We start from the raw sequence: 71,449 nt of genomic DNA, 5'->3' as shown, positions 1-71,449 counted from the left end.
TCCACTTCAAATAAAGACCTGCCTGTGCTGCCATTTTGTTCCCATTATTAAATAATGCATACTCATTTTAGAGAATTTGGCAAATTCAGAGAAGTGTAACAGAAGAACGTTACTTTAATCCCACCTGTCAGAGAAAGAGTCCTGGTTTTTCACTTGCTACATTATACCAGGATAATTTCCTCATGTTATTAAACATGATTTTAAGTTCTTTCTTTCTAGGAATACAGTATAATTTGTTTAACTATTCCCCTCCTGTTTAACATGTACGTTGCCCTCCATTTTTGATATTATAGATAATTCTACAGTGAATACCCAAATGCTCTCTTATATTTTAAATTTTGTTTATATTTTAAATTTTGTTTTGGTTTTTGGTTTTCCTAGGTTTTTTTTTTAATGTTTTATTTATTTGTGAGAGAGAGAGAGAGAGAGAGAGAGAGACAGTGCAAGAGGGGGAGGGGCAGAGAGAGAGGGAGACATGGAATCCGAAGCAGGCTCCAGGCATTGAGTTGTCAGCACAGAGCCCGATGCGGGGTTCAAACTCACAAGCCATGAGATCATGACCGGAGCCGAAGTTGAACACTTAACCGACTGAGCCACCCAGGAGCCCCTATATTTTAAATTTTTAATTTGAGGTTCTAATCTGGCATTAAATTTCTTTTCCTTAAATAAACTTTCTCAACTGCTTTCATGTCAGCCTAAAGAGTTATTCCTCTATTAAATCCAACATAACTCAATCATTTTTTCTTTGTAGTCAAACTTCTTTCAAAAGATGTCATAATTCAAACTCCTCAACCATTAAAAACAACCAAAAGTAACTACTGCTCCTTAAGGCGAGTGTACAAATATAGAACACATATTTACATTGGGCTAGCTCACTAATGATGAGCAGACACAGGCCCTACAGACCCAAACAGCAAGCTCTTCCCTCGCCTGCTCAGTGGGTTTCTACAGCATCATGAAGAGCATCCCCAGATGACCCATCCAAAGTTGGCCCATCCTCATTCATCCATTTTGGTTTTCTGTATGCTGAGCACAGGGCCAGGCCAAAGGGTCCAGGAAGCAGATGGATGGAGTCTGCAACCAGTGGGAGAGAAGATCCCACAATCCCTTCAAGAGGGCTTAACTACTGGATGATGGGGAAGCACAGACAGTGGACCCCAACCCAGACTAGAAGGACAGACGGGACTCTTGAAGGAACTGAAGTCTCTAAGGAAACCTAAAGAATGGGAGCGAAGAGGCAGAGAGAGGGTCCCAGGTGATAGAGAGAGTGGGGAGTACACGTTCAAATGCCTGTGCCAGAGGGAAGTGGCATTTACGGAACTGAGAAAAGCTGAGTTTGGCTGGAACACAGAAGGCCCACAGGCTTTTTCCGTGCAGCCCAGAGAGGCTTAAAAGCTCATCTAAAAAAACACTTTGCCCTAGTCTTAGTAAGGAGAGCGGCCAACTTGGTTTACATGTAAACCAATGATGAGTTGATTAAGAAATAATCTGATCATCTCCACACTGCTAAATTCTCCATCTGCAGCCTAGACAAGACTGAAAATTATGCACAATGCTGGAATCTCTAGCTTTCATGGCAATGCTTTGTTTTCCCCCATCAAAGAAAGCATTAGGACTTGAAAAGATATCTGTACACCCAGAGAGTAATCTACACTTGCAGCCCTCACCCCTTTGGGCTGCATCACTTCTTATCTGCTCTCTCAGAGGTCTGGAGCCAATTTGCAGGTTTCCTCCTCCCTGTCCTCTCCCAGTCAACTCGGTGAATTCGCCTGGTTCTCTTCCCCATTCCGATTCATTTTTTATTACCTCCTGGTGGGTTCCTGTTTCCCTCCCCACCCTCTAAACCTAAGTGATCAAGATTCAGGAATTCTTTCCTCCCCATACTCTCTCCTTCTGAGATGCCATCCCTGGACCCCAGGCCTTCCGCTCTCCCCAGGCTGTAGGGGACTCCCAAAGGTACACGCCTCACCTCCTCTCCGCTGGGCTCAATCACTTTTCATAGTTCCTGGGAAATCCCACTTTCCCTTCCCGGCCTTGCTAAGGCTTCAGGAACTTGCCCCACCATCTCGCACATGCCTCTCCCTTCATCTTCATCCAATACCCCTACTTCAAAACTCAGATTAAATTTCACCTGTGAGAACACTGTGCTGATTCTCCACCTGCCCCCAAGAGAGCCAGCCCCTCACTCCTTTGTCTTCTGACAGTTATCCGTATCTGCTACTCTCTCACCATAATGTGTGAGCTTCCTCTTCTGATTGTCCTGGGTATCCCCAGCATGCAGCACTGAGTGTGGCACAGAGCAGTACTCAATAAACATGTCCCATGGAAACTGTAAAATTGCAAGACCCTTAGTCTCCTAATAGGTCCATCCACTGCAGACGCTGCCACGTTTTCACATTGGTGTCTTTCAAAGCCATTAAAGAATTTGTTTTCATTCCTCCATAGCATGTTAAATCTCTGGGGTCCTGAAAACGCTGTTAGATACTTCTTTGAAACAAGTTAAAATATGGCCAGTTACAGCCTCATGGTTGAGGGATAAATGCTTCAAAGTGCCTGCTGACCTTCAGAGGACCTGACGGCTGCCTGGCTGTTTTGCCTCTAGTTTGTATTCACTTTTAACCTATTTTCAAACGTTTGATGAAATGCCTAGAATGTTGGCAACCACACCTCATTTCCAAATCTTGCAACCTTTTTCCACTCTGTGAATTATGGGGGGTGGGGGGAACTTAGATATCTCAGCAAGGGTCACCTCCCCAATCCCTCCACTAAGTTATGTATTACTGAGCAATTCCTAGGATCCCCTAAGTTCTTGGTTTTATCAAGAAGTTCTGCATTTCTCATTCCAGGTCAATGGTCCAAGTATGGCTGGCTTTTTGTTAGACTATAATTTTGGTCAGTAAATGACTCATACACTCAAACCCACTGCAATATCTTGGGCTCCTTCCACCTAATTATGAATGGCACTTACCCCCTCAGCTAAAGTAGAAAAAACAAGATTCGCTGAGTTGTTTTAGAGACAAAGGAGAAAGTAACCCTCAAGGTCTGGGGAAATTTATCTAAAACTCCCTGGAACTTGATTAATAGCAAAAGAAACTAACTTCTCGTAGTGCTTTGTATCTTCATTACACAAAAACTCTTCCTAGTTAATTTGCAGTAAGAGTTCCTAGCATGTTTTTCTTTTGCACTATTCATCTGCTTGCCAATTCGTGTTAGCCCTCAGATATTCTAGAACAACCTCCTAAAACAAATAGCTCCCAAATGTCTCTTGGTCAGAGGCGATTTGATTCTTTAGTGGCAAACGCTTGACAATATCAATGAGCTTCCTCGTTTCCTTCCAGTGGGCTCATGTGCCTATTTCCCTAATGGTTGATCTCAGATGTCCAAATGGCCCTTTGCTCAGTTTCCCCACAAACCCAGCTTTACAGATCAATTTGGCACCAGTCTGAAACTTTCCAGATGCTCATCCACACTCTGGCTTAATATAGAAATGTCATCAGTGTGGGCTGCGAAAATGTGTCCAGCTCACTTAAGAGGCCATTATCCAATCTCTGGAAAGAGGCTGGTGGGTCCCTTAGACCAGAGTGTTAGGCAATAAGCTCATATGCCCATCTGGCGCCACAAATGCTGTTGTGAATTTGGATCCTCCACATTTGCCCCAAACCTTCTCCTAAATCAAGAGTTGAGATGATTTTGCTAGTACCTAATGCATCTAACAGTATGTTGAGTCTCTGTACAACCTATGCATCTGGTTTGATCATAGAATTGCATTTTCTCTGATTGACACACAATCTAATTACCATCTGGGCTTAGCAACCCAGGGGCTCATAGAAGATCTAATAGCCTCTAGGTTTAACAACCTCCACCTGTTCTTGTAAACTGAAGGCACAGAACAGTTCAACAAGCATTTGGGGCTCCTATACTGTGAGGATTGGACCAAGTCCGCTCAAAGTCCTTGTTGGTGCCAAAATTTGACACTTCTGCTGGTTTTCCCAATACTATTCATGCTTTCCCTTTTATCCTGGAAGGTAGGATTCCTCAGACTCACCACTGTGGACATTTTAAGTTGGTTATTATTTGTCATGTGGGGCTGTCCTGTAGGATGTCTACTAGCATCCCTGACCTCTACTCATGGGATAGCAGTAGCATCTCCCCCACCCCCACCCACCTTATGACAACCAAAAATGTCTCCAGATATTGCCAAATAGCTCCTGGGAACAAAATTGTCCCCAGAGACACCCACTGCTATACAGTAATAACCCAATAGGATTTTGATCTGAAAGAACATCCTACAAATTGGTTCTACCTAGTTTTATTCAAAATATTTCAGGAGCAGGCTAAATACAGACCCCAGTAACCCTTTCTCTGAAGGAGACTCTGACCACTTCCATGATGACACCTTCCTCCGAACAAGTTCCAAAGCAGGATTTCTCACAGTCCAGCCTCCAAATCACCTGAGTGTTTGTTAAAAACGCAGATTCTTGGGCCCCACCCTTGGCTTACTAATCAGTGTCTCCAGGGGTGTAGTTTAAGAATTTACATTCTAGGGGCACCTGGATGGCTTAGTTGGTTAAGTGTCCGACTCCAGTTCAGGTCATGATGTTGTAGTTCATGAGTTGGGCTCAGGTCATGACTTTGTGGTTCACAAGTTCGAGCACCACATCGGACTCTGTGCTGACAGCTCAGATCCGGGAGCCTGCTTTGGATTCTGTGTCTCCTTCTCTCTCTCTGTCCCTCCCCTGCTCACACTCTGTCTCTCTCTCTCTTTCAAAAATAAATAAAAACATGAAAAAAAAAGATTTTGGATTCTAGCAAACCAGTAGCAATTCTTAAAGAACACTCAAGTTTGCAGGTACCATTGTTTTAAACTCTGCTATCCCCACCAATGGAAGTTGTCTATCATTCTTTCATACCCAGTGACATTGTGGGTGTGAAAAAGTTGGCACTGATGATATTCGTTCTGTCAGCATCTCTGAGGAAAATCTAAATGGCAAAGACATGCTCAGAAAGCCCACGACTTGTGTATCAACAGGGACCCCTGTCACCACCTATGGCTAGTAGGGGGCCGTGGGGGAGGGCTTGGCAAAGGATGCACCTTGGAAACTTTATCAGTGAAGAGGAGTGGCACTCCCACTGGATACTGTCTTTTTCCCCACTCTGACCCAGCAGAAAGTGAGTAATTTTCCCATTAGAACGTTACCTTTGGTCTCACAAGATCCTTACTCTTGCATTAATTTCCACCAATTTGTATTGCAAGCACACAGAGCTCCTGGGTTGGAACTCAAGACATTTGGTTTCTTGTTCAGGTGATACGTTGTCTAACAGTATAGTTTTGGACACATTACCAAACCTCATCATAACATGCAAACATGGACTACGTCAGTGGTTTCCAAACCCAGGCAGATATCAGAATTACCTGAGCTTTGTAAAAGTTAAGTTTTTTTTTAATGTTTATTTATTTTTGATAGAGAGAGACACACAGAGTGTGAGTGGGGGAGGGGCAGAGAGAGAGGGAGACACAGAATCTGAAGCAGGCTCCAGGCTCTGAGCTGTCAGCACAGAGCCCGACGTGGGGCTCGAACTCACGGACCGTGAGATCATGACCTGAGCCAAAGTCGGACACTCAACCGACTGAGCCACCCAGGCACCCCTGTAAAAGTTAAGTTTTAAATGCCAGTGCTATTCCTCAGGAATTTAACTGGCTTTTGAATTCTGTCTTTTTTCAAGTCGAGATGATTTGGGGGTGCCTAGGAGGCTGTCGGTTGGGCATCCAACTTCAGCTCAGGTCAGGATCTTGCAGTTCATGAGTTTGAGCCCTGCGTAGGGCTCTGTCCTGACAGAGCACAACTCAGAGCCTGGAGCCTGCTTCAGATTCTGTGTCTCCCTCTCTCTCTCCCTCCCCCTCCCCCCCTCTCAAAAATAAACATTTAAAAAATATTTTTAAAGTTGAGATGATTTCGATTCACACCCAGACCAAGCAGAAGGGCAGACTTAGGGTAGTGAAAGTCTATTGGATGATTAAAAGTAATACTGGATGATTAAATCCACCTGCTGGTAAGAGAGACCTAAAGTAACAGTGGCTCAAATAAGACAGAGATTTGATTCCCTATGCAGAAGTTGGCAGGTGGACAATACAGGGTTGGTATTGTGTAGCTCCTCCACATCACCCATGTCCCAGGCTCCTTCCCTTTCTGCTTTATCTGTATATGGCTGCCACCCTCACATGGCTTCCATACCCTGAGTCACCTCATGGCTTCAAGATGGCCAGTGGAGCACCAGCCAAAATGTCCACATTCTAAGCAGGAGGCTGGAAGAAGGGGAAGAAGAAGATTAAAAAAGGATGCTTTTCTCAGATAAGTCAGCCCCCTACTTTCCTCAGAAGCCTCACTTGGTCACTGTCGTTTATATGTCATTGGCCACCTCTGGCTACAAAGGAGACTGAGAAACATACATGTGGCCTTGGGGAGGACAAGTGTCCTGTTAGTAAAGGTATCCTATGTGCATTGGCAGTCTCTGCCCCAGAAGGGAAGGTAGGCTTCATTCTTTACAAATTGTGTTTTAAGTGCTAGTCAGACACTTTGGTGGAGATACCAGACAGGGATCAGAGAAGTGTCTGGAGTTCGATAGATATCAGATGCTGGACATATAAACCTGGGATGCCCTAGATGAAATGACCATGATCACAGAAATGAACAGTCACCAAGAGGTAGATTATAAAGAGAGATGAGAAGAAAGAATCTTAAAGATAGAACACAGGAGGAAGGTGCATAGTCTGAGAGGTGAGTGCAATGTCAGAGAATTTGGGGGAGGGTGTGGTACACATTGCCAAATGCTGCAAAGTCAGAGAGAATGAGGGTAATTGGATCTGGTGACCAGAATTCACTGGTGGTCCTGAAGAAGGCAGTTAGTGGAAGATGAGGGTGGGAAGCAGATTTCAAGGACATGAGAAAAAAATTGAAGATGCTGAGATAGAAGCATGAGTGCAGACCACATCTTGGAGAAGCCTGGTGAGGACAAAAGAGAGTCAGGGTCAGGGGTGGCAAGGGGTTGCGAGAGAAGTAGGATTGGAGGAGACATTTTCTAGGGTTTGGTGGAATGGCTGTAAGGTCTGTGATATAGCTGCATGCACATCTCACTCTTCGGTTAGGGGTCAGGTTGGAAACCTTGCTCGTATTGGCATCTGTGCCTCTCTGAACACCGGGGCGAGGGTTTTGCTCCCCAGATAGGGGGTACTGGGCACGTACACCAGTCTTCTGATGTCCTGCAGCTGTCCAAAGAGAAGCTGCAGTGGGATTTTCACAGAGAAGCATTCGAGGTGAAGCCAAAACAGCAAACAATAAGAAAAATTGGAGGTAGACGCTTCCAGAAGACCCAATCAGAGACAGGAATGTGGGAGGCAAGGCCAAGGCCAGGATCAGTTAGGAGGAACGTGGGAACAGCATGGTCAAGCTGTTGGTCTAGAGTAGAAGTGGGAGATGCCTGGAGAGACAGAGCAGTGCCCGAAGTTCCCAGGGGCCTGGCAAGTCTAAAAGATTGCATCTGATGGCCCCTCTTCCCCACCTGGAACCCAACTGCCCAACCTACCTACATCCCAAAGGGTCTTGACCCTCATTCTCTAGAGCTGATGCACAGATAGTATAATTAGAGTATGTGGGCTAAAAAATGAACAACACCAGGGTTCGTCTTAACACAGTGGCCTTAAAATAGCCTTGCAGATTTCAGCACATGCTTTGACATCCCCAATTTCTTAAGCCAATCCGACCTCTCTCAAGCCAAAAAGAGAACAAAATAAAATTCTTCTTTGTGGGTGCCATGAGTTGTGTTTGGCTTCAAAAACTCAACGAGGGCTCTGTGTGTAGTTTGGGGCACTCATTCTGCATTAACTTTCTGTGTCACCTGGGACAAATTAATCTCACCTCTTTGAGTCCCAGGTTTCTTCCTTTGTGACATGATGGAGCTTGGCCAGATCATTTTCTGTTTCTTTATAACTTGGAAATTCTGTGAACCAAAGTAACTACTGAATGGTGACTTAATAAAGAGATGCTTCTGAAGCATTTGTATTGGTATCGATGTAAATTTTGTATACAATAAAAGACTACTGGCACACCTGGGTGGCTCAGTCAGTTAAGCGTCCGACTTCGGGTCAGGTCATGATCTCACAGTTCATGAGTTTGAGTCCCACATCGGGCTTTGTGCTGACAGTGCAGAACCTGGAGCCTGCTTAGGATTTTCTCTCTCTCTCTCTCTCTCTCTCTCTCTCTCTCTCTCTCTCCTCTCTCTCTCTCTCTGCCTCCCACTAATGCTCTCTGTCTCTCAAAAATGAATAAACATTAAAAAAAAGAAAAAGACTATTTCTTTGGACTAATATAATAGGCATTCCTGGTCCTCCTCCCTTCTCCCACCTCTGTCTTTGCAGGTGTGCATCCTTGAGTGTGAAGGGAAGGTCTTCAGCAGCCCTCTCTGGACTCCATGCACCAAGGTCATGGCCAGGGGCTCCTGGCAGCTCAGCCCTGCTGACCCAGAACACGTGGCAGCTGCCCTTTACCAGCCAAGCGCCTCCTCCGAGATACAACTGAAGCGAATGCCTCGCATCAGGAGCCTAATCCAAGCCCAGAAAGGGACAGAGCCCGGCATGGATGAGACTGGAGAAATGGAGCAGAAGCAGCTGCAAAAGAGGTTTGGGGGCTTCACCGGGGCCCGGAAGTCGGCCCGGAAGTTGGCCAACCAGAAGCGGTTCAGTGAGTTCATGAGGCAGTACCTGGTCCTGAGCTTGCAGTCCAGCCAGCGCCGGCGCACTCTGCATCAGAATGGTAATGTGTAGCCGGAAGGGGAGCCCCTCCCAGCTGCACCATCCACTTCAACCCATGAGTGAGTTGGGCACGAATGAGCTGGGGGCCAAAGGAAACCTTATATACCCAACTGTCTTAGCCTTCCTCCTGGGCCTGGAAGCACATTAGCCCCCAGCCACATACACACACCCTACACCACCTCAAGGTGTTCAGCCTCTGGGAGGCAGGGGAAGTCAATTCACCTCCCTGCCTCCTACCCACCCTTTCTCTAGGGAGCAAAGATTTTCCTGGGATTACTCCTTAAGGCTGACCACTGCCATTTAGAGATTGGTTACCATGGGGATAATAGTAGCATGTTAAGATAACTAATTCCTCTATAGCTCTCCAGCAGCTCAGTTACTATGGGGACAGTTAAGTGGACCAATCCTCCTATCCGGTTGCCATAACAACCATTCAATTCACCTTTCCTCAGAGACTATCTCTAAGAACCAATAGCTAGACCTACCTTTAGCTATCTGCTGCCTGATTTCTGTGGCTGTGCTGTTGCTATTTCACCTTCAGAGACAGCTTAACTATCTCCTCCTCTACCCCCTGTATCTCAAGGTGCCTGGATTCCACAGAAAGCACTACACTTTCCCACTCTCCCCCATCAAGGAGTTCTTGTTAGGACCAGGAGTTACACTTTCTGCTTTTCTTTCTTCCACTTGTCATCTGTCCATACTGCCACCTTGCCAGAGATGGACTGATTTGTTGATGTCAATGGCATCATTACTGAGCAAGCCTTTGAGGATTTGGCCCAACTGACCCAGTAGTTTTAGAACAGAGACTAAGAGATCATCATCTTTCCTCACTTTCTTCCCAGAGGCCATTTTTGTTTTATTTTGTTTGTTTGCCTGCTTTTATTCCTCTCTCCGTCCTGGCCATTACTCCCATGGGAATGCTTATACGGATACTAAAATACATATCAGATAATAAACATCAAAAACCCTAGTTTACTGCCCAGTCATTACAAACTCCACTTTCCTCAGCCCATCAACCTGTACATAACTTTGAATAGCATAGGAAACTAGCACAGTGGAATTTTCCAAAAATCTAAGAAAATCCCACCCATCAAGCATATGTGCCTTAATTCATATTTGGGATTCTGATTATCTTCAGAGCCTCATACCTCTTCTCTAACAGTCTAGAAACTTACCCTAATGGAAAGAATTAACCAGTTGGTCAAAAACATTCCCCAAACATTACCCAAGTGGGGGGGTCTTCCCTGACTCAGAAGCATAAAACAAAAAAAAATGTCTATATGTGCTGTTTTGTTTTGCTTCCCGTATGTCAAAGGTAGGCAGATCATTAATAATCTTGATTCAAATGGGGCGCCTGGGTGGCTCAGTCGGTTAAGCATCCAACTTGAGTTCAGGTCGTGATCTCACGGTTTCTGAGTTAGAGCCCCATGTTGGGCTCTGTACTGACAGCTCAGAGCCTGGAGCCTGCTTCAGATTCTGTGTCTCCCTCTCTCTCTCCCCTTCTCCCATTCCTTCTCTGTCTCTCAAAAGTAAATAAATGTTAATAATCTTCATTCAAAGTATATTAATACAAATGTTAATCTTTGGCACCCACACTTCAGCATGGAGGCAGCCCACATAGCTCCTTGCAGGTAATCTGGTTTGCAACAGGCCCATTGCCAAATACAGACATATGTATTAAGTTGTGAGGAGAAGCCTGCCTTGTATATTTTAGCAGAATGACTAATTTCCGAAGGCCCTGAATTAACCCACGCCATTTTTGAAGTCATACTCTTGGATCCTTAACCAACACCCTATTTCTTCCTAATTCATATTTGCACATTACCTAACTCAGTATATCCTTCAGAAGTGGCATGGATTGAATTCTTTCAAATCTCAGACATTTATTCTTCTTTAAAGTGGCTCTTAAGGGACACTGAGGCTCTTGTCTAATTCTGAACCACAACCGTTTTCTTTACCTAAAGACAGTTTAAAATCAATTACATTAGCAGGAATCAATTTATTTAAAAACAGAACAAAAAGAAGTGATTTCAGCCCCTATTCAGGCAACTGATTTTCCTAATTTTCTATTAAGCTTCCCGCTGAGAGGCACTGAAACATAACTGGCAACTAGCCTCTGTCTGCTGCTTTGCTCAAGATACGAAGTTCTTGATGGAACCATTGGAAACGTTAACCAGTTCATGTTGGGTATTATTGATTGCTCTCCTTCCTCTTACTGTAATGATCTCTGAATTTCCTTTTTGCACACATTCATGGTAGCTGAGTTCCAATATGGATACGTACTTATGAGTCCACAACAGGCAGCTTAAACCTTGTCTTCACTCACCTACACGTAGCCCAGCCAGCCCTACACATGCCTGGATTTCTCCATCTTGGGAGATCCTGTTGCCAGGGCTGTTCTGGACTTCTGAGATATCCAATACTAATCTATACTTAGAAGGTTAGAGGAAGTAGGGCCACCTAACAGCGAAATGGGATAAAGAGCCCTATTTAGAATGCGTAATGATGTGTTAGGAAAGAGGGACATGGCGGTCCAGTCCTAGACAGAACTGTGAAAAGGGGTATCTACTTACCATCATTTTCCCTGTCCCCACACTATGTCTTATGCCCCCATCCCCTAACCGTTGTAGACAGTGGAAAGTGAGCAGATTCATTCATGGTGAGGAATTAGTGAAACTTGGTTTAAAGAGCCATAAATGAGAACACTATTTAGCCTCAAGAAATGAATTAATTACTACATATGGATTCCAAATACTAGGGATAAGAGAGCTGTTTCTGGGCATGGGGCCTATGTTATGCCTTTCAAGTCCCAGCCCACAGACCTCCTCTTTATTCTGTGAGTCCTACCGGTAGACTCAAGGTGTATAGAAGTTAGGGAACCCTACTTGCTGTTTTAGTGGCTATTTATTCCATTGATAAGCTTTTTATTGCCTCCCTTCTATTGCTCAGTCACCAGGACAAATAGGATTGAAAGGTCAGGAAAACTACTGAGTTTGCCATTTTAATCATTTCTGTCTCCCCAGGTGTCCGGGTGATCCCCAAAACAGCATGTCTCCAGCCCCAGACCTGCCGGCTGGGAATCGGGATTCCTTCTTCCCCAAGACACTGAGGGAGGCAAGCTTTGCCTCCAGGTCTCCACCCCAGGGTGGAGACTGTCCCAGTCTGTCTTTCCCTTCCCACTCCCCCACCCCGCCCCCATGGCATGTTTCATGATAATCTTGTTGCTACATCAGAGTGTATTTTTGTAATTCCTCCAGCTAACATATTGACAGCCCCATCTTTCCTTCTCACTTCCCTCTTTCCTCTTCCAGGGGTGGGTCAAAGGAACAGGAAATCAAACCCGGGGTTTTGACTTGTCACTGCCATAACTTGTTTGTAAAAGAGCTGTTCTTTCTGGCTGATTGTTTTAAACAGATATTTCTCCATTAAACTTCTACTCAGCAAACGGTTAATAAGTTGGTTGGCTGTATGTCCGTCTGAGGAGTCTGAGAAGCCCAGACTCCAAACACACCATCAGCGCTGCCTCTCTTGGGAAGGAGAAGCAAAAAGCACATGGCTCTGCTTTATATAAAGCACGACAGGCAAGAACACGGAGCATAAACACTCCGATTGCACTGCATCTCCAGCAAGTGCATGAATGGATGAGTGGGGAGGGGAGAGGCAGGGTGCTCAGAACCTCCGGGTGCCTGTCAACATCACCACTGGGGCGGGTTGCTGGTGGAGACACAGAATCCACCCCCAGTTTCTGACTCAGAAGGAATTTGCATTTTTAACAAGTTCCAAGTGATGCAGATCTTGCTGTTTTGAGACCACTGGATTAAGACATGAGGAAAAGGGCAGAGCCTAGATGAACTCGCTGATGTCATGTTTATCTCCAATTTAACACGAAACATGTCAAGGTGTAACTGTCAGGCGAAGAAACATATGGTGCACCCAGACAGGGCAATTGAGGAGACTCAAATGTCTAGAGTGTATACTGGATGATGGGAAATCAGTCAGGAGGGTAAGGAGCTCTGCTGGGGAACTGGAGAGCCCTGCTGAGCTCTCAGTAGGGAACCTTAGCCATTCAGACACTGCAGGAAGGGCTAGGTGATGCAATCCCCCAATTTCTCTGTCCTCCAGCCCTTCAAACCCCAGTCTGTCACCTGTGGGTCAAACCCAACTAGAAGCTGGAAAGTTAGGGAGTCTGTGCATGCAGCCATAAAGGTGAGCCTGGGAAGTACAAATTGAGAATATGTAGCCCAGAGTCACAAGTGATGTAGAAGAGCTTGGGCAAACGGCAGTGGAGCAATGGATTCTACTGGGACTTTTCTTGGGAGGCAGGGGACAAGGGAAAACGGGGCAAAAGAAGCCCTGTGCTCTACCACGAGGTAAGGAAAATGGCCATCCCCATACCAGCTTTACATGCTGCTGGGCTTGAGTGATGTAATCCAGCCCCTGGGTCTAGGGGCACACCACTCTCACCATCAGGGCCTTTTAGGGGTCTCCAGATCCTGCTCCCAGAGACGCCTATGGTCCCGGAAGCTAAAATTGCTTAAAGCAGCCCCAGTGCACAAGGATGGGAGTTTGCTCTCTGCTTCCCACGTAGGCCAGCTTTTAACTAGCCATTTGGGCCATCACAGTACATGGAATCAAAGAACTCGGGGAGTGTCCCGTATTGTTCCCTGAAGTCAGAACCCATCCCATAAGCAGAAGAGGACTTATTTTTTCCTAAGTCATTTGCCAACTCCTCAACCAACTCAGGGATATAGCCAAGAACACGCTCCCCACTGTCAATACAAGCAGTATATAAAATGGTTCCTACCTGGATTACAATCTTAGTGCCGTTATTTCACAGTTTATGACCTGGGGTAAGTTATTTGACTTCTGTGCTTCCCTCTTCTCATCTGTAAAATGGGAATAGTAGTAGTAACTCTCTCATTGGATTATTTAGGTCAGCACTTGGTTATTCATGTATGCACTTGGCCTGGTCCCTGGTCCCTATCGTTATTATAAGCTAATGAATGAATGAATGAATGAATGTGTACGCTTTGCCCACATGCCACCATTTGTTTAACACCAAGAACAACAGTAATCTTATCCTTTGTAGGGGGAAGGGGTAGAGGGACAGGCACACATTAAATCAGACAATGTACCATTTTATTCCTTATAAAATATATTTCATATTGTTGCTGTAAAAACATTACATTTCACATTTTTTTAAAAAAATTTTTAACAGTAAAAATAATACTTGGAAGACAGCTGGGGGAAAAGGCGCCAATAAGACAAATTCACAGATGGGATTTATCTCCCTCTTCTCTCTCTCCTTTTTTCCTTTGTTTTTTTTTTTTCTTTTTTTTTTTTTCTTTCTTTTTTTTTTTTTCTTTTTGGCCCCTGGTAAAGTCAGAACCTGGGAGGTCCAGAAAGTAACAGGACAGATTTCTTCAAACAAATCAGAGTTTCCACATCCAAATTAATAATGTCCTCCAAGGAGTCAAGCTATAGGCTTAGAATCACAATGTGGCTATCACTCAAAACGCTCTCTGAAATTACAAACCTGCTTTCACAGCCAGCTTAAGAACCACATAAATCCAAGCTATTTTCCTCACTGGTCCATCCATGAGCTTTGCGCCTGTGATCTTACTTGACCACAGACATCATTCACCAGACTCCGCACTGAATGAGCATAGGTACAGATTTAGTATCATTAAGGCTATTTCAAGCAGGCACCACAGACTCCAAAGGTAAATTCCAAGAAATACTTTGAATAGGGTCAACATCCCTGGAATAAATGGGTTTCCCAACATCACTTCTTTCAAAAATCAGTCCTGTTAGTTTCAAATGCACTCCTGTGGCACCTGACCTATCAGATTCTGCTGTCCAGGTGGGCTGGGAAGCAGGGAGAGACACAAAGATGTAGAGAACAGGCAAAATTGCTGATCAGTTCACAAGCCACCCCCACCCTCCGAGAAGAACAAACGGGGCAACCCCAAGGACAGACCACATGTCAAGAACACAATAGCCACAAGATGGAGCGAGAGGGCAGAGGCTAGAGGAGGCCATCACCATGGAAAAGGAGAGAGGAGCACATACAGATAGGGGAAAGCTGCACCAAAATAAAACATTTAAAAAAAAAAAAGCCACCTCAGTTTTTAAACTGTTTCATCCATTTCTTGTTTCTCCTCTTCCTTTTCTGCCCTGTGTACCAAGGACATGAGAAGCCTACCTCACTTAGAGGAAGTCTTGCTGTCCAGTTATATCGACACGGTCCAAACTGAGGGGGAAAATGAAAACAGCTTTTCTGAAGACAAGACTCAACAAGAGCCTGATTAAGAGAGGGGAGGATGCTGCTGGGCAGAGTCCTCACGTCTCAGAAGCTCCCTCCCCTCACCAAGAAGATCTGAAGATGAACGAGGGAAGTGAGCAGTCAGGACAATCCACAACCTGCCATCAGCTTTTAATTCTCAGGGTGGCAGAAGAGACAGGAAGAAGGACACTGGGCCACCTCTTGCTGGCCTGGTTTCTAGCTTTAGGGACAGATTCCACATTTTTTTTTACTAAGTTATAAAAATATACCCCATTACCACCAAAGACACCTATGAATGAGTGTCTTTCCCTCCATCACCAAACCCGGGTCACTATCACCCTTCACAACACCATGCTTCTAAGGTTGGCGGGTTTTCTAATACTCTGTGTGTCACAGATTGACAAGCACCTGCACAAGTCCCACATGCAGTGGCCAAAGGATCCTCAGTAGGCCAGTATCTCCACCTGGGAGTAAGAGAGGATGGCCTGGTTACAGCCAGGGGACGGACGCTGCTGCCCAGCCCCAGGATAGGTGGTCTGGTGGGATTCTCGAGCCCCCGACTTCAGGGATATAAGTGCAGTACTGGGACCCCAGACAGCTGGGCACTGAGTGGCCATGCTCATGCCGGCCTGACAAACTCCCAAACAAGTCAGGCTTAAAAGAAAGGGGAGCCCCAAAACAAAACATGCCCTCCCTTGAGGTCTCAGCTTGTCTTTCATCCAAGAAATGGATGAAACAGTTTAATTAAGCACTGATCGGCAGGGCCCCAAGCTCCCCGTCCACATCTCCCTCATCAACAAGAATAGTTTTGCATATTTACTTCCCAAGCAATGCAATCCAGGCTGCTCTCAGTTCTTCAGGCCTCCAGAAACGAGGGCTAAAGCACTAGGAGCTGCTAACCCAACCCCTCCTCCAGAGAGTTCTTCAGAGTTAACTTTCCCCCTCCCACCTGCAGGCAAGAAATGGTGCTCAGCAGATACCTCCGAGAAGGTCGCACCACATCAAATTGACCCTCCCATCTCAGGAACTGGACCAACACTGATAAAATTCCAGAGACCTCCTGCATTGATGGCAGAGTCCTGTCCTATCACATTCTTCCAGGCCCTCTGACCCAACCTAAAAATTGGGAACCTGCCAACTCACGCTCCAACATGGGGGCAAGCTGCCACTTACCTTTCTCTCTCCTTTTTTTATTTTTCTCTCCATCCCCCACGCCAGCCCCAACTGCAGCCTTCGGAGGGAATGGGAAAATCCCAGGTAAAGCCAGAGACAAAGAGGAACCTGCACAGGGGTGGGGGTGGGGTCTCTCACCCAAATGAAAGGGAACTTGAATCAGATAAAAGGCTTCTGAATACACTGGGAAAAGAAAACAAAGTGTTTTAAAGGTGTCACCTCCACAACTGGAGGGAGGAACATCAAGAGGGAGTTTATTCACTCAGGTAACAGCAGAGGGCTTTCACGAACACTAAAACCCTCCAATGTTTCCTCAAGGAACAGAGGAAAGAATGATCAAGGTAGTGTTTAACTGCCACATTTCAAAAAGTGAATTCGTATAGCCTTTTGGCTCAGCTATTTGGGGACAGTCTTTAAAAACCTATTAGTCTGGGCTTTAAGAAGAAGCCATACAATACTTGTTGGGATGCAACCCAACTTCAGAGAGAACCCAGATTCAAACAGTTGTCATCAAGAAAGGGTTTTCCTTTTACTTCCATAGAAGCTGCTCGGTGAGGACAGGCTCTCCCTTCTCCTGGATTCGGGTGGAGAAGAGGGGCTGGCTGCACCTTAAAAAGTGCACAGATACCCCCACTATCCCCCCACCAACCACAGCAGGTCCTGCTCTCGGAGTCATCAGCCAGAAACTTTTTTTTCTTTCTTTTTTTTTTTTTTTTTTAAGAAAAGTAAATTCATCTTGCTCACAGTCCCTTCTGGAAGAGTTGAGAAAGCAAAGAATTCACCAACTCAGCAGGAAAACAGAATGAGCTGTTCCTTCTTTTGATACATGCAAACTAATCCCCTAGACAGAGACGTGGGAAAGAGAGGGTAATTAATTCTTTGGTCTCTGGTTCACTGCAGAATACCCTTGGTCAGTTTCGGCTCTCTCCTATTTTAGGGGTACGGGGGGAGTATTTTCCTTTCTTCTTTTAAAAACTCAAATGTTCCCAAAAGGGAGGGGGGAAATGTTTTACGTATTAAACCTTAGCCAATAGAACCCAAACTCCCAATGTCCACTCTTTATCGTTCAGGTTTCTGCAGAGGGCGTGGGACGCGTCTGTCTTTCGCGGTCTGGCTGCCGGTGGGGGCAGGGAGCAGGGAGGATGAGCCGGTGGCAGGGCGGGTTCAGTCCAGGAAGCGCTGGCAGGCCTTCTTCCAGCGGCAGGCCGTGCACCACTGGTCCCGGTGCTCGATGCCATACACTTTGCGGCACTTCTTAGCCTCCCCACGGGCTTTCCTGGCAAAAAAGAATAAGGAGGATACAGACACGCAGTGGCGGCTGCAGACCTGGACAGTGGCCAGGCGAGAGGCTGAGCAAACCAGCAGAGGCTGGAAGGGCAAGAGCCAAGGGGCCAGAGGAGCAAAGGCCTCCGCCCCTGCATCTACCCTCCCCTGCATCCACCCCCACCCCCTCACCCCCAGCCACCCTGGGGGAACTAACCCAGGAGACTAGGGTTGGTGGACTCAGAACCCACACTTGTAGTGGGGACAGTGAGGACAGAAACCAGAAGGGAGGCCACGGAGCAAACTGTCTCACCTGGCGCTGCTCTGGGCCCGGGGTGGAGAAGTAACAATCAGGTGGGATTTCATTGCAGGTGGAGGCTGCTGGGGCTCGCTGAAGCTTAGTGACCTGCTCCGGACCTGGCCATGGGGAGAGAGAGAGGCCATAAGCACAGGCCAAGGGCATGAGGGCAGAAGCAAAAGGTGAGACAACCATCCCACCAGAAAGTCAGCCACACCCGCCAAGCCCCTCTTTGTGGCAGGAGGGCAGGAGGCTTTCCCTGGTAAGATATTCCAGGCACAGGTGAGCAGGCGCCAGGTAGGGAGGAAAGGCTGCAGAGTGAGGGACAGGCCTTTAAACCACATTTTCGAAAGAGTGAGTGACCTGAACAGGGGAGGCTCTTGACCTGGCCTCCTGGTGGGCTGCTCCCTGCAGGTTTAGATGGAGTTACCACATGTGGAACGAGGGAGAGACTGCGCTGCCTGAAAGCCACCTTCAGGCACCCAGGTTTGACAATGTGTGATGCCTTCCTGTAGGCGATATTTAAGACCACGACCACTATGGGTGGTTCAAAAGGACATCTGATTTATTTTAGCTCAGAGGCAAGCCACCTAAGGCCACGGTCCTCCCAGTGCCCCCACTAGCACCCATCTTCTTTCATGCTCCTCCCCTCATCCTCCCCACCTCCTCCATATTCTCTGCCCTCCTCTCTCTCCACACTGAAACCTTAACGAGCACCCACCCACACTCAGAGCTCAATAGGGCACTGACTGCAGACCTGCCTGGTGACTTCCTAGGCAGTAAACTTGCTTTATCTGGCTTCTCCTCTGCAGACACACTCCTTGCACCTCCTAGGAGGGCTGTGACCCACTAGGGAGGGCAAGGCAAGGGGGAGAGTGTATGGAGGCCTTCAGGAAGTTTGGGCACTGGAAGCAAGCGCGGGGAGATGGCCTCCAGCACTGGTAACATGCGGAGGCTTACCCCCAGGGGGGCCCACGGGCTCAGAGATAGGCACACTCACCGGAGAGAGGGAGGAGGCCGTGGAGGGGGCAGCAGCCCAGCTAATACTGGTGTAGATGTGTGGCGACACGGGAATCTGGAAAGATGGCAGAGCCTGCCAGAGATGAGAGCAGGTCAGCCTGGAGCCCAGTCAGGCAGCTAGCAAGTCCGCCCATGTTCCCTGCGACTTCACGGTCCGCCACAGAGCATGGGCCTCCAAGAGGAAAAGACGGGGGTGCATGCGAATACTCTGCTCCCGGCAGAGCGAGCCCAACTCTGATACCCTCCTTAGTCCCTGGCTCCAGTTGTTTGCTGGATCCCTTCTCTGAGAGCTGGTCTTCAGGCCAGCCCCATGACTGAATCATCACAGTGGATTAGCTTCTCAGCTGGCTCACCTACCAAGAACATGCTACAGGCAGTTCCCCGAAGCAGTCCAAAACCCTTCTGAGCACAGGTGGTGTTGCTGCACCAAGTATATGATGTCCCCAGGCAACCACTGGGAAGCAGCAACACTTTCCTGGAAGCCCAGATGCAGCCGCCCTCTATAGGTCCCAACTTGCAGGGTCAGCCAGCTTCCTGAAGGGCCTCCTGAAGTTGGCCAAACATAAACTAACCAGGCAGCCACTCGTTCTAATGAGAAGGAGAGCTGGCTCATTTTGTGACGGCTGTCTGACTGAGAGCACTGCTTTTTAATTACTAACGTGTAAATCACCCTAGAGTCTGATAAAACCAAGCTGAAGGCATAAAAGGATTTTAAGAAAAAAAATGCCAGAAAGCAAACTGTGTGTTCAGAGTACCTATGTGGACCATCCTACATGTAACCCCCTCCATGACAACTTTCCCAGCTACGTGGGCATAACAGCGTGATTCTTCCTGTGCCCACAGCAATTTCTCATGCCCCTCGTAAGGTACTTTGACCACTCATTATACTCAATCAAACTTACATATTCATTTCTCTCTCCAGCTAAACCATGCATTTCACAAGGTTGGTTGGGGACTATGTCTTATTCTATTTAAAAAGTTTAGCCCGATGTTTGACACACGGTAGGTATTCAAAACAAAGGGTGCTGGATTGTTAATGTAACACAATTTTAGAGAAGTTACAGATTTACTCTGGGCAACCCAACTGCACTATTCCATCCACTTTTGTAAGCAGTGATGTAACGATTCCCCAGTCCAAATCCATCCACCTGGTTACTCAGGGATTCAGCCAGATTCTAGTGACTACTCATGACAGCCACTGATGCAGAACTCTGGAATTCCCACATTTGTTGAGTGTGAAATCATTTTTCTTTCCCTCTTTATAGAAGCTAGAGATCAGCAATTTAGCCAAAGGGCTCAGCCTTCGGTCAGGGTGGTCAGTGGCCTGTGATCAGGCTGGCCAGTGACATGTCAGACACCAAATATCCTTTACGGCCACCCGGCTGAGCTCCCAATGTGCCCCAGCCTCATACCTGGTATGCATGGTCGGCCTGAATGTGCCAGAAGGAGCCAGGAGCTGACTTGCTGAGAGCACCAGAGGGCAGATAAGACTCCAGGCCAGGGTGTTCTGGGCCTGAGGACTGAGTTTTGGGAGGAGGTGGTGGGAGGAGAGCAAGGGGCGGGCTGGTCATGCTGGGGGTTGGGGCTGGGTCAGCTGTGGGGGCACCAGCGGCAGCTTCCTCCTTCATCTGCACCTCTGTGTAGTAGAAATCCTCCTCCCGCTTGAACTGGTCGGAGTCCACAGTGTCTCTGTGAGGGAAGGAGATGCAGTGAGGGTCAGGAACAAGTTGCCTCAGGAAACGCATGGCAGAAGAGGGAAGAGCACTTGCCCAGGCCCACCCAATAAGTCAGGGAAGGAGCCCACGAGAACATCCAGAAGGCCCTGTCCTGGGATGCCAGAAGGCGTCATAGAGGATTACGTGCTTGAACACGGTTTTTCCTGGCACCTCAGTCTCCTCCTCTCACAGAACGTGTCTCTCTTCCTGCAACAGCCATCTGGCTCTGCCCCGGGTCCCCTCCAGGCCCCACCTACCTGTGGTCACACTCTCTCCTCAAGGGAGAGGGCTGGGGGGTCATCTTCCACCTCCCTGAGCAGCTCTGGCTCCAGGGAGTCAGAGCTAATGGAGCCCAGCTCCCTGAGGGGAAGCAGGTGCAGAAGCCGCAATGAGGTGTCGTCAAATTACCCAATTTCTACCCAGAATTCACACATCTTGCCCCCTACAGTGAGGCAGGAAGACATGTCCACAGGATGGGCGGCGCTCCTTCCCCATGAATGGCATCATCATTCACCATGAGAAGAGGGTCTTCCCTTCCAAGCACAGATCTCTTTCCAACAGGCTATTTTGCCAGGCACAGGGGTCGGGGATAGGCACCAGGTGGTATTCTCAGCAAATCGTTTTCTCAGAACCATTCTTGGCTGTGGGTGGCAGGCTGGAGGAACACCCAAGTGGGTCTCTAGGCAAAGATGCCCCGGGCTTGATACCTACCCCAGGTGGAGGGCTTTGACATGTCGTTTGATGCCCACAATTGAGCGCAGAACTTTGCCACAGTTTGGCCACAGGCACTTGTACATCACCTTCACAGAGTTCTAGGAGAAAGGAAGATGGGAGCATTGGGATGTGCCCCTCCCCTCCCCGCTCCTCACCCTCATCCAGTGGAGACTTGAGCTGCCTTCAAATACAAGCCAACAAAAGGCTCTAGGGAAGGGATTTGGGACCAGAGAAACTGACAGGCAGGGGCAGAGAGCCTGGTCCCAGGATTCGGTCCCACTGCCAACACCAGTGCTTCGTGCTGTGGGTAAGACCCTGCCAGAGGCCCTTACACACAGGCCCTATGTGAGAGCAGCAAAGAGGGCAGGGATCAGGGCAGAGGTGAAAAGGAACAAGCATAAAAGAGGAGGAGTGGGCTCCTGGGGATATCATGACGGAACAGAGGAACAAAGGAAAACTGAAATGGGATGGAGCCTGAGAACACCCAGGACCTGGGGGGCCCCCCATACCCTCCAAAGCCAGCCCCAAGCTGACGTCAGCCCCACACCACATCACATACCTTTCTTTTGCGTGGAGCTGGTTCATCCAACAGGAAAGCATCCGGATCGGTCTCAAATCCGTTATCAGTTTGGGGAGAACCAAAGGCATCCCCCAAATACTTGGGGCTGGCCTGGGGGTGGGGAGGCGAGGGCGTAGAAATGCCACTGCTCGCGCTCCAGTGCCCGCTCGTGGTGCTGCTGCCACTGTCCGACACATCACCGCTTTCCTTCCAAGGATCACAGGCCGCGCGGGAAACTGACCAGAGAGAAGACAGAGGGCGCTCACACGCTATCCCCAGGCAGGGGACACCTCTGGCACACCTCTGTCTACACCAGATCCAGACCAACAGCCCCAGTCAGAGACCATGAAATTCTAGTTTGCAGTCTGGGTTCCTGAATCCAATTCCTGGCTCTGGCTCTGACTGGCTTTGCCGCTCCATGGGGGGGGGGGGGGGGGGGGACCCTAAAACCTTTCATTTCTAAGCTCCAGTAAAGGATCCCTGCTCTGCACTACTGGCCATTTCCTACCACAGCCACGTGGGTAATCATTAACCGCCATACACACAATGCAACTTCATTTTATGTGTTGTTAATAGAAAGATAACCTAATTAAAATGTATTTCTCACTTTATATGTTAAAAAGAAAAGCAGGGAGGAGAGTGGGGTGTGGGGAGGGAGAGCCCCTCCTCCTGCATCTAGGCCTGAAAGGGTTGATGAGAACTTGCACCACAAGCCTGCTGGATCTCATGTGGGATCCTTCCTCCAGCAGCAGAGTCAGATGGCAAGGCCAACTTAAGGGCTTCTGGGCCAGGCTTTCTTGAAAAATGCCTTTCAAGAATTTAAACACAGGGAAGGCCCTCAAAACCTGCATGTGAAAAAACAGTTGCACCAGCTCTTATGGCTACAAGAGGTGTGACATTTACTAGACTAGCTACAGCCTGGGTAACTCCTGCTTTTATCCACAAGCAACACATCTGGAGAAGGAAAGACGAACTTCTGAGAGTTCGTTATCTTTCTATTAATAATACATAAAACAAAGTTGCAGTGTGTGTCTGTCGGTTAATGATTACCCACGTGGCTGTGGTAAGAAATGGCCAGTAGTGCAGAGCAGGGATCCTTTTACCAGAGCTCAGAAATGAGAGGTTTTAGGGTTCCCCCCGCCCCACCATGGAGTGGCAAAGCCAGTTCAAACTAATCATGAGTTGACGGGGAGGCCCTTCCATCCAACACAGCCCCGAACCCACTGCCCTGCTCCCAGTGGTGCGTCTAGACAGGAAGAAGACCACAGGGAGACAGGTGCAATTTTCAGTTTATAACTGCCTGTCTTGGGCGCCTGAGTGGTTCAGTTGGTTAAGCACAAGACTTCGGCTCAGGTCATGATCTCATGGTTTCTAAGTTCAAGCCCTGCATGGGGGTCGCTGCTGTCAGAGCAGAGCCCACTTGGGATCCTCTGTCCCCCTCTCTCTCTGCCCCAAAAATAAATAAACATTTAAAACAAACAAACAAAAAACTGCCTGTTGCTGCTTTAGATCCAACCTAGACTCTCCATGACTAGGCCATAAATCCAGATTAATTTATAGTACAGGAGAATGTGAAATTTTGAGACACAGAAATAGCAAGAGAAGGGGGGGTGGGGAACTGTGACATGTGTCATATGATGGCCATGTCCCCTAAAGCCCCACCTGCTGGCATGGGTAGCCATTCCAAACAGCTGCCCTACCCTGGATTCTAAGGTCAACTACTACCTCCCTTATGGTCAGGATAAAAACCCTAATGCTTTTCTCTCATCTTGCTCGATTCCCAAGCTCGATTAGCCTGCTTCTAGGCTAATCTAGACATTTGAAATTCCCAGCATTCCGTGTTTCCAAGGCAGGCTCTCCTCCAAATGAAGAGAATGGGATGGAGGAACTCTTCCCTCCCTAAGTATCACTGTCAAGTCTCAAAGCTATGACTTCTTGAAAACCCAGTTTGAAGCAACCCATGTCTTGAAAACATGCACATGTAGGGCTTAAAACAGGATAACCCTTCAGGGAAGAACTCAGAAGCCACCAATGGGCCAACAGGTCCAAGGCCCACACATGTATATCAGGGAGAGACAGGCCAGGGAATAGAATGCTGCATCTAGTGTGACCAGGCCTCTGGAGAAAAAGGGCAGGTCAAATGGCAGGTTCACCCTATAGTACAGCAGCCTTCCACACAGGAACTGCCCAAATGGCTCAAACACTGGAACTGGCAAATTGACATACAATGGGAGAAAAACAGAAAACAAAAGAAAAATGTAGTATCATACATTAATCTCTATGTTATAAGATAAACATAAATGACTCTACCTTAGATCATAAGATCTTCTAGGGCAAGGGTAACAGATTTTCTATACCATGAAAACAAAGCGCTCCTCTGCAAATGCACAGCTATGAGAGTTTACAGTGAATTTCTCAGAAATGTGTAGAATTCCCTCTGTTCCACACACATACACACACACACACACACAGCCATCCCAACAGTACAGAGAACAAAGAGAATATGTGGTTTCTGTGCAAATAGTACCCATGATTATTACAGCAAGGCATAGACCTCACCTGGCAAAATACTTCAATATAATTAGCTGCCAAGGAACCTTATTTTTCCACTGACTTCAACCATAAGATCAGAAATATACTGTAATGGAAAAAAAATCTTTAATAGACCATTAAAAATGTCTGTCAAACTGGGACTTAAGATATCAGGATCACAGCATATTATCAGTTAGATGTGTCTAATGTTGGTGCTGGGATGTGTGTGTGTGAACGTGTACTTATGTATGATACACACACAAGACGCACACGACCTGATGGGAATTGGAGTCAATGATTTTCTTTGCCTTTATGACACTTTCCTGATCTTCCTCCTGGATGTCCGAAACTTGTGGAATTTCCTAAAAAACTTAAAGTTGGCTCCTTTCCTCCCCATTTTGCCTGTGCAGCTCCCAGGCACTAACAGAGCAGGTGTGCAATGCTCAGCTTCACACATAGGTGCCGTCTGGCAGGCTCCGGGTGAAGGAAGTAAGCCTGCTTTACCACACCTTTCAATTTACCTTCTATCTAGGGAAATTCCTTATGAGGGATACTTGCAAAGGCCACTTTCCTCCTGACAAGTGTTCACAGCTAACTCATATTTTCCTGTAAGCTTTTAAGTAGCCTACAATTCAGTTAGATGTCACCAATGAAGAAAAGTTATTCCCTGGGAGTAAGTTAGGCCAGCCCTATAATGAAGTTCAAAAACAACTTCAGGTTCACTATCAGTCTGGTCAAACTACTAACATAAGGCAACCCTTCTTCCTCCCATATTACTGATCATATATATTTTAGGGGTCGCACCAGAAGGATTTTCTTTTAATTCAGGAATTTGCTGTGAAGTCATACTATTGCTCTGTGTTAAGCAATTGGATTTGTTAGACTTCAGCTCATTTATTCCAGGTCCTTGGCCTGTAGGCCCGCACGAATTTACAAGGCTGAATTAGGCACTTGGAATGGGGGCATGAATCTTCTGAGGCCACTAGGGGACCATTTAGTAAGTTTCTCTGTGAACTAAATATTCCTCCACTGGCCTTGTTCAGGCCCCCACCAAAGTGCCTCACTCACTTACTCCCATAGAAGAACTTACTCGAGTGGCCAGTGTGGCTCAGCCTCATGCTCAATCATCTTCACAATGCACCAGGAAACTCCTCCCCAGCTGAGGAAACTGAAGAAAAAGAATGGAAGCATCTAACTCAATGCCACTCAGCCAGTCTGAGATGCAAGTGAGAAGAGACTCCGGAAATCCTACTGCCAGGCAATTGGCTGGTCTAAGCAGAGGCAGTTAGTGGCGGGCCTGTGCCACACCCAGTACCCACCAGGGACCCCTTCCTCACCAGAGAAGTTGGCCTCAGCCCCAGGAGGGCTCTGCACGACTGGACTGCAGGACAGGGACGTCAGCACCATGGCCGCCATCATCTCATCCATTTCCACTGCATCCGACTTCCTAGATTGAAGTGGGTAAATGCCAAAGGTTACTTCCTGACACAGCGGGTAGCATGATCGTCTTGCACTTCTGGACTGTCCCTTCTATACCCCCACTCCACTCAGCCAGTGTGCGTGCTAACTAAAGCATGAAGGTCTCTCTCCTCATTCTTCATGAAAAATACCCATTCTGAATTGCATTTCTAGTATCAGTCAACTCCAATGCAAGCAGGTCGGTCCCCATGCCATTGCTGACACCTGGAGGCAGCACCACTGTCCCCGAAATTCACTTTGTAACTCTAACTGTGGCTTAAAATTGAGAATTTTACTTGGGGGAAAGGAAGAAGAGCAAAAGCAATAAAATCAACCACAGGGATAAAAGACGCCTGCTGGAATTCAAAGGCACTAAAATTACCCTCCTTTCCTCATCTTCTATTGAAATTTAAGAAAGGTGCAATTACACTAACCAGTTCTTTTCCCTTCCCCTTAAGAAAAATGATGAGGCGTTCTGATAGCTCCTGAACGTAGTACACAAGCCAATGAGCAAGTAAACCAGAAACACTGAATCTCCTGGTGTAAATCTCAATGCTTAGAAACCAGAGGTCTATAAAATTTTACATGTAATTTTTTTAAATCCATATGTTAAAAAATCCATATGGACTTTTAAAAATCCATATAAACATCATGTGGAAGTAAACTTAGAGCTGTCTATAAGTTACGGCCAATGTATGAAAAGTTATTCTGAAGTAAATTTCTAGGTGGCTCATCTATTTCAAAGGACTATATTAATTCTTTCTTTACAGTTCAGATCCACTGAAATCTGGGACCATGTTTGAGGCAGCTAAACCAAGACTAGTAATATAGTAAACATATTAGCATCCCCATTTTGTGTGTCATCTTTGAATTTTTATTTCCATAGAATAACAAAACAATTTCTTTGCCAGCGTTCTACTGAATTCACAAGCAAATACTATTGCTCTGGTCTGGTCTGAAGACACTGGATATGCTGTCAACAAGGGTAGTACCCACAGACAGACACAGAAATAATGGAATGGGGCTTGACTACTTGTACACCCTGAACATATGGCAATCCCCACTGGCCAATTTTCCTTCTTAGTCTTACAAGACCAATGGAATATATAATATAGAAATTAGGAGATGAGAATATATATATATATTCATTCATATAATTCATATATATATTCATATAATATATATATATATATTCATTCATTCTTGGGGAAAATTGTATCATAAAATTCTAAAGCAAAATAGGCATTCTTCACTCATCAGCGGTTTTGAAGATCTAAGCCAGGGGTCAGCAATCTATGGGACAAACGTGCTCTGCTGCTTATTTTTATACAGCTCATAAGCTAAGAGTGGCACAATTGTTATATGGTTCTAAAAATAATTCTCTCTTGATATGTGACACAAGAAAATTAGATAAAATTATAATCTGAGTGTCCATAGGTAACATTTTATTGGAGCACGGCCATGCCCTTTGTGTACTGTCTGTGGCTGTTTTCACACTGCCACAGCAGAGCTAAGTAGTTGGGACAAAGACTGGTTGGGCCACACACTACATGATTCACTATCTGGCCCACTCAGAACAAGTTGGCCGACTCCTGATCTAAGCCATTTTTCCCGCTTTCATCATGAAAAACTACTAATTTTAATTTAAGAATGAAGGGGCAAAAATAGCCCTTAGCCATGCCAAAGATATACCACTCGTAATAGAGTTACAGGGAAGAAAAGACGCCATTCTGGGTTTGTTTGTTTGTTTGTTTGTTTGTTTGAAAGGATGCCCCCTCTCTGTATCCCATTTGTCCAGTATCTTGACAACTAGACAGCTAGGACTTTCACATTCCTTTCCCATCACAAGACGTCCCACAACCCCGTACCTCACCACCCACATGACTTCCAGAGCCCAGAGCCCAAGCGCTCCCACACAAACCTCTTTGGGACATCAATGTTCCTGGAGACAGGCCTATAGGCTGGTGCCTGGGGAATGGGGCCCTGCAGCTCAGCCAGCCACACCTCCTCCGCTTTACAGCAGATTTGTAACTTCTGATCCAAAAGCCAGACAGTCACCTTGTCCTCTGCCCAACTATGTTGCTCCACTAGTCCTGTGCACTCTTGACCCCCATACCACACATAAACCTGAGGGGGGAAAAAAAGAGCAACCAGTGGTCAGTACTTGGTAGTTCTTATGCCATATGCCCCCAGTTGTGAGAGCCAGGATCCACCTGCCACAAACTAGTTCCATGACTCATTTTTTAAATTTTTTTAACTTTTTAAATTCATTTTTGAGACAGAGAGAGATAGAGCACAAGTAGTGGAGGGGCAGAAAGAGAGGGAGATACAGAATCTGAAGCAGGTTCTAGACTCTGAGCTGTCAGCACAGAGATGGACATGGGACTCAAACCCATGAACCATGATACCATGAACCTGAGCTGAAGTTGGATGCTTAACCAACTGAGCCACCCAAGTGCCCCTATCTCTGACTCATTTTTAATTCAAGTAGATGTTCCCAGCTCAAGTACCTGCTCCCACCTGGGCACCCAAATTAGCCACAGCGGATCAGTTCTTCCCAAAACAGATCCGTATAAACTCTCTAGATGGAGAGAGCAAACATGCCATTTTCTGGAATTATTTTCTGATCATGGAATCCATGTACAATTACAGTTAGCTTGTTATCATCTTGAAATAGACTGTGATAACCATAAGATGTTTTCTGTTAGCTTTCTGTTAGGAAAGAAAAAAACCTCTAGTAGATACGCAAAAGATAAGAGAAAGGAATCGAACTATATGACTACAAAAAAATCAACAATTCACAAAAAAAGACAGCAAGAGGAAGAAAGGAACTACAAAACAGTCAGAAACAATTAACAAAATAGAAGTCCTTACCTATCAATAATTACTTTAAATGTAAATGGATTAAATTCTCTAACCAAATGAATTTGGAATCTGTATCCAACCTCCTGATGTCTTACTCCGTCTTGCCTTTGAAGTCCTTTATATCTGCTGCCTATATATATTTCCAACTATTACCTTGAATTGATCACACTCTGAATTTTTCCCTTCAGAGAATTCTAAGTCTACCTAAGGACTAGATAGAGGGGTGGAGAGGTAGGCTGACTTCTCTCAAGGGGTGCCTAGCAGTTGGCAAGTCAACTTGTATCATGGGAAGAGAGGCCTGGACAACAGAAGCCTCAGCAAGGAGGTAGAAGGTAGAGTCTCTATTTATGGGCCCTTGAGAAGGCAATGCATCTGGACCTGGTGATAATATCAGGTACAGGTGATGACTGAGCCCTGCCACAAGGGGAGGGAACACTAGAAAAGGAAATCCAAATGTCATCCTGACTTAACAAACACCTTTGCCTCTTGAAAATGTCTAAAGGTGATTCAAAGATGAAACATTATCTGTCTCTCATGAGCCTGAGATTCTTGTTTTATCAAGCTGGAAACTGAGGCAGAGGCAGACGAGAAACTGAGCTCTTACCATGCTTTGAGCTGAGGTTTTGAGTAGGCCTAAGTCCAGAATAACAGACACCAGACAGCACTGTCATGGAGGAGCCCTGGGTCTGCTAACGATGGCTCGTTCTCTAGAGAAGCCTGCTGCCCAAGGGCTCACAGGGATACAAGTAAAAGGTCTGTGTACAAACTGGTGCCCAGAGAGTTTGTGGCCTGTCGCTCAGGGCACTGCTGGCCTGCCAGCCCCAAGCCTGGGGAGATCAGACACCCGGCCACACGTGAATCAACCTACCTTCTGCCCAGGTTGAAAGGCCACCTGCTGGAGGCCCGAGGGGCCAGGAGCCTTGAGGATCTCCTTGGGCTGCTCCCGGCAGGAAGTGTCCTTAGAGGCGAGGAAGGGCTGGGTAGCCGCCCCTTCCAGCAGCTCAGTCTGAGGCTCCGAGGATGGGGCTGCCCCAGGGGGCCCCAAAACCCGGGCTCCCAGGAGGGACCGCTTACCAAGGCGCCGGGACAGCACGCTGGCCATGCTGCTGCCTTTCCTGGGGAGGCAAAGGGGACAGGGAGTCCTTTATCCACTATCTGGAGTAATCAGGAAGCTTTTTAGTACAATGCCCTACATGCAGCAGGAGTCCAGAAGTACCCATTAAAGTAGAAGAAACATTGTAAAGTAACTTCTACAATTTTTGTTTTTACAAAAGTAATAGCCAGTCTAGTAGGACATTTAGAAAATATTGATAAGCACAAAGAAAAACAAACCACGCAAAATGCTGTCTCCCAGAGATGATACCCAATTTTCCTATGTAACATTCCATGCTTTCTTCTACATACATATTTACATACTTCTGTTTCTACAAATATGGGATCATGAATTCTCACTTAATAGTTTGTGTAGGTTTTACTGTATCATTAAATGCTATTCTATAAAAAATGCTTTTAGAAGCCACAAAGTATTTTCTTAGGCAGATGCATCATTGCTAACTTAACACATCCTTTATTATCGTACCTGAGGGCTGTATCCTGCATTGTGCTGTTTAATCTGCTCTGCCTGCAAGGAGCGTCCTCCAAGCTCAACCTCAGCACACACATACCAAGGACGCTTCCTTAGGTCAGGTCCTTATGTAGGACATCGCTAAGTCAAAGCATGAGGACATTTGTCAGAGACTCGTAGATTCTCAAGCTTAGTTGGCTTCAAAGTTGCAAAGAGCCACAGAAATGAGAAGCTAACTCTCCTTTCCTTACTTTACACTTGAGAAACTAACGCTGAGAGCTTGACTTCACAGCAGTAAAAGTGGTCGGCGTGTTCATCCCATGATAAACAGGAGCCACTGTGAAAAATGGGGAGTGTCCTTTCAGCATACTCTGAGGCATCCATGTACCCCCATTTATCATACTGCAGAAAGCAGGGAACTGGGTAGCACTGTCCTCCACATTCTAGAGAGGGAAAAGCTAGGAAGGAGACTGAAGCTAGAAACCTTGGTCTGATGTTTCACTAGTCAAAATCCTCCTGTGAGAGAGGAGGGGTTCTAACCACTGTGGCCCTCGGTGAACTCCAGGGCTGGGTGGGACCCTCAGGAGTTCTCTGGGCCCCTCCCTGACTTTCATGCACCTACACCATTCCAGAAAACAATAACTTCATCTTCCAGATCCCTCAGTGATCTGAATCAGTCAACAAGCTTACCCTTGGGAAACCCCTCCCCTGCCCTGCAGCCTTCCTTCCCACTAAGTGAGATGCAGGGAAAACACAGATCTGCCGTCAGACCACATGGTCAGTGCCTACTCACAGCCTATTTCCTCATCTGTAAATCACAACACTAATACTCCCTTCACCAATATGTTGGGGGAGCAAATGAGAACATTCTGTAGAAGCTCTTCACAACCTGTGAAGTATGATAGAAATACAAAGTAGCACTGTCAGAAGCCTCCTTCTTGGTTCCCCCAGCCTACTTAGGTGCCCTTCTCACCAACTCCTGATAACTGACTTCCACTGGTCACCTAACAACAGGACAGGCCTTTGCAGTCCCTTCACCACCACAAACCTGAACCCTTTGCTCCTACACAGGGTTTCAGGGGCAGGTGCCTACCAGGGGGCCTACCTCTCAGGCCTGGGTCTCCTGGCAGAAGAAGAGTTAGACCCACCCCTTTTCAAACTCAGGCTGCCCTCCTTCTGCACAGCACTCATAGTTCTTTGGCTGTCCTGTGGTTCATTTCCTTTGGGTTCGCTAGCACATTCCTAATCTCTGCCGTTCCAGGTCCTCTGTACCCTCCTAGTCATTTATTCGTTAATAATTAGTTGAGGAATTGCTATGTGCAAAGCACATTCCCCAGTGCTGTAGGAGGTATAAAATACAAGGATGTTCATAGACCTCTATACCAATGATAATTCATTCCCCACCAGGCTAACTCTACTGCAGTCTCTTAAGTTTGGCATTTCAAGAGACTATTCCAGCCACATTTCTCCTCCCTTCCACTCCCCCTCCCCTGGCCACACTCACACCAGAAGAAAACCATCATCACAGCTATGAATTCAAACTTATTTTGAACAGTTCCATAAACTTTCCCTACTTTGTCCCAAAGTGTCTCGGGGCTTTGTTTGGGTCCCATGCTATCTCCACATCTCCTAATCCTGGCCTCTTTCCAACCATATTCCAGCAAATTATGCTAAGCAAACATCTCTACAGTAACACAAATGGGAAAAATAAGTTTAAAAGATAACGATAAAGTTGCAGACACCGAGAAAAAGTAACTGGCTCATTTTTACAAGTATTTTACTCCAAGCTTCAGATAGCATGGTATCGGAATCAGGTGGAACCAGATAGCATGGAATCTCTACCATGATTTCCCTAGAAAGCAAAGAACAGATAAGAAAAGGTCAGAGTCACAGCATCCTATAGAGTTCCTGTTTAGCTGTCTGGTGACTTCACAGTGTTACTGAATAACACTATTGGGAAGCTTTACTAGAACACTAAAAAGGAAGAAAAATGTAAGGAGTAAATTATTTACCACTACAAAAAAAAAAAAAGTATATCCAAGCTAAGTCAGTTCTAGGAACTCAGTCATCTACCCTCATCCTTGAAGCCTCCAGCCAGAAACAAGAACCTCTGACTTTTTAATTTCAATGGGTTCCTAAGAGCTAGAGGCAAAGCCGCAGTGCCACTTGGAGACATCAGATGGCAGCACCCATCCAGGAAAAAAAAAAAAAGGAAAAAAACCAACCTTTTCTTGACCAAAAAACACAGTGGCCACCCCCACTTTTCCACAGCAGGAAGTCTGAGGTTTCTAGCACTGAAAATGAAGAAAGGATAATATTTCCAAAATTCCTGGGCTTCCAGTCTTCAGATGGGGCCTGAAATATTTGGCTAACAGACTCTGACGATGTTTTTGTAAGCCTTTTTCTTTTTTAATTTAAAGGATACTTTTTACTTGGTTTGTGACTCCCAAGCCCTCCAAAGCCTGCTGGATTTGTGTCAAGTTGGTGAACCTGTCCACTTCCAGCCTGTCCCCACATGCATTTGCTTTCATTTTGTTGTGATGCTTGTTTCGTTGCTTTTGTTGTTACTTTTAATTTTTTTTTTAATTTTTCAGTTTTATTTAAATCGAAGTTAGTGTAATAATGATTTCAAGAGTAGAATTTAGTGATTCATCACTTACATACAACACCCAATGCTCATCCCAGCATTTGCTTTCATTCTCTCTGGCCTTTCTCCTTTAACTGGCCCAAATCCACTGAAATACATTTTATTATTTGATTTATTTATAGTATGCCCACATCTTAATTTTTAAAAGCAGAAGAGAAACAAGGAAGGGAAACTGCCTTTATTAAGTACCTAATAGGCACTAGCTTTCACAGATTGTACCTAATTAAATCCTCAAAAACAACTTGAGATCAACAGTCTTCTATTTCTGATGAGGAAACTGAGCCACAGAGAGGTCAGCTTGCTGAGGCTACACAAATAGGAGCCAGTGCTCCTGGGCAGGGGAAGGGAGGTTTCTAGTAGGTGTGGGGTCTTTCAAAATAAAACAGTCAATTAAGCCACTTTTCATCTACATGGTATTTTTTTCCTATGTCAATGAACCTTGATAGAAAAAAATAGCTCCCTGCAAGTCTCTCCATTTCTTTGTGCATTTTCTTTCCTTGAAAATCTCTTCTCCACTTGGCCTCCTACCTACAAAATAAAGGTCAGTGCTTTAGCATGACCTTGTCAAACAGTCCAAGTCACTGTTAATCATTCAGTGGTTCAGGAAGACCTTTACACACTTATTGATTGCCCTCTGAGAGGGCACAAAGAGATAATGGGACAATCCCAAAAGTTAAGGAAAATTTTCGCTAAGTTTATACTGGGAATTGATAGCTGGAAGTGAAGAATACAAATCAGACTAAATGTAGAGCAGGCAGCATCACCAGGGGCGATCAATGCCTCTCTTGTGCTCATTAGTAAACTCATTATTTTATGGACATGGCTTTATGGACAACATCATCAACAGAGTCCTTCAGGGATTCAGAAATGAACTGCAGTACCTACAGGGGTCTATGATGCAAGTGGGTAAAGGAGCCAGGTTAACTCTGGACCTAGAGTGACTTTCTAGGATCACCTACTACTTTGCACCTTGAGTGAGGATCCTACCGTCCCTCCTTAGCATGCTTCTCTCAGTCTAACTATAGCCTCCTTCAAACCCCTCTTCCCTCATATCTACTTCTAGTCATTCCCCATATGGATTTTCTCTTGGGAGCTATCGGTGGTCCACATAAAGAGCCATGCCTTAATTTACTATATGGGTCTAGTGCAACAAAAAGAGATCAAGAAACATCTATTTCAGGTTAATGCTAAAAGTGTTTCAACAAGTAGCCAAATCCCACTTTATGAAGTTATCTGTAGAATTCTTTGAAGCATAAACTCACTCTAAAAAACAGCCTACCCAGTTATGGACAGCTTTAAGAGGATCCTGAGTCACCTTGTGCTTCTCACCCTGCTGTTGTCACTAATGGGTGGGGTTGGCTGCCCTCATATATTGGTCAGTGTCCAAAAGGGGTTAACTCTTTTCCAGGCTCAGCAAACATATTCTGATGTGCTAATAGCCCTTAATGAGGACATCTGCCATCAGTTAAATAACTGGAACAGACAGAATAGGAAAACAAACCCTTTCTGTGGTTCTGAGTTGCAAATTGCTATTTGACATGTGACTGGTGCTGGACAACCACCTGTCTCAGCACACGTACGTGTGTGTGCATGTACTCATGCACGATGGCTGCTCTCTCCTACCACCCAAGGACACTGCAGCAAGCCAGGACATCACCTAATGGCACTTACAGGATGCAAGTCGTAAGGCAACGTGATTCAGTACACAACTAATGGGATTTCTTGGGAGTTTTTTTTTGTTGTTGTTGTTGTTGTTGTTTTAAGGAGAGTGAAATTTGGAATAAGGCTCCCATTTGCTAAATCCTGGGTGCTTGCTTCCTCTCTAATGAATAGTTTATGGAGCATGGTGAGGGACATCAACCCTCTGCCAAGAGTTTCAGGTCCTCTACTAAACCTCAGCTTTCTGCCTATTTTATGATCTCCACTGGGTAACCACTACCCAGAATAACAGCTTGAGTTTTCAGTTCTTTGGCTAGTATTTTGCATATCAGTCTTAAATCTTTTATCAGAAAGCTATTTTTTTCTCTTAAAACTATAAAGTTTTAACTTAAAATTGTTTTCACTGTGATTTTTTTCTTCTAAAAAGTTTAAGTTTCTTTATTTAGAGAGAGAGAGAGAGAGTGCGCAAGCTGGGGAGGAGCAGAGAGAGACTCTCAAGCGGACTCTGCACTGTCAGCACAGAGCCCGATGTGGGGCTCGAACTCATGAACCGCAAGATGTGACCTGAGCTGAAATCCAGGCGGTCGCTTAACTGACTGAGCCATCCAGGCACTCCCCACAGTGATTTTCTAAGCTCATCCAAAGGTCAAAATATTGTAGCAAAGCATATCTATTATTTTACAACAGAACTCACTGGAGAACAGGATTCCCACACAATTCATTTTCCAGCAATTCTTAGCCAGGGATGATCTCTGTCAAGAGATGCCATGTGCATTTACAGCATATTTATGACAATATGCAAACATGTCTGTGGTCTTCATAGTTTTCAGATCACCATTTGAACCCTGGCAGAAACCAGCTGTCATACTCTGTTATTACCACTGGTGGTTCTAAAGCTTTGTTTTTTTTCCTGGAGTGCCTTCTCCAGAAAAAGTAAAAAACTAACAAACAAAATACTGCCTTCACTGGTCATACCTCAACCTTTCTTCCCAGAGGACTCTGCCCAGCCTGGCTTTTGAAAGAAACCCCTCCAAGAGTGGCCAAGGGCCTAAGCTAAAACTTTCAGACCTCTCAAGTTATTTATCAGGCCCTATTATAGCATTTCAAAATATGTGGTGTGCATTTTAGATTTTCACAATACAAGCTTTAAGATATACAGCACTGGGCACATTAGTGATTGATTCCGTACCAACATTTCTAAATCAGCTGTTTGAAAAATGACCATTTGGACTCTCAGGGCATTCTAATCATCTTCTTTTTCTGATGGTTTCAGAAAGCTAGATTACACCACATCGGTATATGATGGGTTAGACTACCAGTAAAATTAAAATTATAGACTATCAGGATTGACAGGCACCTTAAAGGCTGCCTATCCCCCATCCTCTCCACAGCATCCCCCTAAGAGTACCGAGCCTTCCCATTATTGTAATACATGTAATAGAATAATGGAAGGAAAAAATAAGGGTCCCAAATAGCACTGCTATTTTCATATTCCAGCAGATGGGCCATAGAAATAGGTCATCTGATCTAGTTACACTGAATTTTCTCCAGCAAATAATAAAGGACCCTCATCAACAAACACTTTTGTTAGTCTGACTGCACAGCGATCATTCAATCAAGTAAAAGGGACCATTCTGTTTGCACTGCCAGCAGGGAAGGAAAGCTGTTTTCACAGTTCTGCCCAGGAACAAGCACTTCCCCTTCCTTCACACCTAGCTCCCCGGGTCGCTTTCAAAACCGCTGCTGTGATGCCCTTTGTTCCGCTGCTCTGGCCTGCATACACTACTCTGTGTTACACGAGACACTTCTCAGGCCAGTGCTTGGCACATGGTCAGGCTCAGGGATCTATTTCTACCGCTGCCAGTAGGGCTGCAACTCCCTTAGACTGTAAGCCCTTTGAGGACACAGACCAAATCTCGTTTAGCCCATCAGATTTAGGATTTTTAAATGGATGATACTCCTGTGGGTGAGGAGAGTCCCAGGTTCAAAAGTAACGTCATAAGAAAGAATACCTGCGGCTTGCCCTAAAATGAAGGCAGGTTATCAAAAGCAAAGATAGAGTTTTAGTGTTCTATTGAAAACAGGCAGAGAATTTATATAAAGTAGCAGGCATTAAAGAAAAACATGCTTGCAAATGTGCTGTGTGAGGGAGACAGTTTATGCAGCACTGTTTTTGTACATGCATGGGGGGAAGGGAGAGCACATAAGGACATATGTACGTGTGTGTGCGTGCATGCACTGTGGTTAAACCTGATCTCAACTGGGCTAAAACTATGAGTGTTCCAGAAGGAGGCGGGGAGATGAGTGATTGCTGACTCGGCATTTTACCCAGAGCCCAGTGGGAGGGAGGGAACCAGGAGCTGACTATGTCCTGGAGAACGAGCCACAGAGAACTAACAGTTCTCTCTAGCAGTTTTTAGAGTAGGCATGTAAGAGATCTGCTCATTAACTCAAACCACCAAGGACTGTTCGAATGACACTTGGGTTTACACTCACTTTAATGCACACATTTGGGGTCTTCCTTTTCTTCCTGACCTCCCACCAACTCAAAAAAATATGGAAGGACAATATAATCTCCATTTTACAGCTCAGAAAACTGAGGCTCCTCAAGGTCATTTATTTGCCCAAGCTAGCAAGTTGTGGTGTTTGCAGCTTTCTTGGATCCTCTCTGATCTAGTTCTGTCTTCTGTACAAGTGGAGACCCAGCAGCAGGACAGGGGCTCAGGTTGGAGGGCTCTGGAGTTCCCAGCCCTGATGCCTTCCCCATGGCCTTATCTGATCTTCACAGGACTATGAGAAAGAAAGTGTGAGTTTCACTGGGAAGAGGGATCTATCAGAAGAAGGGATCTAATAGAAGGGACCTATTACTTTTCATAGTAATGCAAAGCTCAAGCTGGCAACAAAAGAACCACCCCCAAAAATATAAAACATGGAGGTGAGGGGCACCTGGTTGGCTCAGTCGATTAAGCATCTGACTTTGGCTCAGGTCATGACCTCACAGCTGGTGAGTTCAAGCACCACATCGGGTTCTGTGCTGACAGCTCAGAGCCTGGAGCCTGCTTCAGATTCCGGGTCTCCCTCTCTCTCTGTCCCTCCCCCACTCATGCACTGTCTCTCTCTCCCTCTCTCTCTCTCTCTCAAATACAAAGAAACATTAAAAAGAATTTAGAAAAAAAGAATAAAACATGGAGGTGAGAATTTAAAAAGCCTACCAATCCAGAGCCCATTAGCATAAGGCCCTGAGTAGTGCACATGCCAAAAGGGAAGCCTGTGCAGTAATGACGCTCAAGGTGCCAATCCTGAGACAAAAAAAAAAAAAAAGGCAGAGAAATTCATTCTCTATTTTTTTTTTTCCATGTAAGTGGTTAAAGTAGAAAAAACTATTTTGTATTCAACAGTCATTTGAATGAATCATCACATTCCCTAAAGACAACCTACAGAATGGGGGAAAAAATACTTGCAAACCATATATCTGATAAGGGATTAATATCCAAAACATATAAAGAACTCATCCAACTCAACAGCAAGAAACAAACAACAACAAAACCTACAAATAACCCAATTAAAAGTGAGCAAAAGACCTGAACAGACATTTCTCCAAAGAAGATATATAGAAGGCCAATGGGTGCGTGAAAGGATGCTCAACATCACTCATCATCAGGGAAATGCAAAGTAAAACCACAATGAGATAACACCTCACACCTGTCAGAACAGCCATCATCAAAAAGACAAAAGACAACAAGTGCTGGTGAGGATGTGGAGAAAAGGGAGCGCTCTGCATTGTCGGAGGGAATGCAAACTGGTGCAGCTGCTGTGGAAAACAGTGTGGAGGGTTCTCAAAAATTAAAACCAGCACTACCATACTAGTAATTCCACTTCTAGGAATTTACCCAAAGGTACAGAAAACCTTAAGTCAGATATCTCTGCACCCCTTCATTCACAGCAGCATTATTTACAATAGCTAAGAAATGGAAACAACCTAAGTGTCCATCAATGGATGAATAGAGAATATGTATACATACACTATGGAATGTTACTCAGCCATGAAAAACGAGTAAATCCTACCATTTACAACAACATCGCAAACAAGCAAACAGAAACTCATAGAAAAAGAAATCAGACTTGTAGTTACCAAAGGCAGGCAGATGGCGAAGGGGGGAATCAGAGGAAGGTGGCCAGAAGACACCAACTTCCAGTGATAAGTAAGTGATGTCCCAACATGATGACTAGAGCCAACACTGCTGTGTGATCTATAGACAAGATGTTAAGACAGTAAATCCTGAGGAACACTTTCCTCCCTTTCTTCTTTCCTTTTTATTGTATCTATATGAGATGACAGGTATTAGTTGAATCTGTTGCGATCATCATTTCACAAAATATGTAAATCAAACCATCATGCTGTATGCTTTCAACTCCTGCAGTGATACAGGTCAATTATTTCTCAATAAAACTGGAGAAAATAATAATCGCATTTGTCCACAATGCTAAGTAAACAGATAGTGGGGCTTGTAAGGAGGGTGTGAGCCACCCGCTGCCTTGCCTGGCTGGAATCAACAGGTAATAAAAAGGTAGCAGCCCTGTCCTGTGGCAAATGATCAGAGCACAAAGGGGCTTCGGGTGCCCAAGAAAGGTGCCACCTTGTCTGGGGGCGGGCCAGCAGAGTGAGCCCCAAAATTAAACATAAGAAACCATGCACATGCAGACAAGACAGGTCAACTCAGAGACACCTAACCAGGAAAGATAAACAGGTAAAGGGATCAAGGTGCCCCCAATATCTCTCAGGAATCCAAGATTCATCTGGGAGGCACCGGTCTAAAAGGCAAGCTAATGGGAAGCTATAATCTCGGAAACTATAAATCACAAGAAACGTGATGTTGGCCTGGCAGAATATTCTAGTGGGTGAAAGCATTTAAATCCTGAAATAGGAGCTGGACACCAGAATTTGTTCTAAGACCAAAATGGCTGACTAGCCAATGGCTACAGACCTGTCTGGCGAGAAGGGAGGTGGCAAGCTACTACAAATCAACTTTTAATCTAACTTTTCCCTTTATTCCCACTCCCCAATTAACTATGTGTGTTTTCTGTTTCCAGATGGGGGGCAGCTCCTCACCCTATCACTCTATCACCTTCCCCTGGGAGACTCTGCTATGCTCTGAGAGGGAAGCATTCCTCCAATACCAACGGGAATGCTTCCAATCCCCCAGGAATGCCATGGCTCAGAGAGGAAAAAAGGCTAGACACTGCTGAGGGGCTGAACCTGGCTCATCAAAATGAACACCCAGCCTGTGCAGGAGAAGCTGAGCCAAGGCACACTCCCTGCAGGGGGCACTTCTCTAGGGAAAGAACAGCTGGTAGATAGGGATGCGAACAGGTCTACCTCCACCTGTGTGACTTGTGACACTCAGTCACCATCTTGGAACCTCAATTTCCGGCCTCACCTGTGAAAACTGAGAAAAGTTCCCAGCACCAGGAAGGAACTCGACAGACGTGTTTCCTTCCCCGTCCCCTTACTCCAGACCAGTGCTAGATAGCTACGTACCACAACGGGCCACTCTGAATGCTCAGCAGCCACTGTCAAGCTGGCATCTGGGAACTGTGATTAGCAAAGGATATTCAACCAGAACCAGTAATACAACGACTGGCTCTAAGGGAAACCAAGAAGTAGACTACAGGTAAGCCACTGATTAACTGAAATCACAACAAAACTGATTTTGGCAAGATAGGGGAGTCCAGCATATTCCATTTGGAGGCCTGCTGGCCACAATGAATCAACCCCAGGGATCAGGGCTTAGAGTTCAACACCAAGCCAGACAGCTTTGCCCCTGCAGTTGAAAGCCAGAGCCCCAGGCCACTGCCCATCTCCCACATGACCTGGCCCCTACTCACTTCACTCTCTGCACACAGGTCCCAATCCTGCTCTCCTCCCCCAAGCCAAAATCTCACTCTTGGTGCCCTGCCCAGGGTGGTTCAAGGCCTGCTGCCAAAGCTCCCTGAGGCGTAACTTGACCGGCCTCTCTGAACAACCTCCAGGGCCTGCCTCCTGCAGACACTTCAGTCTGAGATTCCAGCTGTCCCAGATCCGGATCAGGCCCACACCGGTGCAGACCCATATGGGAAACAATTCAGCACCAACTCACCAGAAACCCAGGGAAAGAAGCACCCCAGAACAGCGTTTTTAAAAACCTGCTGATATTCAACACATGTGCCAGGCTCTTACCAATGAACTGAACAGAATAATTAAGAAGCCTAAGCTTCAGACCCTGCCTTTAAAGAACTATGAGCTCCCACCTGGATCACACATCCAGCACTTGTTTATAAAAGCACTTAATATGCTCCGGAGCTACATTCATATATTTGCGCTGTATAATTAGATGAATGAATCAGAATGGGCTTCTTTCAGGAAAAGGCAAAGAACACCCAGCACTCTGACACTGAAACCTGAGAAAAAGATGGTTCTTAGCATTAAGCTCCTAAACTTAGATGAATGTGCATGTTAAAATTTTAAGTGTTTGACATAAGTTAATTAAACCGAAATAAAGTATGTTATAAATCTATTAAAAAAAAAATCTGCTGGGTGCTTGGAGAGTGAGGGAGACAGACACGTTTCCCCAGAAAATAGAAAGTCGGCCTAAGTGAAAAGACTACAGACATCATAAAGGAAGACTGTTTAAATACACAGTGAAAAATGAACACAGTGGACAAGGTGCTTACCCAAAGCATGACCACTAAGGAAGTACCTTTCTCTGAAGAAGGCTGTTTAAGGCGTCTTCATGCCCCCATAACTGTGGGGCTGACGATGAGTTCAAATACAAAACAGAGATGGAGACACTGGATGAATGAGTGGTCAGTCACCCCCGTCTTGGCTCAGGATATCAGGGTGTCCACTCTTGAATGTTTCTCCTAAAATGGATAGGCTAATGGCATTGGTCAGAGAGCGCTCACTGGAGAGGATGTTCTAAGCCAAAATGCCAAAACAAATGTGGATCAATCACAGAGACCAGATGGCTCACGCTCCTGAGTTTTGAGACAAGTGAAGGATGAAATCAGTGCTCAGTAGGCCAAGATACACAGGCCATGGTTACGCGGCACTGGTGAGCTCCTGCCTGCCCCAAGGACAGTCAAGGAGGCCACCGCCACATGGAATCTCAGCCCTGTATCAGGCTAGCAGGTAGACTATACTTAGTTCAGAGGACTAGGACCTTTTGAGGGAAAAGGCACTGCCATGTGTGCGCGCGCGCGCACACACACACACACACACACACACACACACAAAATCACATCTAACCACTTTGCTAGAACTGTTAGAGAATAAACTGGCAAAAGAAAAATAGGGATCTTCTATGGAATAAACAGCCTTTCAAAGACTGATGTTCTTTCAGGAATGTTCCAATAGCTATTATCTGCCAAAGACTTATATGCCAGTCACTTGCTGAGCATTTCATATACGGTATCACATTTCATCCCTCACGATAATCTCATGAGACAAGTACCATCATCTTTTCCTTTTTACAGATGAGATGCTGAAACTCAGAGAGGTTAAGTAATATGCCCAAAGCCACACAGCTAGACAGTGACAGAACAGACATGTGATCAGATCAGATATGTCTGACTCCAAAAGCTATGCTCTACTATCTTATGCAAGAAAACTATGCATCAGGAAGAGTAAGAGGCTAGACTAAATAGCCTCTTAAAGGCTCCTTGTTAGTAAAAACTTTGAGTCACTGAGAGGTTAATGTGGTATTGGTGGTTTGGGCCTGGAAGAGGAAATGAAATGGGCATTATGATAGCCAAGTATCAAGTGTGGGGCTTACCCAGGATTAGGACTACAATTATTCTTATTTAACACTTTTATAAATACCCCAGAGAGAATGCACAGTGAGACTGGGTTGCAAATGAACTCTAACTTCCCAGTTATGTGACCTCAGGCAGATTACCTCACCTCTCTGCCTCAGTTTCCTCACCTGTAAAATGAGGAAAACATTGGCTCCTACTCAAAGGATAATTTGGAGCTTTGAGGAAGCAATGCAGCTTTTTTCCAAAGTGTCTTGGTTTTTAAGAGTCTCATGGGGCGCCTGGGTGGCGCAGTCGGTTAAGCGTCCGACTTCAGCCAGGTCACGATCTTGCGGTCCGTGAGTTCGAGCCCCGCGTCAGGCTCTGGGCTGATGGCTCGGAGCCTGGAGCCTGTTTCCGATTCTGTGTTTCCCTCTCTCTCTGCCCCTCCCCCATTCATGCTCTGTCTCTCTCTGTCCCAAAAATAAATTAAAAATGTTGAAAAAAAAAAAATTTTAAAGAGTCTCCACACTCCTCTTCCTAGAGATTCTGATTCCCTCAGTCTGACAGAGAAGCCTAGGAAAAAAAAATGAAAAAATGCACTTCAAGTACTAAACGTTGTCCCTTCCTTGCAGATAAGTGATAGCCAAAATAAATGAATAAATAATAATAATAATAATAATAATAGAAATAAGGCACCAAACTCCGGGTAGTGATGAGCCAAACTTATGGGAAGATCACAGGGGAAATTTTGAACAAATAGGGCGGAAAGCAGCCAGTAAATTTTAACAATGATAAAGGCAATGTAGTACATTTAAGGAAAAAACAGTATAACCATGTAAAGCTCTGGGGCAACGGTCAGAACGCCATAAAAAGACCTGTATGTCACTACAGATCAGACTGTCATACTACTGTGATCACAAAAGTCAAAAGACGAACAAACCAACTGTTTGTCCAGCACCAGCACCACTACAAGAGTACTAAAAACAAAAAGAAACACACCGCCCACCTACCCCCCACGCCATAAATTTAGAGATTCATCCACACTGGGGACACTGGTTGCTGCCCAACAAGAAAGAGATACTGTAAAACATAGGCTGTGTGGTGTGATGGGGAGGGCATGCTAAGAAAGCCAGAAAGATCAAGGCCAGGAGGGCCTCGAGAGAATCTATCAAACGGGAGAGATAAGGTGGATGCCAACTTTGTCCCCAAATCCTAAATGACCGAGGAGGGAATGCCTGTTAACACTCCAGGGAGACGGGAGAAGGAGATGCCTCAATACCCCCCCAAAAGAAGGCAATATAAATGCAATATAAATGCATTACTGGGTTTGGACAATAGTTTTAATGCAACAGTGGGGTTCCCCTGGGGTCAGAACCAGGACTGTTTTCATTAGTATCTGCACAAGGGATCTGAAGGCAAATACATGTGAAATAATTCTGCAAAAGGGTTCCACCTCTCACCAGCAAATAGGTGACCAGCAGCACCAGCATGTGCCTTCAAGAGGGACACAGCCAAGTCCTCCTTTGCCACACTGGCTCCTAAAGGCAAAGACTTGGCTTGACATGATGAATTTTCATCATTTCTAGAGTTCTCAGAAATCCAGAGACGATGGCAAGAAGTGTGAATACAGAGAGACACACATCATCCTTCTCCAAATAAAATGAAACTGTTAATAAAAGTAACATGACAGTGTTCTAGATTTTTTTTTAAGAACACTAAAATGCTTCCAAATGTGCCTCGCCCTTGGCTTGAGCATTTAAGCTACACTTTGTATTCTAAAGATGTCATGGAAAAGAATTACAGATGCATTGAAGGTCTCCCGTTAGGAAATTAACTGGATTTAAAATTTATCATCCAGAATCCTCAGTGTGCTGCTTATCCATACTGTGATTCTTCTCCACATAACCACAACCAACATGCAGACCAAAGTCCTTGGGGAGACCAAACAGAACGAACCATGAGGCTCAAAGGGGTTCTTGCAACACCAACCCTTCTAGCCAAGCAGCCCTGACTCATGGGGGCATACATCTAGCACAACCTAAATCCTGCCCTAGTCTTAGAAAACAATTGCCAGAGCAATCAGACATGAGAGGGGGAAAAAAGGCATCCAAATTGGTAAAGAAGAAGTTAAAAGGTCACTATCTGCAGATGATATAATACTATACATAGAAAACAGTTAAAGCCCCACCAAAAAACTATTAGAAGTTATAAATAAATTCAATATAGTTGCAGGACACAAAATTAATACGTACAAATCAGTTGTATTTCTACACACTAATAATGAAATAGCAGAGAGAAAAATTAGGGAAACAATTCCATTTACAACCACACCAAAAAGAATAAAATATCTATGTATACCACTGAAAACTATAAAACATCAATGAAAGAAATTGAAGATGACACATGCTCATGGATTGGAAGAATTAATATTATTAAAATGCCCATACTACCCAAAGCAATCTACAGATTTTATGCAAACCAAAAATATCAACAGAAATTTTCACAGAACTAAAACAAGTAATACTTAAATTTGTAAGGAACCACAAAAGACCCTGAATAGCCAAACCAACCTTGAGAAAGAAGAACAAAGTTGGACGTATCATAATGCCAGACTTCAAAATATACTACAAAGCTGTAGTAAACAAAAAAGTATGGTACTGGCCCAAAAACAGACACATGGATCAAAAGAACAGAATAGATCCAGAAATAAACCCATGCTTATATGGTCAACTAACCTATGACAAGGGAGGCAAGAATATACAATGGAGAAAAGACAGTGTCTTCAATAAATGGTGCTGGGAAAATGGAACAGCTACATGCAAAAGAATGACCACTTGTTTACACGATACCCAAAAAGAAACCGAAAATGGATCAAAGAGCTAAATGTGAGACCTGAAACCATGAAAATCCTACAAGAGAACATAGGCAGTAATTTCTTTGACATTGGAAACCTTAGCAACATTTTTCAAGGCTTGCCTCCCGAGGCAAGAGAAACAAAACAAAAATAAACTATTGAGGCTACATAAAAATAAATTTTTGCACAATAAAGGAAACCAGCAACAAAATAAAAGGGCAACTCTAGTGAATGGGAGAAGATATCTGCAAATAGTATATCCAATAAGGGGTTAGCATCCAAAATATAGGAAGAAACTATACAACTCAACACCAAAAAAAAAAAAAATCCAATTAAAAATGGGCAGAGAAACTGAATAGACACTTTTCTAAGAAGACATACAGATGGCCAAGAGACACATGAAAAGATGCTGAACATCACTAATTATCAGGGAGATGCAAATCAAAAGCACAGTGCGATATCACCTTACACCTGTCAGAATGCCTAAAATCAAAAAGAAATTTTAAGAATTTTAATATTAAAAAAAAGAAATCACAAGTATTGGTGAGGATGTAATGAAAAAGGAACTCTCATATACTGCTGGTGGGAATGCAAATTGGTGCAGCCAGTGTGAAAACAGCATGGAGTTTCCCCAAAAAATTAAAAATAGAAATACCATATGATTCCACTACTGGGTATTTACCCAAAGAAAATAAAAATACTAATTTTGAAAAGATATATGCACCCTTATGTTTACTGAAGGATTATTTACAATAGCCAAGATATGGAAGCAACCCAGTGTCCATGGATGGATAAATAAGATGCAGGGTATATACACAATGGAATATTACTCAGCCATAAAAACAAGAAGTCTTGACATTTGCAACAACATGGATGGACCTAGAGGGTATTATGCTATGTGAAATAAGTCAGAGAAAGACAAATGGCCATATGATTTCACTCATGTGAAATCTAAAAAACAAAGCAAATAAAAAAGCAGAATCAGGCTCATAAGTACAGAGAACTGATGGCTGCCAGAGGGGACAGGGGTGGGAGGACAGCCAAAATGGGTGAAGGGGAGTGAGAGGTACAGGCTTCCAGTCATGGAATGAGTTAAGTCATGGGGATGAAAGGCACAGCATAGGGAATACAGTCAGTGGTATCGTAATAGAGTTGCATGGTGACAGATGGTAGCTACACGTGTGGTATAGAATTGTTGAATCACTGTGTTGAATACCTGAAACTAATATAACATTGTGTGTCAACAAGAAAGAGAGGGAGGGAGGGGAGGGAGGGGAGGGAGGGGAAGGGGGGAAGGAAGGAAGGAAGGAAGGAAGGAAGGAAGGAAGGAAGGAAGGGGGGAGGGAAGGAAGGAAGGAAGGAAGGAAGGAAGGAAGGGAGGAAGGAAGGAAGGGAGGGAGGGAGGGAGGGGGAAGGAAGGAAGGAAGCAAGCGGGGAGGGAAGGAAGGAAGGAAGGAAGGAAGGAAAGAAGGAAGGAAAGGGAGGGAGGGAGGGAGGGAGGGAGGGAGGGAAGACTTTACTTTGTATGTGAGCATGCTTCAAGTATGCCCAGGCCTACATTAAGTCTAAGCTAAGAACTAGCTTTATAATGTATCTTCCTTAAGATTTCAAATTGGAGTGCCCCATTACTCAGCAATTGCTCTTTCCCTACCCCAGAGAAATACTCACCTGTGTTGCAAAGAGGCATGTGCAGCTGAGTTTATTGTAACAGGTTTTGTAACAGTAGATTTAGAAATAATTTAAATGTCCATTGCTTAGGAAGGTTCTTAGGAAGGCCATGCAGGAGTTGGACAAAATCAAGAAGTCCTAGATATACATACGGACAGGAAGCAATCACCAAGATGTTCTGTTGTGGAAGACAGGGAGCACAGCACAGTGCTCCTAGTGCCAGTTAAATACACTTAACTTGTTTTAAGTTCTATAGGTATAAACCCAAGTATGTAAAGCATCTGGACACCAACGAACTCCTAACAGTGGTTAACCTCTGGAGAAGGACTGGGATTAGGAGTGGCTGTCAAGGAAGATTTTGTTTCCTGTGGAAGGTTTGCATTGTTTTTTTTCCTACAGAGAATGTATTCATGTACTACTTTTGTAATGAAAGTTTCATTTAGCCATTTAAGTTTTTTAAAAAGAAAGAAACTGACCCGGTTCAATACATTTCATAATGTGTTGGGGGCAATTTCTATCTGAATCTGACACATGCTTTCCAGGAGGCTGAGCACTCAGCAGTGCAGAGAGTGGGTTTTGTAACACCAATCTTGTTACAATATTACAAGCCCAACGCTCTAACTCTGTGAATTCTTAAATTTATATGCTAGCTCAAGGAAGAGGCAAAAGATAGAAAGTATGTCAGGGGGCTTTCTGGGTAATCCAAGGGGATGTCCTAGGAGCAATTCCAGTTCTTCTGGCTGAGCGTTCTAGCTCTCCCAAACACAACCAACTAAACACCCTTGCCCAACCACACATATCCCACACTGGGCTGGCTGTGCCTCAGACTCTTCTACCTGGGAATCAGAATTTCTGACATTAATCTGGATGCCGTGGACTAATGAGAAAGAATCTGAATGCCCCAGCACACAAGTGCCAAAAATTATTTACTTACCAGGGCCACCTAGCCATATAGAATACTCCTCCACCTCTTCAAAGCACTACTAGAAACACATTTTAAAATTAAGAACCTACTAAGGCAAAACTAACCCAGGGTGACAGAAATCAGAGCTGAAATACTTCTGGTTACAGGGGAGGATAATCTGGTAATGGTCATAAGGAACATGTCTGAGGTGATGGAAATGTCTTATCTCAAAATGCATTTGTCAAAACTGATTGAACAGCACACTTAAGATCTAAGCATTCCACTGTATGCAAATTATACCTCAATTAAAAAAAAAAAAAGCTACTCAAACACTGTTTCTCTGCTAGCTGCAGCAGAACTTTGAGCTGTCCTATCAGACATCTGAAATCTCTGTTGTGCTATGTAAAGAGCTCGAGTACCATGGCGACAGTCACCATAAAAATAGATAACAAGATTAAAATGGATAGAGGACACATGAATTTAAGAACGGCACACCAAGAGCAATTCATTTGCAGCAGAAGAAAAATAGAAAGAGGAGAGGGAGTTTTTCATTCCACCAGCACTTTGGGAAAAGAAAAAAAAAAAAAAAAAACAGCCACTGAATGTGGTTGTTTTTACTAAAAGAGTTTTATGGCTTCCCAATACTCAGAGGACAAAAAAGGCTGTGAGCGGTTATCTCTTATCATACTTTGCTTTAAAAAAAAAAAAAAAAGCATATGATACTCTGAGTGGTTTCCATGCCTCCTGTATGTGGCCCAAGGAACCAGTTCACAGCAATTCAACAAGCACAGCTGATGTGCCGCACACTGTGAGCCCCAAATGATACTGAGATAGAGGACACCCGAGCACTTTAAGTACACAAGCATTTCCCAACCACAGTTCTAAATGGCCAAGTTCTGCCTATGTTTCTTACACGCAGCTAAAGTTGTCGTTCCCTATTTTGTGTACCCCCAAATTCTTTTACTCTGTGCAAAAAGAGCACCTTCTTGCCAAATACTGATTTTTCAAGTGCCAAAATGTGAAGATGGACAATGGAGACAGAAACCATCTCATGATATTCTCCAAAGATGAGATAAACCTACATTCTCTCTGCAGAGCCAAGAAACTTCTGCTATGGGATTTAGCCCTAACAGTGCCCCCAACAACAACAAAAAAGTAATCCAAAAGTAGCAGGAAGAAAATCTAAAAACTTTAAATAATCAGAGTGGATTCTAAACAAACCATATATTTAAGTAAAATTTAGACAAAATTAAATCAAATTTTCTACGTGTAAGCTATAAATAAAAATGAAAAAGTAAACATTTTTAACTCAAACCACAAACTTATTGTCTGATATAAACTAATTATGTACATTCCTGGAAAATCCCACTCCAAAGTTTCTTTAAATTTATCCATCCCTCATTCTCTTTGTCCCTAAACCTACAAAGCCATCACGAGGCTCAGTGTTATCCCTGATGTCAGGATGGTGTTTAACGTGCGATACCTGGTGATATGTGTGCAATGTGGGAAATGAACTAGGAAGGAGATGGTCAACGGCACTCCCTGGTCCTTCCAAAGCCAAGCAGAGAACCCAGTGTTCAATTAAGGGACCCCATCTTGATTCATTCATTATTACTGAATAAAACTGGCCAATAAACACATTGGTCTTCTACATGTTAATCTCTTTTATTAGTACTTGCCACTTCCACCCCACCACCACCTTCTTGCTTTTCGTAAAGACCAAATTCAATTTTCAGTAGCCCTGGGGCCACAACCCTAACCAACCTGGAAACGGGTCTCCTCAACCTTTCTAAAATGACCCCAAAGGTGTCTCTCAAGTGTGGGGACCCACTTAAAAACATTTTTTTTAAGAAACATTTTTACAAGAGCTTACATGATGATGTTGACTCAAATACTACGCAACTAAAGGTATATCCCCTCCTCCACATTATCTTTCAGCTTTGACAAGTCACTTAATAACCTGACCCTAACAGCTAGAAAGGACTTTGGAGGTCAGCCTAATTCCTGTCCTTCTCTTCTACGGCATTTCTTATCAACAGCATTCAGCCCGAATTGAATACCTCTGACAACGGGAAACTTACTATTCCATGGGCAGACATTTCCATTGTTGGACAGTTCTGCCAGCTAAAAAGCCCTTTTTCGTATTGAACTGACGTCTGTTCTCCCAGTATTTAGGGTTAAAAGGAAACTGAGAGCTCATCAACCTGGTGTAATCATTCTACAGATAAGGAATCCTATAATGTATAATCATTCTACAGATAAGAAATCTGAAGCTAGAAAGGATAAACCAACTGTACTATCCACTGGTCATATTCCAACACCAAAAGCAACAATGAGTAAATCTACTCTTTCCTATACCCGCTAATACATGAAAATACTCAAAAGCACTATTGTGTACCCACCCCACGAGCGTCCTCACTCCCATCATTCCTGATCCTGCATCATCCTAGTGTCCTTCCTGGGGATAAAGTCATTCTTGTTCATGTTTCCTTAAATCATGCCTCCCAAACCCCCTCATGGCCCAAATGTCAAATGACCGGTAGAGGTCGCTAAAACTAGATCCTTTGCTTGGAACAATGAATTTCTGATCCAGTTATGAACTAACTAGATTCAATTTTTTAAAAGCCTCATCCCACTCAGGGCTCACATTAAACCATGAACAACAGAGCAATCTCAAAACTTTTTTCCCCACATGATTTGCCCTCTTCAGTGTGCCTACGGTACCACCCAGGCTACAGTGTGCTTGTCTATTCACAGGACGATCTCCCCCTTGCAATCAGATCATCAACGTCAGGTCAGGGACTGAGTCTTATTTTGTGACTCCAGTGCCTAATCCACTGTTTGACACATAGCAGGTAGGTACTCAAGATCAGTCACTGAATAAACCATCTACCCTTACCCTATCCTGTCCTTGAACAATAAAATGTTTTGTGTTTTTAAACATCAGTGTTCAAGGGAATGAAAAGACAAACCATAGACTGGGAAAACATATTTGCAAAAGACACATCTGATAAAGGACAATTATCCATAATATACAAAGAGCTCTTTAAACTCAACAGTAAGAAAACAACAACTCGATTTTAAAAAGGGGGCCAAAGGTCTTAACAGACACCTCACCCAAGGAGATACAGAGATGGCAAAAATCACATGAAGAGATGTCGTCTGCATGTCACTAGGAAAATGCAAATTAGAACAAGACACCACTACACACCTACCAGAATGGCCAAAATCCAGAGCAATGACCACACCGAATGCCGGTGAGGATGTGGAGTAGCAGGAACTCTCATTCACTGCTGGGGGGGGGGGGGGGGGACGTAAAATGGTACAGCCACTTTGGAAAACAGTTTGGCAGTCCCTTACAAAATTAAGCATACTCTTATCATACGATCTAGCAATCACACCTCTTGGCATTTGTCCACAGGAGTTGAAAACTATGTCCACACAAAAACCTACACAGCTGCAGATGTTTACAGCAGCTTTATTCCTAAAAAGTGTTAAAACTTGGAAGCAACCAAGATGCCCTTCAGTAGAGGAATGGATAAACAAACGGTGGTACATCCAGACAATGGAATACTCTTCAGTGCTAAAAAGGAATGAGCTATCAAACTATCAAAAGATAGAGAGAAAGTTTAATTGCATATTACTGAGCCAAATAAGCCAATCTGAAAAGACTACATGCTGTATGATTCCAACTATACAGCATTCTGGAAAAAGCTAAACTGCCCACAGGAAAAAGTAAAAGTGGTTGCCAAGGGTTGGGGGGAGGGACGGGTAAATAGGCAAAGCACAGAGGATTTTAGGGCAGTAAAAGTACTCTCTCTGTATGATACTGTAATAATGGTGGATACATGGCATTATACATTTGTCCAAACTCCTAGATGTACAAGAGTAAACCCTAATGTAAACTATGGTCTTTGGGTGATTAGATGGGTCAATGTAGGTTCATCAATTGCAACAGTTGTACAACTCTGGTGGGAAACTGATAGTGGGGGAGGCTATGCATGCGTCCCAGGCAAATGGGAAATCTCTGTACCTTCTCAGTTTTGCTGTAAGCCCAAAACTACTCTAGAAAATACATTTAAAAATATATAGCAGTGTTTTCTCCCCACTATGTTATAAATACATGTTATAGAGTATATAAATAATAAATGTAAAATGTAAAAATAAGTCCGTTAACTCCATCCATCTATCCAGTGTTAGTATTTTGGTATCAGAATTACTAATATATTTACTTCCAGCCATTTTCTTTTTTTTTTTTTATGTTTATTTATTTTTGAGAGACAGAGAGAGAGTGAGGGAGGGAGGGGCAGCGAGAGAGGGAGACACGGAATCTGAAGCAGGAGCCAGGCTCCGAGCTGTCAGCACACAGCCTAACACGGGGCTCGAACTCACAAACCATGACATCATGACCTGAGCCAAAGTCAGACACTTAATGGACTGAGCCACCCAGGTGCCCCATTTCCAGCCATTTTCTATACACTTTGTTTCTTTAAGATTTGAAATCATATTATAGATGCACCTTAGCTTTTAGCAGAAACATTTGTGCATGTTATTTTACAGCTATTCCTAAACCTTATTTTTAATGGCTTCATAATATTCCATTATAAAGACATATCCATCAGAATCACTTATAGATGACTTCCAGCCCACTCATACCACTGAATATTTAGGCTGTTTCTAATTTTTCACTCCAGTTTAAAAAAAAAAAACCTCTGAATAATCTCTGTGCATAAAACATCATCTACATTTTGGATATGGTCTTAGCTGTACCTCTAGAAGTAGAACTAACTTACCAGGACGTATGAACATCTCGATAAATTACAATTCAAATTTTAAAAACGACATCAGACTTTACATTTACCCCTTACTGCATTTCTTTTTTAATTTGGGCCTTCATTCTGAATGATAGTGAACCTTGATTCATCTACTAAATAAGCAATCTGTCCCACCTCTGCGCCATCAACAAAGTTGACAAACGCACCTTCTTGTATTGCCATCTGCAACACTGGAAAAAATGTTAACAGCTCAAGGCCAAGAATAGAACCCTGTGACACTCATTTTCAGACCCCCTTCCAGGCTGACTCAGTGCCACTAATTAACAGATTTTGCATACAACTGTCAAATTAATAACACCAACCAGCACATTCTACGACTTATTTAATACAGACCATCATATCTCAAGAAACTGTTAAATACCTTACCAAAGTCACAGTGCACCACAGCTACTGCCTCATTCCTCTGTTCTAGTAACCAAACCACCACGTAAGACAGGAAATGGGTTCAGTTTGATACCATTAGGCTGACTTCTGGTTATCCTCATGTCCTAAAGCCATGTCCTTAATACACATTTTTCAGCAAAGAGCACTTCAGTTTTGACTTCTGTTAATGTTACAACAGCAAAATTTTAAGTCATCAGATTGTGCAACCTGTATAAAGCAGGGTGACTACTGTTTGGTCCCTCTCACCTGTAGCTTACCTGGGGAAATGTTCTGAATCACTGGTGGCTATGGACTTCCAGGGTATACCAAACTGTCTCTAGACCACAGAGACCTGAATTTACTCACTTCAGCTCGTCCCAAAATAAGCCTAGTTTTCAGGAGTCGTTTTGCACAAACACCTGAGTTTGAGCCAATAATTCTGTGGTCATTTTGAATACTGGCTTATGAATCTCTGGATCCTAGAGGCCTACCCCCTGGGGCAATCCTAGGAGTAAGGAAATAAGAAGTGAAACAGCCCCTCTCTTTGCTGTTCCTTTATTACTGAATCACATGACCAAAGATCTAATCTAATGTCGTATGGCATTTGACAATCATGACTCACATCACACCAAATTATTACCCCAACAGCATTCTCAGAACATACATACCAGGAGCCACCATCTAATCATGCCAGCCAGAAGCAGACAATGGGAGTGTCTGAGAGATCTTGGGGTCACTAGAAACTGGCCTCACAATAAGAGAATACAGCCCAAAGCCTTCCCTAATTAGCACCATTCCAATCATCAGAAAAAGATTCCAAAGTCTTAGCCAGCAGCAACTCAGAAAGTACTGTTGACTTGCCTAAAACAAATCACTTGCACACAAATCTCTCAGATTCCATCATGTCAGACTCCCACCCAAATCCACCAGTGGCCACCCGGAGCCTGCACAGCCATCCCAAATTCCCCCAGGTTGGCATTTAAGCCTCTTGAAAGATCAGGTCGCAAACCCAAAGTCCTGCAAGACTAAACAGGGAGTGTCAAGCGGCCACACGATGTGACAGGGAGTCTGGGGACAGTGACAACTGGGGACCACAGGGCCCATCTCCCGTGCACAGGAGGCAGCCACTGCTCACTGCCTGATCTGCTTCTTTATAGAGTCCCAAACCTGGAGGTTTTCTGGGTTGTTCCCAATTTTTTAAAACCTTTGTGTACTGAAAATTATAACACTTCTGTAGGCTGGCTTACAACCCCTAACTTTGATCGTAACCCACCTTTCTAGACTGGTTTCCCCCCACTCTCTAACAAGAACCCTTTGATTCACTCTTACATATACTGTGCACATCCTAACTCCAAGCCTCTGTCTGTGTTACACACCCTCCTACCTATGCGGCACCATAAGACACCCCAAAGAGTTCATCCCAGACTCCCTTCACTATTCCCAAAAGTTTTCCCAAGCCACTCCAGCACAAGATGCTCGCCCCCTCCTATGAACCCTACAGGTACTTACTTTTCACTCTGGCATTTAATCATCTTGCCTTGCTTCTTAATCACAGGTATATCTTATCTCTCCAACTAGCCTGTAAATGTTCAATCTCTTCCTCATGCTTGCTTCCACTTATGGCACCAGTAAGGGGAGCCCTGCACCTGAGCAGCTTAATAAATACTTACTAGATTGGAAAACTCTCTTTAACCGGTTTTCAAACCATGGGTTACATCCACTACAGAGCAGTTAAGTCACCTTAGTGGGAGACAAAAAGCATTTTTAAATGAAAAATAAAAGAATAAAAGTACCAAAGGAGATTGCACCACGCAAAAGAAGGTAGTGCTTTGTGAACTTAAATTAAGATTCTTACATACATGATTTAGTGTACCTAGGTCATGACGTAATTTTTATTTCTTAATGTAGGTCACAGTCAAAACACCCTATTCTTAAAGAGTAAATTAGCTCAACCACTGCTCTGTGAAATTTTTTTGACCTACACCTATATATTACCTATAAAGAAAAAATATCCAATGGACGCCTCTGCCCACCCAAGTCAGCTTCCCCTGCTAGTTCACTGATCTTGCATTTCAGAGAAATACAGAGGCTAAGGAACTGCTATTCTATTCTCCACTCCATTCTGCAACTTTTTGCAATCATCCTTCAAACTCGCCAGCCCTCAGATGTTGCAAGTTGAGGCTTGGGGAATTTGTTCAGCAAATCACCCTAAGTCATCCTTGCAACAAGAAAGCAGAATTCAGAGCTCAGGAAAAAACCGGCACCAGCTAGCTTCCCACTGCACGTTCCTCGGGAACTGGTAATGGCACAGGTTAGGACAGACCTGGCCCTGGGAAAGGCAGTATCCCTGGGCCCCAAATTTCCTCCTTGCTCCTTGTCACCTTGCTGCTCCCCCATCTTGTTGCTTCCCCCCCCCCCCCCCCCCCCCCCCCACACACACACACACCTATGAAGGGACACCAGGACTACTAGCCTAAGAGTCTCAGTGGAGAGCAAAATTTAACTTGTTTCAAAGCCCAGCAATTTATGTGTTTAGCAAATTCCATTCTTCGTCAAATCTCCAATCCCAACTTGCTTTGCCAACTTCAGGTTCAGTACCTGACAATGTCACAGGAATGGCAATACAGCTCAGTCTTCCAGTTCAGACTCTCAGTCCCACTCACTAGCATCCTCTAATGCTATGACCAAGCCGATGCCCCACTCTGAGGGTCTTCTTTCCCCCAGCTCGGGCAGCCTGGTTTCCCACCAGTCCCAGAGCTTCAGTGGCTTGCAGGACACCTATGTTTGGATGTCTTGGCAAATACAGGAAATCTCCGCAGCCTGAGTGTCAATTGCTTCTCTCCAAAATACACATTTCCGATTTCTCGAGTTACCAACTACAGCAGTTCCAAGGCCCTGGCGTGTAATCAATTTCCACAAAGAATTAATTTCCATTCATCTCCTTCCTTCACCCTGCCCCTGTCAACAGATTATTTCAACAGTAATGCTTCTAAAATCCACCCTCTTTTCCATTTTCAGTTATCCCAGTCCAAATTCTGAGCACTCCACAACTATAACAGTCTACTGATTTGTCTCCTAACATTACTTTTAAAAAACCTTTCCAAATACCTTCCTGTTACGTCACTCTCTGGCTCAAAATCCTTTAATGTCTCCCCAGCACACACAGGGTAAAGTGCAATTCCCCAGCCTGGCTTTCTAGGACTTTCACAATCCTAACCATTGTTCCTCTCCATCTTTATCTCCTGCTCAGGAAACGTTCCCTGGTCTGGCCAAGCCCACCTCCTGTCTCTCAGGAAAGCCATGTTCAATCACACCTCATGACCCATCTCAAGGGTCTCATCCTCCAGGAATAAAGTCCTGGCGATTCCTGCCCATAACACTCTTCTCTGAGCTCCAGCAGCACCTCTCCTATACCTTGCATTTCGACAGTTAATTGTGCCTTATCTTGAGGTCTTATTTCACGTGCTTAAGTGTTTCTGTCTCCTCCCTGAGACTAAGTCCTGGACGGAATCATCTCCTGTATCTTTTGTATCCTCCCTCACTGAGATAACTGTTCAGACCTATTCTCCTCTGGCAGTACCTCTGCTACCTCTGGCACCTGTAGTTTCTCCCTCTCTTGCCTTTGGGCCTTGGCCAGCGAGTTATTCTCCAAGTGCTGACTTACTTCATGACTTAGTACCATAAATCCATCCCCCAACTGTAACCTTTCCTTCCATATTCTTCCTCCCACCCCCAGCATTTACAGTGCCTCAGGCAGCCATAGCACATTAATTTGAACTGGAGCTCTCAAATCACTTCCACCAATGGGATTTCTGAGGCCTTAGATTTCTTGTGTGCCTCTTATCATCGTTCCCTGAGAGCCTGGCATAGTGCTGAGAACACAGCAGCCCCTCAAAAGTGCCTGTAGAGTTTAACTTAATTCCCATGTTCCCCTGTGTTTCAAGTTCCTTGAGACCTGGAACCTCTGTTTACACAACACCTTAGGAGGGCGTCACAAAAGCCTGCGATACCTGTTGATCACTCACTTTCAGGCAAACTGCACCAGAGACACTTTTCTAGAAAGAGGAGTGTAAAGAAGATAGTGGTGGCCTGTACCTAACCCTGCGCCTGGCGGCCTGACCATGAAAACGCCTGCCTGGTGGAAATGTTCCAAAGCTCCCGAAAACTGCCTAGGACTGCCTGATATCAAGGAGGCGGTGGCACCCCCACCGCCTGGCAGGTGGGCTTCTTTAGATTTGTGAGTCATTCCTAAAGTGAAGGCGCTGAGCCCTGAACTCCAAGACAGGGAAGAAAAATCTGCCTTTGAAATTGTTTGCACATGACAAACTCCCAGCCCAGGCCCCCACCCGAGCACCCCACTTGCCCACAGTGCCAGTTCCAAGGAGGGCCAGGAGACACCGGTGAGGAGAGGCAGGATTAAACCGCATGTAAGGAAGTGGGGGTGGACAAAAGGGGCCAGAAAGGGAAGGGGGCAACCCCCGAGGTGGAGGGTGTGTCGCGCCGCGCGTCCCGCAGCCCGGCACTCGCCCGCTCGCTCGCTCGCTCGGTGGAGTGGGCAGGAACGCGCGAGGCGCCGGGAGGGTTGGGCTGGCGGCCCAGCCGGAAAGGGTCAGGGAGGGGGCAGTTCAGTCTCCGTCGAAGAGGCGACTCCGGACAACCGCTCAAAGTTGGGGAGGGGGTTCCTCTGCGAGCGCCCGCGGCGGGCGAGATAAACAAGGCGGCGCACGGGAGAGCGGGCGGCCACCCCCCACCCGGCCAGCGCGGGCACTGGCACTGCCGCAGCGCCCCCGCGCCCCGACCGGCCGCTGCCCCGGCGGCGCCCGCCTCCCGGGCCCCCAGGCCGCCGGCCCGGCCCCCGCGGGCGCGCGGAGCGTGGGAAGTTCCCGGGCCGCCCCAGTCCCCGGGCTGCAGCGCCGCGAGGTCCCCGCGCAGCTCACCTCGCCCCGCCACGAGCAGCAGCGCGGGCCGGGCAGCTCCCGCTCGGACAGCTCGGCTTGGCTCGGGGCTGCAGCTGCCGCGGCCCCAGCCCGCCCACCCGGCGCGGCCCACCGCCCCGCTCCTCTCCGGCCGCCCGCCCGCCGAGGCTCCGTTCGCGCCCACCTGGCCGGCCTGCCCTCCCTCTCCGGGACACTGCGCTCACGTACGCGGCCGCGGCCACAACCCGGCCCGGATTCCCCGCCCGGGAAGGGAGCGGAGGAGCGCGCCAGCCAGCGAGCGAAAGAGCGAGCCTCGGGGACACACCCCCCCGCCCGCCCCCCTCCCCAGCCACAGGCGCCGCGCGCGCGCGCGCACGCGGCCCGCGCGCCCCCGCCGGCCACGCGCGCACGCGCCCTCCCCGCACACCCACCGCGCGCCGGGGATACACACCCCCGGCGGCTTGTAGACAGTGGGCGCTCAATAAGTGCCCGAGCGACTCCACGCGCACATGCGCACTTGAACCTGACCGAGTTGTGACACCTCCCCCCACCCCCACCCCAAAATCGGAACCGGCGGCTGCAGCCCCGAACCAAACTTGAGTGTTTGCCTTGTTTCACTGAACCGCAAACCGAGCCAAAGTTTCTTGCTGTTGTTTTTCCAGGCCTGGCTCCGGGACGGGCTTCTCCGCTAGAGGCCGAGCTCGCCCCAGGGCGGGAAAGGAAGCCAGAAAGCTCGAGGCGCCAAGGACGGGAGCTTGGCGGGGGCGATAGAGTCCGAGGCCGCGCAGCCGGCACCCGCCCGGAGCGCGAACGAAAGCGTGAGAGGGAGGGAGCGTCGGAGCCAACCTTTCCATTTTCCTTTTGGGTTAATGTTTTCTTCTCCATTTTATGACATTTTACTCGATTTTACCCGTTTGTAGTTGTAAAGTAAGGCGGTATTTACTCTTTCTGGAATTAAATGAGAGAAAGTTAACTATTAGCTCTCGAGCCCTTATGTAAACGACACCAGTTGCTTTTGGCACCGTTAGGCTCTGGCTTTTGTATAATTTGTAACAAGGAGAATTGAAGCTATTCCATTGTGTTGCTCTATGTTTTTCAGAGATAAGACCAGAGTTACAACGGTAGTGAGGGGCCCCTGTGTCGATAGGTATGGGCAATATACAGTTACATTCAAGTAAGTTTAAGGAATAGAAGCAATAATTTCCCTCCCCCAAAAAGTTTTAAATATTTTTGAACATACTTGTTGCACTTCTTCAACTTGAGGTATGCTGTTTTTCTTGCAGAGAGTCAGTGGGGTGTGTGCTGGAAAGGACTAAACTTTGCAGTCAGACAAGACTGGTTTGCAATCCTGACTTTCCTGCTTTATCTTTATGATCTTCAGCAGATTTTTATGTCTCTGAACCTCAGCTTCTCTACCTGTAAGATGAAATAGAAAACATAGGTATAGTGCCTAGCTCCTATCAAATAGGCAATAAATATCGTTTCCCATCCCCTTTCTCCCACCATTTGTTACATTAGAAAAATATCTAAATAGAACAAAATTCCTATAGGACATGTGTTCTCAACTGGGGGTGATTTTGCCCTCAGGAGATGGTAGCAATGTCTGCACACAACTGAGGTGGGGGTGGGGGGCAGTAGGAGGAGGGGAGTGCTACCAGCATCTAATTTGTATAGGCCAATGATGCTGCTAAACATCCTGCAACACACAGGACAGCCCCACACAACAAAGAATTACCTGGTGTCAAATGTCAATAGTGCCACTGTTGAGAAATCCTGCTTCGGATAATACTGCTATCCAATAGTTCACCAAAGACTGATTGTACCTTTCGACTCTCATCCTCAAGGAAACATTCTTGTTTTGCATTAAAAAGAACCAGAATGAAGCCACTGTGAGGATCATAGCAATTCTATTAATGCACAAAACCTTTCTTTAACAGGAAAACGCAGATTCGAATTTTACATTTTATTATTACAAGAATATTTTCGTTAATTACAATAATGTTATGTTCCCTTATTAAGGTATCGTATATGTTATGTAGTACTACGGTTTACAAATAGGTTCATGTTTTTTCCCTTTTTTCTCAAACAGCGGGTGTTTATTGACTGTATATTCACCTTTGCTAAGTTCCTCGCCTATTCCTGAAGTTTGCAATATAGTCCCTGCCCCCAAGGAACAGACAGCCTAGTTGAAGTGGATTCATGCACATGCAACAATTAAGGAACAATACAAGATAGCATATAATTAAGCTTTAATTGCAGCACCCAGACTAAGGTGGCTCAGAGGAGAGGGAAATGAGTTCCGGCAGCAACAGCCCGGTGCTGCCTACGTGGCTGAGGTGTTCAGTAAATGTTTGTCGAACAAAATGAAATAGTGAAAGCTTTTTACACAAGGTAGGACTCCAACTAGTATATAAACTCCATTACAGTACGTAAACTGCCAGATTTTGTAAATGGATGTTGGTGCTGGGCTGTCAGTTTATTTTTCTTAAAACATCTAGTTCCTGCTTGTAACCAAACCTATAAATCCTCCCCCCCAAGCAATTGAACTTTAATAAAACAGGAACAATCATTCATTTGACAAATAAGTGAGTTCCCGCTGGGTGCAAAGTGAACCAAAAGGGTCTCTAAGTTTGAACAGAACCCGTAGTTTATGCTGTTTGAGACTGTCTTGTGAACACAGGCCAGAAAAAGGCCTGTGCTCTCTCACAGCATGTACTGCACGCATACCCTTTTCCACTGCAGGTATGTACTTGTACAGTTTGCATTCCAGAGTTTTGCACATTAACAGAGACTCAGAGAGAACTTCCCATCACAAACATCCAGTACCAAACACACACCCAGCACTCAGCCTCTTCACACAGAATCCAGGCCCTGTCCTAAAGACGCACCGAATAGCACACACATTACACAAAGCAAACTGTAGAAAGACTTTAACTTGTTGCTTTGCGATCTTGGCTCCCCCCACCGCCAGCCAGGGACTAGAGCTTGCCCTTCCTGGAGGCTCTCCCTCCACCTTGCTTCCTCCCATACCCTAGCCCCCCATTACAATGCAAGCATCTTGTATCTCTTTTCCATCACAGTAATTATCTTCTTGGAAAGCATCTCCCATTAGCTAAGGTTAAGCAAAGCAGCCCAGGCTCTGCCTCATATCATATGGGTATATTTATAGGTGATTTTTAGGGCAATATGAGTCTGAGATTGCCACTATCCCCAAACCCCTGATGTAACTGCTTCCAGCCTTGCCTCCCTCCAATTCACTCTTTACTATGGCCTCTTCCCTCTGCCTTGCAACTCCTCAAAGGCTTTCTTCCCATAGCTTTATAATAAAGTCCTGGCAAAGCTCATTTAGATCCTTCGTGGTGTGACTCCTAATTAATTCTCCAGCTACTACCTGCCCTTCTGTTTCAACCCCCTTCACACTGCACTCCAGACATGCTAAACAGAATTTTTGTCCTTTGCCTGAACAGACTTTTTCTTTACTTGATACATGCTCTTTTCTCTGCCTAGAACACTCTCCAGCCCTCTCTCTCACCTCTTTACCTAACTATCCCTACTCATTCTTCAGAAGTCGGCTGTTTACCTAACTATCCCTACTCATTCTTCAGGAGTCGGATGGCTTCCATAGCACATTCTCTAGCCTCCAAGACTGGATTACGTGCCTCTCCCTTGTGTCCAATAGTACCCCATACTTACCCCACTGCACTGTCTTGAGAGCTTCTTTCTCTTGTCCTAATCCCCTATAAGACTAAACATTTTATGAGGACGAGGAACGTCTCTTATTCTCCACTGAATACCCAACATTTGGTACAGTGCCAGCAGGTACTAGGCACTTGATAAACATTGATTAACAATGAATTGCTAGTTGGACTGGGGGACTGATAGAGCTATTTCATCCATGATCTGGGCAATCCCTGGTTCAAAATATGTCTCAGATGCTCAGTTAGATTCCAGGGCTGGTGAAGACTTTCTAACCATTTATTTAGAACAGGATGAGGCCTATGGAATGAACTGAGTCCTCAGGTTCCACTTCCACCAGAGCCTGATTTTATACCTACCCTGGCCCCCTGAGCTCCAGATTCTTGTCACCAATCAACTCCCTATTTGACATCTCCACTTGGGTGTCCAATCACATCTCAAATGTACCATGTCCAAAACCAGACTTCTGATTTCCCTCCAGAATTCTGCTTCTCTGCCTCTCAGTAAATGCCAATTCCATTTTTGTAGTTGCTCAGGAAACAGACAAACAAAAACTTGGAGTCATCCTTAACTCCTTACTTTTTCTCATAATCCATGTCCAATCCACCAGAAAATCCTGTTGGTTCTATCTATGAAGTAGTGGGAAAGTAGTGGAAATGGGGGTGGGGGGGGGGTGATTTCCACTACTTTTCCATGACTTTCCTACCCAGACCACTGCCTCCCTGACCTGGACTTCCATAAGAGGTTCCTAACTGGTCTCCCTGCTTTTTCTGTTGCCTCCATATTCAACAACATGGCAGTCAGAATGATCCTTTTAAAACCTAAGTCAGTTCATATCACTATTCTGCTCAAAACCTTCAGTGGCTTCCCACCTCCCTCACCAGAAGGTCCTACCTAGTCTTGCCCCAGTCAACTCTCTGACTGCCCACCACACTTCCCTGGTTCACCCAGTGCCAGCCACTTTGGCTCCCTTGCTATTCTCAGACCCAGTTCCAAAGGCTGGGTTGGCCAACCCAACTCAGCCTTTCCAAGGCTGTTCCTTTAAGTTGGAATGCTCTTCCTCCAGATTCCCACATGACTTCTCCATCTCTTGATTCAGGTCTCTGCTCAAAGGCATCCTTTTGAGAAAGACATTCTCTTGCTAATCTATCTAAAATAGCACCACCTAACCATCCCTTGGCTCTGCTTTAGTTTTCTTCTTAGCACTTATCATCACCTGCCAGCCTGTCTCCATCCACTCAACTATAGGTTCAAGGATAACAGAAACTATTTTTTATTTCCTGCTGTATCCCCAGCTTCTAGAATAGTGTCCGGCATAGAATACGCATTCAAGAAATAATCACGAATCAAGGGTCTGGTTAGACCGCCAGAACATTACCCCTGTACTGGGTCCCTATCCACCGCTTTAGTCCCAAATAATCCCTCCAGAATTTAGCTCTCCTACACTAGGGCATCAAGGTCCCAGCTGCCTAATTGCTTGCCACCTGTCTCTCATCCACTTACACTCAGGACTTGTGTTATCAGAGATGCCACACAGTTCTAAACACAGCCTCAAACCAGGCTACGGTTTCAAGTGAAAAGGATAATACCACTAAGTCTGCATTTGCAACATACTTTTTGCTTTTTTTTTGGTTGAGAAAAAGCACAATATATCCTACTGGACAAAACAGGCCCAGCACTTATTTTAAGCTTTTGCATTCTAAAAGGCACAAGACTCCGAAACTCTCAAGAGAAAGGAGTATTCAAGTATGCCTGGGGCAAATGGTGTCTTCTCTCTGATCTGCTCAATCTGTAAGGCTTTCCTGGAGAAGGTGGGCTTTGCATTTCATTAAAGAGAAAGGATTGATAGGTTGCAAGTAGGTTGTTCAAAGCTTAAGGGTATCCTTGGAATAGATTGCTTGGCTCAGCACAGCCATGCTTTCAAGCAAACAAGTCCTCACATGTGTTAAGATACCCACAGATACACCCCACTGCATAAACACCCAGATCCGTGCCTGCTTCCTCCCAGCTCTAAAACTCTGTGAATATGGACAACAGTACATAATCGAAAGAGGAAAAAATGAGCTGGCTTTGGGAACATGGACCATAAAGCCCTATGACTCTGGGTATGAAAGAATGTGTAAGCCCAGGCAGGCTCTCTGCGCACATCTGGTTTTTCCTTTTATGCTTCTGTGATTTCTATGACACAGGAAATCCATTCTGGAACAACCCTGTCTGCTTTCTAGTGAGTGCATTAAAAATGGGGATTAAAAGTATGTTTATCTCGCTGGTCAGAGCAGAAAGATAAAATCCAGAACAGAACCATTTTGAGGGTGGACCAACTCCAGCTTCATCCTACACTGTGCCCCGGGGGAGGTGCTAGTAACTGAGACCAGAGGAGTGCAAGTCCGAGGAAATAATTTTTGCACAGGCTTAAGACTATCTAGACATGGATTTCACTCTGAAACATACCAGGTACAGGAAAATACCACGTGGTGAAAATACCAATTCAGCTCAACTCAACAAATACTATTAAATACTAAATACTAACAGAGCCCTTCTCTACAAGGTTTCCACATTATAACCTCTGTGATAATAATCTTCTCATAGAAAGTCCTTAAAATGGGCTGATGTAGCCAGCTTTTCCCACCCATTGGAGAGATAACACCGAGCTATTTAAGAGATAAGCAACATTAAATAAGGTGGGAAAGGACAAGAAACATTAGACTGTGAAATTAAAGAGGACTGGGTTATGCTTGGGGTTGCAGGGAGCCTGAAGTCACCTCGGCCCCTAGATTACAAATGTTACTCAAAAAATAGATTGGGGGCTATCAAAAGAGAGAGAGGAGAGATCAAGCAAAGGCAGGACAACCAGTCAGAAGCACAGAATTGCCAGAAAAGTATACACTGTGAATGCCCACCCAGGCCATCCTTTATTTTGTTTTCTTGGGTTCCAATCAACAGTAATAATTAACTTTTCTGCCCCCTGTTTTGGTCATGTAACTCTGCCCTTAAAGCTTTCCTACTTTCCCTGTAATGGCAGAAGGGGCTGCTGGCCTAGTAAAGTTACCAGAGTTTCATTTTTGTCAAGCTGTTAAACTTCATCCCCTCAAATATATTCCATTTTGTTCACTAGCCTCACATAAGCATTCTGCCATTCTTCCTTATTCTTCTATAGGACCAAACTCCTGCCAAGGCAGGTATGCCTGCCACAACCCAGACCACCCAGATGTCAAGAATGGCCCAGCGGCACCTGGGTGACTCGGTTCAGCGTCAGACTTCTCCTCAGGTCATTATCTCATGGCTCCCGAGTTCAAGCCCTGGGAATCCTACCAGCCCCACATCAGGCTGTCCGCTGTCAGCACAGAGCCTGCTTCAGATCCTCTGTCCCCCTCTCCCTGTCCCTCTCCTGTTCACCCTCTTTCTCTCTTTCTCTCTCAAAAAATAAACATTTAAAAAAAAAAAGAATGTTTCAAACCCTGTTTAACTCCAAGTGTGCAAGAGTACCATACTTCTTGACAAGCTAAACACAATGGGCACAGGATGATTTGCACCCACTCTCTAAACCGTCGGATGGCAGCACCATCAACACCAGGAAATACTTAAAATCTCCACAGGGCCACACCAGTGTTGGGCCAGCTAACCACTGCCCAGGATTTGGGGCTGATCAACTGGATGACTTTTTGACAAACAAAATAAAAAGATTTTTCTAAAACTCCGTAAACCCATAAGCCAATCAAACAAAAGTGTGTTTCTAAAGGCATTTTAAACGCTGCCAATTATTTTATGACAATTTCTGGCTCTTATGAATCGAACATCAGGGACTGTTCCCTATTTGTACCAAACATTTCATTGTATTTGCAGTTAGCACAATTTCTTACATCTATCATAGGCTAGCCTCCATCACCATCCAGGGGGATATTCCACTGCACAAGACCAATTTGTAAGATGCTAGAAGCAAAAAGGGATTGACACACATCATCTAATTCCCTTTTGTGTTTCAGTACAAATAGCAATGTCTGAAACTTAGATTCTCCTTCAAATTTAATTTGTCCAAGTTCAAATCATTTAGTCACAAAAGCTTCTCTTTGCACAGACCAGCCTAAATTAATTTAGATGAAAAGAATGGGACTCCTGATCTTTAGTCTTCTGGAGAAAGTCAATCAAACACTTACCCATAATCTTACCTTGATAACATATCCAGTTCCACACAGATTTTCTTAACCTACAATTCAGCTAGCTTTAGGCCACATCCTGGGTCAATAATCCTTATAATACATTGGAGTACAAATCATGTGAATTAGTAAAATCCTGTTCAATTACCTTTTTATATTATCCACCTGGGAGCACTCTGATTTTCTCATCCCGGTTTCAGACATGACCAATCTCATAATCTTCTCATAAACTGTTGAATCACCAAATCTCAACCAGCTCCTTCTGACAGTATAATTGATTGCCTCTCAGGTTCCCCCAACAAGCTTGCAATGATTCCTGAGGGCAAGAGAAATGGCTAGCAACTGGGTTTTCAGCCATTTAGCACCCAGCCATGGGAGTGAAGATCTGCCATATACAAAAACCAGATTTCTATCCACTCCCAGACCATTCTAGGTTGTTATTTCTTGGACATTTTTACTCTTCCCTCATGGTTTACCTCCTGATCTAAACTAATCAAGAGAATCTTTGAAATGCACTAGCCAATAATCTGCCAGGCTTCTTTGACATGAATACTAAGAGTCAAAATGGCTGGAAAATCATTACTATCATGTACTTCAGCTTCCACTGGCACCATTGCCAGTATGCTAACCCACCACTTGATAACTGGAAGTTATTATTGTCACTCTGGTTTCTTCCATGTGTTGGGAAAAGGTGCAGGAGGTGAGATGTGATAGCACCTTCAGTTAGCTGGAGGAGTTTCAAAATGCTGATGGCAGACCTGCGAGGTCTGGGTGACAGAGCCAGGAGAAAAGCAAATTCAATTCAAAAATGCCTTGAAAATAATGTGAGTTTTTGTTGAGATTCTCTTTAGGAGGAATCCAAGGAAGGATTTTATCTCACCACACCCAACAAAGCTCCCGGGAATCCTCTTTTCGAATTTCTGCCCCCCACCTCCCACCAACAGCTGTTTCTCTCCCCTCCTCTCTTCCACTGTCTTCAACCTTGTTCTCTTTGCTTCCTTACTACCCCTTCTCCCTCTTTCCTCCCTCCTCAAGTGGAGAAATAAGCCTACTGCTGACTTCTGTCTCTTAATTTTGTCAAAGGCCTAGCAGGTGAGTGAGCCAGCCAAGAATCCTTCCTCTGGAAGTCAAGGAATGGCAAGGGACTGGTATTGTATACATTTAAATTTTAATTTTTTTTCCTTCTCATGACAGCAGTATCAGACCAGATCCAGGCTCCCTGCTGAGTTCCCAAGGAGCACACACAGGGCCTCTACAGTTTTATCCCCAGACCCTTAGAACAGCAGACAAAGGATGTGAAGGACCATTCTTCGCTGCTCTCCTTGGACCATTGACCACCTTTTGCTTGGTGACCTAGCTAGCTGTCCATCACCAGAATCATTCAGGAGGAAGAAGAATGATCTGTCAGGGACTCCTTCTGTGTCTGTGATTCCAAATGCCCCTGCTCCTTGCAGTTCAATGCCCTGTCCTCATTACTTCTTTAAAACTGACTGCTCACCTTTCTATCCTTTAGCCAATAGCATACAGTTGACCCTTGAACAACACAGTTTGAAACTGCGTGGGTCCGCTGATGAGCAGATTTTTTAAAAAATAAAGACACATACAGTATCATAAATGTATTTTCTCTTCCTTGTGATTTTCTTTTTTTAAGTTTTTTAAAGTTTTCTTTTTTTAAAAGTTTCTTTTTTAAAATTTATTTATTTTTGAGAGAAATAGAGAGGCAGAGAGAGAGAGAGAGAGGGAGAGAGAGAGAATCCTAAGCAGGCTCTACACCGTCAGCACAGAGCCCGACAAGGGACTCGAACTCAAAAAACCAGGAGATCATGACCTGAGCAGAAATCAAGAGTCGGACTGCAGTTGACTCAGAACAACGTGAGGGTTAAGAGAGCCCCCCACCCCTTATGATATTCTTAATAACATTTTCCTTTCTCTAGCTTACTTTATTGTAAGAATCCACTACATAACACATATAACATACAAAATATGTGTTAATCAACTGTTTGTATTACCAGTAAGGCTTGCTAGGCATTAGTTTTCAGAAAGTCAAAAGTTCTGCATGGATTTTTGACTTCCAGAGGCATTGGGTGGGAGATGGGGGTGGGCACTCTTAACCCTCACGTTGTTCCAACTGCAGTTGTTATCAGTCCCTCTTTATTTACCATCGCACTGAAAACCTTCTAATAATCTCATCTCAAAAATCTCAGTCTTACCCTCTTCATGCTTCAGGCCGTCACAATACACCAAAGTTAAATGTTATCTGTCCAACTTCTAATTTGGGTTTGTTGAATTGTGTCCTGTTTATCATACAATAATATTGAGGAAGAATTCTATTTTCTTCTGCCTACCCACATCCATGGAACTCACACTTGGTATGACTCATGGGAACTAGAATACTTAAGAAGTGATAGTTGTGGCAAGCACCCAACTTCCATTATTTTCTGAGGGATAAATAAATAATACTGTGCCAAACTTATTAGACAGGCCTCTCTTTGGAGACAAGTGACAGGAACTCAATTCATGCTAGCTTAAGCAAAAAAATGAATTTGTTGGCTCACTTAACTGGGAAATCCAGGAGTTTGTACTGGCCACAGACACAGCTAGGCCCCAGGTTAAAACAAAGTTGTCAGGGTTTGTCTTCTAAACCTCTCATTTCTTTTTGCCCCTTATTAGTCCCAGTCTTTCCTACTTCAAAAGAGTTCCCCCACCCCCCAAAAAAAGAGCTTCTGTCATACACTTGGGAAGACTGTTGCTGGCAGTTACCAACTATGACACCCCAATTTAGCAATACCAGCAGAATACAAAATCCCTCTCTTGGTATTCATATACTAATTCCAGGGAAAGACTCTAATTGATTCTGCTTAGTTGAAATGCCCACCCTTTGGTCCACTGTTGCCAGAGGAATGGGATACTGTAGTTTTGAGCCTACACAAAACCACAGGAAAGGGAGAGGACTGATGTCCCAAAAGAATGAATGCTGGACAGAGAAAATGACATATGTCCACTACACGAATGGATGGAGGGTTAGGACACCGTTTGGGAGTGAAAGGATTTGTGTCCCTGTGCTGTTTGTGATTGGGATGTGTGATTGTTGACAAGCCACTTCGCCTTTTTGAGCCTCAACTCTTCACGTATGAAATGGTTATATGGAAGTTGCCAGTACAATATTAAATTATATGTTACAGTATCTCTGTGCTGGTACCAACTGAATTTTCAGATAATGAAAAACTGAGTTGAAGAAGGCAATGCAACAGCGCCGGCCCCCACTCCTCTATTTTTATGCGAGTACATTTATGGAGCACTTCACATTTTACGAAAAGCTCTTTCATCTACCACACAAATTGGAAAACGAAGCTGAAGGAGCTGGAATGCTTCGAATACAGACTAAAATTAACTTATTTGTGTAACTGTACCCACACGCAGACACGCAAAATATATGACGATACTGCAATTGAATCATTTCCTGGATTAAGAAAAGTGTCAGAGACTCACTCAGGGACAACACGCACGCAGGCACGCACATCATAAGGCAGGGATCCCTATGAGCACGTAGGCACAGCCCTCTCCTCTGGGGAGTCCACTCTAGGGTTATGGAATTTCAGGGCCAAGCACCGATCCCTAACGTGTGTGTGTGTGTGTGTGTGTGTGTGTGTGTGTGTGTGTGTGTGTGAGAGAGAGAGAGAGAGAGAGAGAGAGAGAAGAGTGGAGGCGGGAGAAGAAGGGAGCACAAGACAGACTAGGAAATTTTAAAAACACGCCAAAAAACAAAAACAAAAACTACAGAATGTCTGCTGCTGGACCCTTCCAGGAACGCAGCGGCCTTGGCACCTTCGCGGCAGTCCCCTCCTTCCGCCCACTCCTGCTCCAGACGCTCGAAAATCCGGCTCCGCGTTTTCCCTCTCTCTCTCCCGCCCTTCGGGTTAAAGCTCCCCCGCCAGGAGTAAACAAGCAGCCCAAATAGGCAGCCAGTAGGACTGGCCCCTTCTCCTCGTTTCCTGCGCCAGCCCCAGCAACAGGCCCCGCCCCTCACGACAGGCCCCACCCCGCGCCTTCCAAGTCGCCCGCCTTCCCCTTGGCGGCGTCCGCCGGCTCTGGCCGTGTCCCGGCCCTGTGCCCAGTGTTCGGCCCCGTGCCCAGTCCCTGGTCCGCCCCCGGAGCTTCCTCCCTCGGGACCCCGCGGCCCGCCCGAGCGCCCCCGGCCCGCGCCGAGGGAGGGTGCGTGGCGCACACGTGACACGTGCTGTGGGCGGAGCCTGCGCCGGCAGAGACGCCGGCGGAGGTGGCCCGGGGGAGGGCGGGCGCGGGCCTCGCCTAGCTCTCGCCCCGGAGCTCGCGTAGGCCTCGGTCGGCCCGCCCGCCCCGCCCCTCCTCTGGCCCGGCCGAGGCCCTGCTCTGGCTCCTCGCCCGGCGAGCGCTGCGCTAGGCCTCCCGTTGACTTTGCCACTGTTACGGCGCCTCCTCATGCACCCTCCGCGCGCAGCGCGGCTTAGGGGCTCGCCCTCAACTCTTCCCCCAAGTCCCTACCCGGCAAAGCCTCTTTCCTTAAGTTTCTTGCCTGGGGTCCACAGACCCTGTATAATCACACCCCCACCCCCAACCCCCGCTGCATAAACACACCGCCTTCCTGCCTCCACCCATAGAGACGTCTTTCTGCACACACAGACCTTATATTGTACGGTCTTCTTCCCACACTTCTCCATTACCAACTCCGTAACCGGATTGTTGAAGGGGCCAGGGAGCTCACCTGGTGCAACTCCCTTCCCTTTCTGTCACTTTTAAGTTGGGGGAAACTTGAGGTTCAGCAAGGTGGAAATATTTTCTAGATTGGAACTAAGACCGGAGCTCAGACCTCCTATTGCCAGGGCCTTCTTTGTAGCCTGATCTTTCCTGCAATTCAGAGTCAGACTGACTACCCTGAAACCGGTAACTCCAGTCTTGATTACCCAGTTTGCACCTTCCAGATCCCACCACACACCAGGGAAAATGTATCTGCCTGTTACCTTCTGTCTGTCTCAGGGTAGCTCCAGGAAATAATCGTAGTTGACAGAAAAGAAAGCTTTTACCGGGTACTGCAGAAGAGGCGGTTTTATATCTAGAGGTTGGGACAGCGGACTGTGCAGCCAGGCAGCCTGAATTCCAGTTCTAGCTTCTCTACCTACTAGCTATCTGGGCAGTTATTTGACGTCTCTCGGCCTTGGGTTCCTCATTCATAAATCGAGAATAATGTTGTGAGGTTTAAATGAGTTAATATAGGTATAGTGTTCAGGAAAGCATTTGGCATATAACAAACTCATCAAAGAAATAACTCTGGGCTGTCCACTATGCTGGTTTTCTTAGTGTTCTTCCTGATGTTTTATGTTCTTCCTCTTCCCTGAAGCCTCCCACTCTATATTGCAGCCAGATTTTAATCTATTAGGTCAGGCCCAGCTTTAGAGGACTGCCTTCAGGTTCCAGCAGACAGTTATGGAAGGGCAGAGGGCAGGGTAGCCACGTTGACTGGGGCATCCCCAAGTTGAGAGCTGCACAGCTGACTTGTAAGCTGAGGGGAACAGGATGTGTGGCATAGTGAGGACAGAAGTAGGGAGCTTCTGAGCTCTGCATTCGTGAGGTGAGCATGGGAGGGGCTGGCGCTGTCAGCCACGGAGCCCAACAGTGCAGAGAGGAGACAAAGGCAACCACCAGGCAGAATGTCAGACAGATAATCAACCAGTTCCTGACCTTTTCGCTTCT

The 71,449-nt window shown here is 45.4% G+C and overlaps 3 protein-coding genes across 4 annotated transcripts in view; 2 read left to right on the top strand and 1 right to left on the bottom strand.

The window, feature by feature from the left end:
• PNOC (prepronociceptin) overlaps positions 1–8,862 on the top strand; it is a 9,169-nt gene extending 307 nt beyond the window's left edge. Inside the window, exon 2 of the mRNA XM_049632410.1 lies at positions 8,414–8,862. Coding sequence (XP_049488367.1) covers positions 8,414–8,818 — 405 coding nt within the window. The 3' untranslated portion in view covers positions 8,819–8,862. The remainder of the gene's footprint in view (positions 1–8,413) is intronic.
• A 5,078-nt stretch (positions 8,863–13,940) lies between these two features.
• ZNF395 (zinc finger protein 395) lies at positions 13,941–58,136 on the bottom strand. 2 transcript variants are annotated; one of them, XM_049632401.1, is made up of 10 exons: positions 58,057–58,136; positions 29,558–29,804; positions 27,746–27,951; positions 25,704–25,813; positions 21,835–22,070; positions 21,273–21,373; positions 20,259–20,535; positions 18,827–18,919; positions 17,842–17,945; positions 13,941–17,541 (listed from the first exon to the last, which is right to left on the bottom strand). In XM_049632401.1, the coding sequence occupies exons 2-10, from the start codon at positions 29,789–29,791 to the stop codon at positions 17,430–17,432; spliced, it is 1,473 nt and encodes a 490-aa protein (XP_049488358.1). In that variant the 5' UTR covers positions 29,792–29,804; positions 58,057–58,136; the 3' UTR covers positions 13,941–17,429. The 2 variants fall into 2 exon arrangements, with proteins under 2 accessions (XP_049488358.1, XP_049488357.1); XM_049632400.1 differs by lacking the exon at positions 58,057–58,136 and adding an exon at positions 57,894–57,964.
• An 11,367-nt stretch (positions 58,137–69,503) lies between these two features.
• Positions 69,504–70,209, top strand: LOC125922476 (translation initiation factor IF-2-like). Its single transcript, XM_049630072.1, has 2 exons — positions 69,504–69,602; positions 69,724–70,209. The coding sequence occupies exons 1-2, from the start codon at positions 69,504–69,506 to the stop codon at positions 70,207–70,209; spliced, it is 585 nt and encodes a 194-aa protein (XP_049486029.1).
• Positions 70,210–71,449: the final 1,240 nt, after the last annotated feature.

Source organism: Panthera uncia, chromosome B1 (assembly GCF_023721935.1).
Source record: "Panthera uncia isolate 11264 chromosome B1, Puncia_PCG_1.0, whole genome shotgun sequence".
Lineage (NCBI taxonomy): Eukaryota > Metazoa > Chordata > Mammalia > Carnivora > Felidae > Panthera > Panthera uncia.
This window is presented reverse-complemented; position numbering and strand designations above follow the sequence as displayed.

Bases quoted from the DNA above. Each gene is read 5' to 3' on its own strand.
- LOC125922476 (XM_049630072.1), top strand. From the start codon at position 69,504: ATGTCTGCTGCTGGACCCTTCCAGGAACGCAGCGGCCTTGGCACCTTC. The intron at 69,603-69,723 runs GCTCCGCGTTTT...TTCCTGCGCCAG, and splicing joins TCCAGACGCTCGAAAATCCG to CCCCAGCAACAGGCCCCGCC.
- ZNF395 (XM_049632401.1), bottom strand. From the start codon at position 29,791: ATGGCCAGCGTGCTGTCCCGGCGCCTTGGTAAGCGGTCCCTCCTGGGA. The intron at 27,952-29,557 runs GTAGGTTGATTC...TTCCCCCCTCAG, and splicing joins CCTTTCAACCTGGGCAGAAG to GTTTATGTGTGGTATGGGGG. The intron at 20,536-21,272 runs GTAGGTATCAAG...CTTCCCTCACAG, and splicing joins GTCAAAGCCCTCCACCTGGG to AGACACTGTGGACTCCGACC.